This window comes from Lolium rigidum, chromosome 6 (genome assembly GCF_022539505.1).
Source record: "Lolium rigidum isolate FL_2022 chromosome 6, APGP_CSIRO_Lrig_0.1, whole genome shotgun sequence".
Lineage (NCBI taxonomy): Eukaryota > Viridiplantae > Streptophyta > Magnoliopsida > Poales > Poaceae > Lolium > Lolium rigidum.
Window position 1 is genome coordinate 810,242 of NC_061513.1, and position 72,089 is coordinate 882,330.

Below are 72,089 nucleotides of genomic sequence, written 5' to 3' on the forward strand. Positions count from 1 at the left end.
ATCGCCCTTACTTCGGACAAGACGAACATGCATAGCAACTCACATGAAATTCAACAATGAGTTGATGGCGTTCCCCGATGAACATGGTTATCGCACAACAAGCAACTTAATAAGAGATAAAGTGCATAATTACATATTCAATACCACAATAGTTTTTAAGCTATTTGTCCCATGAGCTATATATTGCAAAGGTGAATGATGGAATTTTAAAGGTAGCACTCAAGCAATTTACTTTGGAATGGCGGGAAAATACCATGTAGTATAGGTAGGTATGGTGGACACAAATGGCATAGTGGTTGGCTCAAGTATTTTGGATGCATGAGAAGTATTCCCTCTCGATACAAGGTTTAGGCTAGCAAGGCTTATTTGAAACAAACACAAGGATAAACCGGTGCAGCAAAACTCACATAAAAGACATATTGAAAACATTATAAGACTCTACACCGTCTTCCTTGTTGTTCAAACTCAATACTAGAAATTATCTAGGCCTTAGAGAAACCAAATATGCAAACCAAATTTTAGCATGCTCTATGTATTTCTTCATTAATGGGTGCAAAGCATATGATGCAAGAGCTTAAACATGAGCACAACAATTGCCAAGTATCACATTACCCAAGACATTTATAGCAATTACTACATGTATCATTTTCCAATTCCAACCATATAACAATTTAACGAAGGAGAAACTTCGCCATGAATACTATGAGTAGAAACCAAGGACATACTTGTCCATATGCTACAGCGGAGCGTGTATCTCTCCCATAAAGTGAATGCTAGGATCCATTTTATTCAAACAAAACAAAAACAAAAACAAACCGACGCTCCAAGAAAAAGCACATAAGATGTGATGGAATAAAAATATAGTTTCGGGGAGGAACCCGATAATGTTGTCGATGAAGAAGGGGATGCCTTGGGCATCCCCAAGCTTAGACGCTTGAGTCTTCTTGATATATGCAGGGGTGAACCACCGGGTGCATCCCCAAGCTTAGAGCTTTCAATCTCCTTGATCATGTTGCATCATACTCCTCTCTTGATCCTTGAAAACTTCCTCCACACCAAACTCGAAACAACTCATTAGAGGGTTAGTGCACAATATAAATTGACATATTCAGAGGTGACACAATCATTCTTAACACTTCTGGACATTGCATAATGCTACTGGACATTAGTGGATCAAAGAAATTCATCCAACATAGCGAAAGAGGCAATGCGAAATAAAAGGCAGAATCTGTCAAAACAGAACAGTTCGTATTGACGAATTTTAAAATGGCACCAGACTTGCTCAAATGAAAATGCTCAAATTGAATGAAAGTTGCGTACATATCTGAGGATCATGCACGTAAATTGGCATAATTTTCTGAGATACCTACAGGGAGATAGACCCAGATTCGTGACAGCAAAGAAATCTGGAACTGCGCAGTAATCCAAATCTAGTACTTACTTTTCTATCAACGGCTTAACTTGGCACAACAAAACTCAAAACTAAGATAAGGAGAGGTTGCTACAGTAGTAAACAACTTCCAAGACACAAAATAAAAACAAAGTACTGTAGGTAAAAACATGGGTTGTCTCCCATAAGCGCTTTTCTTTAACGCCTTTCAGCTAGGCGCGAAAGTGTGTATCAAGTAACATCGAGAGATGAAGCATCAACATCATAATTTGTTCTAATAATAGAATCATAAGGTACCTTTATTCTCTTTCTAGGGAAGTGTTCCATACCTTTCTTGAGAGGAAATTGATATTTTATATTACCTTCCCTCATATCAATAATAGCACCAACAGTTCGAAGAAAAGGTCTTCCCAATATAATGGGACAAGATGCATTGCATTCAATATCCAAGACAACAAAATCAACGGGAACAAGGTTATTGTTAACCATAATATGAACATTATCAACTTTCCCCAAAGGTTTCTTTCTAGCATTATCAGCGAGATTAACATCCAAATAACAATTTTTCAATGGTGGCAAGTCAAGCATATCATAGACTTTCTTAGGCATAACAGAAATACTTGCACCAAGATCACATAAAGCATTACAATCAAAATCTTTGACTCTCATTTTAATGATGGGCTCCCAACCATCTTCTAGCTTTCTAGGAATAGAAGCTTCGCGCTCTAGTTTCTCTTCTCTAGCTTTTATGAGAGCATTTGTAATATGATGCGTGAAAGCCAAATTTATAGCACTAGCATTAGGACTTTTAGCAAGTTTTTGCAAGAACTTTATAACTTCAGAGATGTGGCAATCATCAAAATTCAAACCATTATAATCTAAAGCAATGGGATCATCATCCCCAATATTGGAAAAAATTTCAGCGACTTTATCACGGGCGGTTTCAGCGGTTTTAGCGGTTTCGAGCAGTTTTCGCGCTTTGCATTAGAAGTGGAAACATTTCTAACACCAATTCTTTTATTAGTATGAGTAGGAGGTGCAGCAACATGTGTAGCATTAGCATTACTAGTGGTGCTAATAGTCCAAACTTTAGCTATATTCTTCTCTTTAGCTAGTTTTTCATTTTCTTCTCTATCCCACCTAGCACGCAGTTCAGCCATTAATCTTATATTCTCATTAATTCTAACTTGAATGGCATTTGCTGTAGTAACAATTTTATTATGATAATTCTCATTAGGCAAAACTTTTGATTTCAAAAGATCAACATCAGCAGACAAGACTATCGACTTTAGAAGCAAGTATATCAATTTTACCAAGCTTTTCTTCAACAGATTTGTTAAAAGCGGTTTGTGTACTAATAAATTCTTTAAGCATGGCTTCAAGTCCAGGGGGTGAATTCCTATTATTGTTGTAAGAATTTCCATAAGAATTACCATAGCCGTTGCCATTATTATAAGGATATGGCCTATAGTTGTTACTAGAATTGTTCCGGTAAGCATTGTTGTTGAAATTATTATTTTTAATGAAGTTTACATCAACATGTTCTTCTTGTGCAACCAATGAAGCTAACGGAACATTATTAGGATCAATATTAGTCCTATCATTCACAAGCATAGACATAATAGCATCAACCTTATCATTCAAGGAAGAGGATTCTTCAACATAATTTACCTTTTTACCTTGTGGAGCTCTTTCCGTGTGCCATTCAGAGTAGTTGATCATCATATTATCAAGAAGCTTTGTTGCTTCACCAAGAGTGATGGACATAAAGGTACCTCCAGCAGCTGAATCCAATAAATTCCGTGAAGAAAAATTTAGTCCTGCATAGAAGGTTTGGATGATCATCCAAGTAGTCGATCCATGGGTTGGGCAATTTTTAACCGAGAGATTTCATTCTTTCCCAAGCTTGAGCAACATGTTCAGTATCTAATTGTTTGAAATTCATTATGCTACTCCTCAAAGATATAATTTTAGCAGGGGGATAATATCTACCAATAAAAGCATCCTTGCATTTAGTCCATGAATCAATACTATTCTTAGGCGAGAGATAGCAACCAATCTTTAGCTCTTCCTTTTAATGAGAAAGGGAACAATTTTAGTTTAATAATATCACCATCTACATCTTTATATTTTTGCATTTCACATAGTTCAACAAAATTATTAAGATGGGCAGCAACATCATCGGAACTAATTCCGGAAAATTGATCTTTCATAACAAGATTCGAGTAAAGCAGGTTTAATTTCAAAGAATTCTGCTGTAGTAGCAGGTGGAGCAATAGGTGTGCATAAGAAATCATTATTATTTGTGGTTGTGAAGTCACACAACTTAGTATTTTCAGCGTTGGCCATTTTAGCAACGAGTAAATAAAGCAAACTAGATAAAGTAAATGCAAGTAAACTAATTTTTTTGTGTTTTTGATATAGCAAACAAGATAGCAAATAAAGTAAAACTAGCAACTAATTTTTTTGTATTTTGATTTAGTGCAGCAAACAAAGTAGTAAATAAAATAAAGCAAGACAAAAACAAAGTAAAGAGATTGAGAAGTGGAGACTCCCCTTGCGAGCGTGTCTTGATCTCCCCGGCAACGGCGCCGAGAAATTTGCTTGATGCGCGTGGTTGACGTATTGTCTTTTCGTTCGACACGCGTCCGTTGGGAACCCCAAGAGGAAGGTGTGATGCGCACAGCGGCAAGTTTCCCTCAGTAAGAAACCAATGTTTAATCGGACCGGTAGGAGTCAAGAAGCACGTTGAAGGTTGATGGCGGCGAGATGTAGTGCGGCGCAACACCGGGGATTCCGGCGCCAACGTGGAACCTGCACAACACAACCAAAGTACTTTGCCCCAACGAAACGAGTGAGGTTGTCAATCTCACCGGCTTGCTGTAACAAAGGATTAACCGTATTGTGTGGAAGATGATTATTTGCAGAGAAAACGATAAAACAAGTATTGCGGTAGATTGTATTTCGGTAAAGAGAATTGGACCGGGGTCCACGAGTTCACTAGAGGTGTCTCTCCCATAAGACGAACAGCATGTTGGGTGAACAAATTACAGTTGGGCAATTGACAAATAAAGAGAGCATGACAATGCACATACATATCATGATGAGTATAGTGAGATTTAATTGGGCATTACGACAAAGTACATAGACCGCCATCCAACTGCATCTATGCCTAAAAAGTCCACCTTCGGGTTATCATCCGAACCCCTCCGAGTATTAAGTTGCAAGCAACAGACAATTGCATTAAGTATGGTGCGTAATGTAATCAACAACTACATCCTTAGACATAGCATCAATGTTTTATCCCTAGTGGCAACGACACAACACAACCTTAGAACTTTACGTCCATCGTCCCGGTGTCAATGCGGGCATGAACCCACTATCGAGCATAAGTACTCCCTCTTGGAGTTACAAGCATCTACTTGGCCAGAGCATCTACTAGTAACGGAGAGCATGCAAGATCATAAACAACACATAAGCATAACTTTGATAATCAACATAACAAGTATTCTCTATTCATCGGATCCCAACAAACGCAACATATAGAATTACAGATAGATGGTCTTGATCATGTTAGGCAGCTCACAAGATCCGACAATGATAGCACAATGGGGAGAAGACAACCATCTAGCTACTGCTATGGACCCATAGTCCAGGGGTAGACTACTCACACATCACACCGGAGGCGACCATGGCGGCGTAGAGTCCTCCGGGGATGATTTCCCTCTCCGGCGGGGTGCCGGAGGCGATCTCTGGATCCCCCGAGATGGGATCGGCGGCGACGACGTCTGCGGAAGGTTTTCCGTATCGTGGCTCTCGGTGCTGGGGGTTTCGTCACGGAGGCTTTAAGTAGGCGGAAGGGCAAGTCAAGAGGCGGCACGGGGGGCCCACACCATAGGCCGGCGCGGCCGGGGGTGGGGCCGCGCCGCCCTAGGGTTTGGCCACCCCGTGGCCCCTCTTCGTTTCGTCTTCGGACTTCTGGAAGCTTCGTGGAAAAATAGGCCCCTGGGCTTTGATTTCGTCCAATTCCGAGAATATTTCCTTACTAGGATTTCTGAAACCAAAAACAGCGGAAAACAGCAACTGGCACTTCGGCATCTTGTTAATAGGTTAGTTCCAGAAAATGCACGAATATAACATAAAGTGTGCATAAAACATGTAGATAACATCAATAATGTGGCATGGAACATAAGAAATTATCGATACGTCGGAGACGTATCATAAGGTCATTGAAACTTAAAAATACACAAAACGGGGGTTTACTGTTCTGCAGAGTTAAAAACCAATGAAAGGGGATCAATAGAAAATCCCCATAAATCAATGCAAAACATGAATATAACATCTTATAACATGCAATATGTTCGAATATATGACAGTAAACTACAAATTTCATATATGCATTTTACATGCATCAATCTTGTACTAGAAACTTTACCCCACATGTAAGTGTAAAATTTAAAGTGTGTACAGTTTGTTTGTTCGAACTTTGTAGAAAGGGAAGATCCTGGACTAAGTAAAACTCTACTAAAAACAAAAATACAAGCACGTGTGGAGAAACAGGAAAGTGGCACCCACATTGTAGACTTTTGGTTGAAGAGTTATTTGAAGAGCCACTCCATCAAGAACTGAGACATTGGCACCAAGGAAATATTCGTTGGACCTAGAAATCTTATTGTGGCTAATGTGCCACATCGGTCTACACAACCCTCTATCAAGGCTCAAGTCACACTTTCCTTGTGTTCTGGTCTCACCTAGATGAGTTGGTTGCCGCTCAATTGCAAGATCTCCATATGCCTCACTCTTTAGAATAGAATTTGGATGAAAGAAAGTCGTGCATTTTGTGGTCTTCGGAAACATACAAATTCAGGATTCTTGTGTTCCATGAGCTTCACACCGCGCATGTACTATCCGCACGTTTGGTTCATAGTTTTCAATGATTTGCTCCCTAGGGCTCTAATGCCTTCACATGATGAACGTTTTAAGACTTGGTGGCCTTCAACCAAGGATCATATTCCCAATATAGATGGCAAGGGTATTGAATCCCTATTTATGTTGACCCTTCGCAGCCTCTAGAATCAAAGAAACACAAGATTCTTCGTGCTAACATTCATCATATTCAAGAGTAATTTGAAATTGTTGTGATAGGTAGCAGTTGGCGTGATTAAAAGACTGGTGATTAGTTAGTTTTTTTAATTCTTTGTGTGCATGTCATTATTTGGCTTCGGTTATCATGTACATAGATGCTATGGCTTCTATAAAGATAGGGTACACCCTTGTTGTAGGCTCGGGAAAAATATATTCGAAAGTATGAATGATTCATGTTGTAGGGGTACTCTTAAGTTTTTTATGAAACGTAAGTTTTGGGATATCTTGAGATTTGGGCCTACTTACCAATATTGGGAAATATAAAAAAATTGGTGTATCTACGACTAGAATAATTTTGGTCATATCTTCTTTATAGTGAAACAAGGATACAACAAGTATAGCACACATGCAATGTTGAGAATATGAAATACATATTTAACGATGAAGGAACCATAAATGAGCAATGCTAACAAATTGTGTACAAAACCTTGTGGACTAAGTATATAGTTTAGAACTTTTTGTTTACTTACACCCTAGATGTACAATCATAAACTCTAGAAAATCACAACTGAGATATTTGCTGGAACGTAGTATAGAATGTAGAACTATATACTAAGATACTGAAATAAACATGAACACATGTTACATTTCATCTAGGTGACATAATATATACTAGGGAGATCGATTTTTTTGTCCATTTAATTTCTCTTAATTCCAACGAGATTATGTTTAATGAAATGTGTTTTCAAGGACATTGTATTGAAAGAGGCATATTTGACATAGCTTTCATTAGAAATGTGTACTAAATTATGAATGAAAAAACATTGCATCTACTTCGAACATATATTTACACAAAATACTTAAGAAATACAAAATTTTGGTATAAAAAAGTGGTAGTACCTTGTAATGTACACTACTTATAAAAAAGCAAACATGAATTATTCTACATTCACCAATTCTTTGTGTGTAGAGAACACTCAAAACTATTAAATCATTTGCATCTAATGAAATCTGACCACTGTAATCGTACTGATCTTTGGCTATAGTGGAGATTCATTTGTTCCGCCTAGACTGACCATGTTCCACCCAACTTTAATCACTCCACGTCTCCCGTTAACAAATCCCATCTACCCCTCAATGGATAATTAATAGACCCACCAATTTATCTTCTCGTTGCCTTATGTCTTCTGTCAGCGCCTTCTTTCTTTCCCAAAACATATGTCATACCTTCTCATCTCTGCCTCACACCTCCCCGCGACGCTGTGACTCTTCCCCAGTCCCATGCACCCTCGCGCCACCTGAACGCTCCGACATTGTCACGTCCTAGCTACATCTCGACCTTACTCCTACCAGCACATCCGTCGCTACTCATCTCATCATCTCATTCCCATCTGCGTATGGGAGGCTTCCTGGTGGCGCGCCGACGACGGCCTATGGACACGTGGCCTGAGGGTGAGCGGGGCAGCATATCCAAAGGGTAGGCGCTGGCGATGGATGAACATCACATGGTGGGTTGAGTTCGTACTACGACGTCGGATTTGTGGCGCAAGATGGTGGCTTGATGGAGTGTGTCGTCCACACGACATGATTTTTGAACGGAACGAAGAATTGATTCTTGTGCTTGTAATGATGGTCTGCTGCTAGAGATGAAACCTGGTATTTTCACCCCTATTGTGCACGAGCTAAGAGGAGATGGGCTCGTGAATTATATTTGGTTCATTTCAGATCATATGAAATTATAGGATATACACAATTTCATTTGTGAAATCAGTTGCATTCTGCATTATTTGGTACAATGTGTGTATTCTCAACCGTAGATGCATGCTCTATATTCAGGTAACTAATTTCTTCATATTTGTTTAGACTGTATAGCCAGTTTTCTATTTTTATGTGCCTGCGGACTTTGTTGAGAGTACCATCAAACGCTTCCAAAGAGATATTCAGTTTAGAATTCTTAAAGATTCTTGCATAAATTTTATAATTTACCAGGAGTTAGCAAGAACTCTTCCACCGGCCTGTTTGTTGTTGTGAGCTCTTTCATATATATTTTTCTTTTGACTACACCTTTTTGATCTAGCACTATTGCTTTCTAATTGAGCTTTCTGGCATATTTGTCTAGAACGCCAGAAAGCATAAACAAAGTAATCTCATTTATTTACCTTTTCAAGATGTAGTAAGTCGCATGTTTGTTCTTTCTATAAACACACATCAAGCTCTCACGTTAATGGCTATTTAATTCTTGTTCATGTAGAGTGTATCTAACTTTTCAGTTGCAGGGACCTACCATGTAGGCTAAATAGTTAGCGCTTGATTTACGATTTAATAGCATTACTATTTCAGGCTAAGTAATCTGCTGGTAGAGTGCACACGTACACTGGTGGAAAAAGGGGCTTTGGTCGCGGTTGGCAACTGCCATTAGTCGCGGTGGCCCAACCGCGACCAAAGTAGCGCGACTAAAGGCCCCCCCTTTAGTCGCGGTTCCTTACGAACCGCGACTAAAGGCCCATCCACGTGGGCCGCAGGGCGGCGCCAGGGCGGAGGACCTTTAGTCGCGGTTCTTCGGCCAACCGCGACTAAAGGCCTCCGCGAGGGTTTAGGGTTTAGCCCCCCTCCCCTAAATCTGGTTTCTTTTTAATTTGTATTATTTTATTTCTTTTGGGTTTTAATTTTGAAGGAGTTTCACATATTCTACGGTACTGTATACATACATGCATATGAATGTACAATTTCAAACAAATTTGAAATTAGAACCAAAAAGAATTCAAGAGGAATATACAATATATATTCAATATCGGATGACCATATACAATATATATTCAATATCGGATGACCATATACAATTTTGAACAAGTTAGTTACAAATTCCGGTGCACATAAAGATCTACGTCATCGTAATAGTGTTCTCCTCTAGGATCGATGACTTCCCTCGCCAACCATCCAGCTAGTTCCTCTTGAAGTGGTCGGAAGCGAGCTTCGGACTAAGCGTCTTCCGGAGGTTATTCATCGGGATGTTGTTCTCACACGTACTGGTCCCGCTCATTGCGGTATCTCCGGATCCTCTCACAAACATAGTATCCACATAGATTGGTCCCCGGTGGCTGAGTATCCCCGGTCGTCGGCACTGCCATTTTAAAATGTAGCTCTTTTTTGAATTCACCGACCTTGGTATCTACGAACCGTCTCCAAACCCTACGAGGCAAAGAAAATTAAATAAACAAGAGAGTTATTAATTAGTTACTTGATATTAGGAAATGATGAACGAAATAGGCCGATCGATATAGAGCGCAAATGAATGAAAATAATTACTTTTGCATCATTTTTCTCATGTCACCCCAAAGCGCCGGATCCATATTCAGAGAGTCGTGGACGAGAGCGAGGAGGTCTGAACTTTAATTACCATAAGAATCCAGTGGAACCTGCGGACACGATACATGCACGATCATGCATAACTCATCGATTAGCCACATACCATGCATGGAGTAAACAAAAGAGAATGTGCTCAAGACGAAACACTCACCCAAAATGGTAAGGAAATAGAATATCACTTTTCTCTTGCTTGTTTTCTAATAAACCGCCACGAGTCTTCCTCCACGTCGGCGGGGTGGTGTTCTAACACATATGAATTAACGATGTGTGGGTCAATGAACCCAACATCATGGATGTTCCTTATTCGCATTTCCCGCTTCTTCATTACGCATAATATATAGCGTACACAACAAGATAGTTAGGACAATATATATATATATATATATAGTGCGAGGCAATGAACGAGATGGGGTAGAAATTAATAAATCACTTACGAACGTAGCAGCGATGATAGATTTGTCGAGCTCGCGCAGATTGAACAGTTGGAACAATTCACTCGGAGGAATTTGTACCCGGTAACGTTTGAAGTGATGCACATATTTAACTTCCGCATAGATATAGTCTTTGGCGTTTTCATGTTTTATGTAACCCTTGTACCAATTTAGCGAGACCTTTCATTTGTCGAGGTAGATCCTCTTCTGCGCGAGGCTCGATGAGAGGGCCATTCTTCACATATGTAAATACTACGTCCTTCATTGGCGCCTCATCAAGGCCTAACACGCACGAAGAGTGATACCTAAGTCGGCCGCTTGTTTTACGGCACTTTCTACGGTCAATCCATGTCTTTGCCGCAGCTGCTATGATATCGGGGGCATCCGGACCGGCGGCTTGCACTATGAGCGGGGCGATCGATTGTTTACTTTGTTCCCCGAGCTGGGCAACTTCTTTTCCCCTTTCTAATTTTTTCTCGGCCTCCAAGGCTTTCTTCTCCGCCAACTCTTTGTTCCTCTTGAACTCGAGTGCTTGCCTACGAAGTTCACGTAAATAGTCGTCAGGCAGATTCTTCGCGGCTTGGGACGGTGTGTTCAAAAATGACTTAGCCCACTTCTTTTGCTCATCGGAAAATGCTGGCTTGGGCTCGCCCTCTCTTTTCTTCTTGCACTCCTCCTTCCATTTCTCATGCTTGAGCAGCCACGGCCGCTGCATTTTCCTCGACACTAAGTTCCCAAGGCCTCGGGATGAGAGGCTTCGGTGATGGCTCTGGTATCTTTGTTTTCTTAGGTACATAAGGGTCCGGGTTAATAACCCGGGACTGCTACCGCTTCTTCGCCGGAGGTGGATTGGGGGCGGTACCGGTGTCCGATCACCCGCCGGACAAGGAGCGGGGGCGGCGTCGTCGGGCGCGTGAATGAGGTGTATTAGGTGAAGCACCACCGCCACCGTCACCGCCACCGCCACCGTCACCGCCACCGCCACCGTCACCGCCACCGCCACCGCCACCGTCACCGCCACCGCCACCACCACCACCGTACGGGGGTGGACTTGTTGGCGCCTCGCCTGGAAACTTGATAAATTTCTTCTGCCATAGAATGACCTGGCGCTTGACATCTCCAAGTCTTTTCACCCCTTCGGGTGTAGCAATGTCAATGTCCGGGTCCTCAAACCCTTGGACTATCTCCTCCACCGTCACACGAGCATAGCCATCTTGAATGGGGTTGTTGTGGTGGAGTGCTCCAGTGGTAAAGCACTGCCGATGGCTACCTTCATGGACATGTTCCCGATAGGATAATACGAGATGACATGCTTTCATCTCCTTTATATCGTCCACGGGGTAGCGAGGAGGCTCCGGTGCGATAACCTCGACCACCAGGTGAGGCTCCGGTGCGGTAATTTCGATCGTCGGTGCACCGGCCGGTGAGGCCTCCGTGGAAGCCACGGCTGCTTCTTCTCCGCTGCTGGCTTCCGAGATCCATTGGATGATCTTCATGCTGCGCCGAGCTGCATCTCTTTCGGCGACTAGTACACTCACGGTTTTCTTCATCACATCCATTTCCGTTACCAACTTCGCCACAACATCGCATCCCGATCCATCTTTCTCTTACGGCCACGTAGCCGTACGGGTCATCTTTACGGGGAACCCTAGTTTCCACGAAATGTCCCCGGGCATGCCTCGTACACGTCCTCCGTGTTCGGGATTCCCGAGGGCTTTTGTCGGGCGTCGTTCTCTCCGTTGAACTGATCCTACCCTCTTGAGCATCCCTCATTGCCTCAATAAGGTTTTGGGTGGGTGTAATTATTTTGCCCTGGTAAACACACTCCCCTGTCTCCGGGTTCGGCGATCCCCCATGCCGTACCACCAGCTTTTGGCCCTTGGGTCCCATCCCTCCGTACCTGGACGGATTCCTCGCGCCCTCGGCTCGTTCTCCATCTTCTCCCACTTAGGCTGCCAAAGAGATACCCTCCTGGCCCCATTTTATGATTGTACTCCTTCTTGGCCGCATTTTCCTTATTTTTTTCGATAGTTCAAGGAGCTGCTCCGATTTCTTTTGCTTCACAAATTCTGGCCAATCATGTTGCGGTTTCTCATATTGTCCTTTGAAATCCGGAGTCTTGCCCTGGTTGACAAAGTCATGGGCTAGATTTTGCTTGTATTTCCGGAATGCGTTGGCCATCCTAGAAAGAAGCGAACTGTTTGACTAGTTTGCGCCTCTTCTTGTTTTCCGCAATCTTGTTACCCTCCTCATCGTATTTGCGGTATTCGGAGGTAGAACGAAATGTTCCATAAGCTTGTTGAAGCAATCTTTTTTCTCTCTTATCGACAAAAGTGAAACCAACACGTGCCTTCTTTGGCTCATTCCACTCTGGCGGGTGATCGAGACGTTGTCTCTAACAACGGCTCCGCATTGGGCGACAAACTTGGTGGCGTTCTTGCTTGGGCTCCATCGGCCTGCCGGTTGCTTCGTCGACAACATCGATGGTGCATGTTTCTCCTGCTTTCATCGTCTTGGTTGCGCCACGCTTTGACGACGTACTCGATTTTTTCGACGATCCGGCCGAGGGCTAAAATAAGAAAGAGAGTCGCGCGCGTTAGTACACACACATTTATTCAAATCAGTTAGTTGTATCACCAGACGCTCAATATGTATATATATATATATATATATATATACCTCGGCGCCGAAGGTGGTTGCTACTTCCAATTGAAGATCGTCGTTTATCGACGTTTCTTCGGCATCATCTGCTTGCTGACGGCGCCCTTCATCTTCACACTCAAGGTTCAGATAAGAATAGATATCATCTTCTTCTTCTCCGGTCGGCACAAAAGGAATATCGCCTTTTATGATGCCGAACATATGGTATTCAGCGTCCGGATCATAGTTGTCCAGAATCGGGTCAGCTCTATCGTCCGCCATATGTCAGTCCTGAAAACATGTAGTCAAAACAAATTAATTAAGTGAAGAAGGGGCGGTGGCGGTGGCGAAAGGGCGGTGGCAAAAAGGAGGGGGCCGGCGAGCTGGAAGGGGTTGGGAGAGGGTGTCGCGGAAGAGCGCGAGACGGGGCGGTAGACGACGGCGTCACGGAGAGGGAGGCGTATGCGGAGGGGCGACGAGGGGCTCGCTCCCCCTCGGTATACGCGCGCGGTGGCGGTGGTGAAAGGGGGCGGCGGTGGCGGTGGCGGTGGCGGTGGCGAAAGGGCGAGCCGCTTTTCTTTTCTTTTCTTCTCGGTGGATGCGGCATGACGTGCGGGCGCGGAGGAAATTAAGAACAACAACAACAACTAAAGCGGAAAGGGAAGCGGCGGAGGAGGGTCGATCGGTGTCTAGCTAGCTACGTGGAACACGCGTGGTAGGGATTAAAGGGAAGCTTCCTCCAAACTACGTGGAACACGCGCGGAAAGGGAAGCTTCCTCCAAACTTAGTGATATTTTAGTTAGTTCATTTTTAAGTTCATTTTTAATTAGTTCATTTTTAAGTTCATTTTTAATTAGTTCATTTTTAATTAGTTCATTTTTAAGTTCATTTTTAGTTAGTTCATTTTTAAGTTCATTTTTAATTAGTTCATTTTTAAGTGATATTTTTAAGTCAAATTTTAATTAGTTCATTTTTAAGTGATATTTTAGTGAAATTTTACAAGAAAAAAAAACTAAAAAAGAAAAAAAAACGGCCGGGCGGCGCCCCCGGCCCCCTTCTCTCTCTCTCTGATCTCCGGATCGACGGCGGTGGCGGCGGCTGTCGGGCACGGCGACGGCGGCGGCGCGCTGTCGGGCACGGCGGCGGCGCGCGGCGACGTTTCGAGCGGCGGCGCGCGGCGGTTTGTTTAACGCGCGCGGCGGCCGGCCGGTTTGCGCACGGCGGAGACGAGACAAGGGCGCGGCGGCGACGTGCTTGCGTGGGCGACGACGAGGGCGCGACGATGTCCGACGAGGGCGACGACGAGGGCGCGGCGACGAGGGCGCGGCGACGAGGGCGACGACGGCGATGGCGCGCGCGCGGCTGCAGAGATCGAAGACGTTTCGGCGGAGAAGACGAGTGGCGCGGCCGTTCGCGCGCTGGAGAATTTATAGGGACAGCCCTTTAGTCGCGGTTGGGATCGCCAACCGCGACTAAAGGGGCACCTTTAGTCGCGGTTGGCCACCCCAACCGCGACTAAAGGGTTTTTCGCCGGTTTTTAATTTCCCGCGCGCAAGGACCTTTAGTCGCGGTTGGCCGAGCCAACCGCGACTAAAGGTCTTTTTGAAAATACTTTTCATTTTTGAAAATCATATAATACATATAATATATCAACAAATTCAGAAAAATAAAACTAATTCAATTCAAAATTTTAAAAATACAAATAATATATCAAAAAATCGGAAAAAAAAACTAATGCAATTCAAAATCTTAAAAATACAAATAATATATCAAAAAATTTCAGAAAAATAAAACTAATTCAAATAAAACTAATTCATTTCAATATGTTAAAAATACAAATAATATATCAAAAAATTAAGAAAAATAAAACTAATTCAATTCAAAATGTTTAAAATACATATAATATATCAAAAAATTCATCAAAATAAAACTAATTCAATTCAAAATCTTAAAAATACAAATAATATATCAAAAAATTCATGAAAATAAAACTAATTCAATTCAAAATCTTAAAAATACAAATAATATATCAAAAAATTCAGAAAAATAAAACTAATTCAATTCGAAAATTTAAAAATACAAATTATCAAAAATTCATAAAAATAAAACTAATTCAATTCAAAAGTTCGTTGGCCCCCTCTTCCCGCCTCTTTCCGCCGACCCCCTCTTCCCTCCTCGTCTTCCCGCCATTTCTTCCCTGTCTTCCCGCCTCTTTCTTCCCGCCAATTGTTTCCCGCCAATTTCTTCGGCCTCTTTCTTCCCGTCAATTTTTTCCCGCCAATTTCTTCCCGCCACTTTCTCCCCGCCTCTTTCTTCCCGCCTCCTGTCTTCCCGCTCCCATTTTTCCCGCCATTTGTCACTACATATAGGTAGCCCGGCATGCCAGCATCACATCTCTACAATCTCTCATCACTCTCTCATGGCTTCCACCGCACCCACTCTAACCTACCGGCAGGTGGAGGAGCTTTGCGCCTCGAACTACCCTTGCCCTCCGGGCTACCGCGTCCCTGCCAGGCTGGAGCCTAAGCGCCGGCGGCGTGCCGGTCCCTCCCGTCCCTCGGAGTGCTGCGCGCCGGGCGGCCATCACGAACCACTACTACCTCGACCTCACGCCGGAGCAGCGGATGAATCCCCGCGGCATCCCGATAACCAGCATACTTGGGACGCCTTCTTCATCAATCGGCGTGAGAGGGCGCTCGCCGAGTATGAGGAGGACGGTGCGCCTCCCGGAAACTTCCACGAGGCCGGCCGTCGGCTATGGTGGTACGGCCGGACTCCGCGGAGCGTCATGGACTACATCACGGCCGGCGATATCCCTCGCCTGCGCTACCCTCGGTTCGAGCCACGAGCGCCGCCCGACGACGGCGACGACGGCAGCGGCGACGACGCCGGCAACTTAGAAGGCGACGACTACCGGTACAACGGCGGCGGCTATGAAGACTACGAGTATGCATATTATACGCCTAGGCGGGAGTATGACTAAATCACTCCAAAATTCATGTATGCGGGAGTATGACTTAGTCGTCACTCCAAATTTCCTATATGCGGGAGTATGACTTAGTCACTCCAAATTTCATGTATGCGGGAGTATGACTTAGTCACTCCAAATTTCATGTATCATCAGTGCTATCTCGAGTCAATTGAATCATTCGAAAATGGACACCAAACACATCACGGGTAATATAATTCACATGATTCATTCAACAAAATTTGGTACAATAAATTATTACACATCATTTCTTCCCTTGTGTCCCTGCTTGCTTACGATTGTGCCGTATCCATGGAGCATCCTCATCATTTAACTTAATGCTTGGGTCGGTGTTCACTTTGAAGGGCGGAATTTCAGCAAACATATTATAATCTTCCGACATGTCTGTCTTGTCCTCCACTCCCACGATGTTTCTTTTCCCTGAAAGAACAATGTGGCGCTTTGGATCATCGCATGATGTACTGATCGTTTTCTTATCTTTCCGTTTCCTCGGTTTGCTACTCATGTCCTTCACATAGAAAACCTGAGCGACATCTTTCGCTAGGACGAATGGTTCGTCAAGATAACCAAGATTGTTGAAATCCACCATTGTCATTCCGTATTGCTGGTCCACCTTTACCCCACCTCCGTTAGCTTGAACCATTTGCACGGAACAAAGGGACCCTAAAGGAGGGTCCATAGTCAAGTTCCCATATCTCCTCTATGTAACCATAATATGTGACCTTTTGCCCATTCTCGGTTGCTTGCATCAAAGCGGACACCACTTGTTTTGGTTGGTGCTCTTTTTATCTTGGGCGATCGTGTAAAATGTATTCCCATTTATCTCGTACCCTTGGAAAGTCGTTATAGTCGAAGATGGTGTCTTGGCCAACATGTACAGCTGATCTACAACCTTATTGTCACTCATTAAATGTTTTCTCAACCAAGCTGCCGAAAGTCTCTATGTGGGCCTTCCTAATCCAGGATTCGAGGCTTCCCGGGGTTGTCCGAGCGTAAAATATTCTTGTGTTTCTCAAAGTACGGAGCCACCAAGCTGGAATTGGTCGAAGCTGTGTGGTGTGCTTCGGTCGGAGAATGGCCGTCCATACATATCATTGATTTCCTTCCGATCGTGCCTTTTCCACTTAGTCTCCCCTCGTGCCGCGATTGAGGAAGACCAATCGGCTTAAGGTCGGGAACAAAGTCAACACAAAACTCAATTACCTCCTCATTTCCATAGCCCTTGGCGATGCTTCCTTACGGCCTAGCACGGTTACGAACATATTTCTTTAATACTCCCATGAACCTCTCGAAGGGGAACATATTGTGTAGAAATACGGGACCGAGAATGGAAATCTCATCAACTAGGTGAACCGAGGAGGTGCGTCATAATATTGAAGAAGGATGGCGGGAACACCAACTCGAAGCCGACAAGACATTGGATCACATCGTTACGTAACCGTGGTAGAACTTCGGATTGATTACCTTCGAGAGATTGCATTGAGGAATGCACATAGCTTCACAATGGCTACTCGAACATTTTCCGGCAGGAGCCCCTCAAAGCAATCGGAAGCAATTGCGTCATAATCACGTGGCGGTCGTGAGACTTCAGGTTTTGGAACTTTTTCTCCGCCATGTTTATTATTCCCTTTATATTGGACGAGAATCTGACGGGACCTTCATACTTGCTCGGGCATTCAAAAAAGATGACCTTCTCTTCTTTGGTCGGAGCGTAGGCGGCACGACCTTGAAACCGTTCCGGATGCGAGGTCATCGGGGTCTTTCAAACTTTCTTTGGTCCTGCCGTGCTTCCTTTGTATCATTTGACTTCCCATACACGCCCAAGAAGCTTAGGATGTTCACGCAAATATTCTTCGTAACGTGCATCACGTCGATTGCGGAGCGGACTTCTAGGACTTTCCAATATTCTAGCTCCCGAATATAGATTTCTTCTTCCACATGGCTACGTGCCCGTCGGCTCCCTTCGGAACTGATTGTCCGCCGGGACCCTTTCCAAAGATGACTTTCAAACCCTTGACCATATCAAATACCTCAGCACCGGTGTGTTCCGCGAGGCTTCGGCCGGTGATCTGCCTTGCCGTTGTAATGCTTGCCTTTCTTTCTTCTTGGATGACCTTTCGGAAGAAATCGACGATGCCCAAGGTACACGTTCTTCTTACAATTTGGCAAATGTACACTTTCGAGTCTCATGTAAGCGGTGCGTGCATGCATTGTATCCCTTATTTGACGGTCCGAAAGGTTACTAAGAGCAGGCCAATCGTTGATGGTTACGAAAAGCAACGCTCGTAGGTCAAATTCCTCTTCTTTGTGCTCATCCCACACACGGACACCGGGTCTGCCCCACAGCTGTAAAAGCTCATCAACTAATGGCCTTAGGTACACATCGATGTCGTTGCCGGGTTGCTTCGGACCTTGGATGAGCACCGGCATCATAATGAACTTCCGCTTCATGCACAACCAAGGAGGAAGGTTGTAGATGCATAGAGTCACGGGCCAGGTACTATGGCTGGAGCTCTGCTCGCCAAAAGGATTCATGCCATCCGTACTTAGACCAAATCTTATGTTCCTTGCGTCGGCTACAAAATATTTGAACTCTCTGTCGATCTTTCTCCATTGCGTTCCATCTGCGGGGTGTCTCAACTCCCCGTCCGACTTACGGTCCTCTTTGTGCCATCGCAACAACTTGGCATGCTCTTTGTTCTCGAACGGACGTTTCAACCATGGTATTATAGGAGCATACCACATCACCTTGGCGGGAACCCTCTTCCCGGGTTTCCGGCCCTCAACATCGTCACCGGGGTCATCGCCTCGATCTTATAACGCAATGCGGTGCATACCGGGCATTCATTCAAATTCTCGTATTCACCGCGGTAGAGGATGCGATCGTTGATGCATGCATGTATCTTCAGAACCTCTAAACCTAGAGGGCGAGACAACCTTCTTTGCTTCGTACGTAGTGGCGGGCAACTCGTTATTCTTTGGAAACATATTCTTCAACATTTTCAGCAAGTTTTCAAATGCCGAGTCAGCTACACCTGCTCGTGCCTTCCATCTCGGCAAATCCAGGTGTGCAGCCCAGCTTTTCGGACCATCATCGCATCCGGGGTACGGCGCCTTCCTATGATCCTCTAACATGCGATCCAAATTCTCCCTCTCTTTTTCAGTTTCGCGACGTCTCCGTGCATCAGCAATGGTCCGACCAAGATCATCAACGGGATCATCACGTGCCTCTTCTTCACCTTCCCCTTCACCTTCCCCTTCACCTTCAGCATCCTCCATGAAAGTATCACCGAAATGAGCAAGATAGTTTTCATCGATGAAATCGTCCCCTTCTTCATCATCTTCCATTATAACCCCTCTTTCTCCATGCTTGGTCCAACAATTATAGCTTGGCATGAAACCGTGCCGAAGCAGGTGCATGTGAACATCTCTTGAGGAAGAGTAACCCTTCGATTCTTACACTTAACACATGGACGAGATAACAAAACCCCCACCGCTTGTTCGCATTGGCCACTACGAGGAAATCTTTCAAACCCGTACTGAACTCGCCGGAGAGTCGGTTACCGTACATCCATTGCCGATTCATCTGCATTATTATAATATAAAATATATAATTAACCATCATGCATTTGTTAAACTAACTAGCTACAAACAATATAAATTAAACAATGAACTACACACACATGCATATTTTATCAATGACACATCAAAGGTTCAAGTTGCTAACCGCGATCGAGGAGGAAAAAATAAATGAGAAACCTCAAGTGTGGCTCCAACACTTCATATCATGTTTGTTTCATGCTCTTGGGGCATTTCATCAAACACCTTATGTGCATAAGAGGAACCAAAAGCAAACCTAACACTCACTTGTGAAGTTTGTGAAGAGAATGGCTCCAAATGGCTAAGTGTTGGCTGCTTTGGATGGGTATATATAGGGGAGTGGCTTTAGTCCCGGTTGGCACTGGCCAACCGCGACTAAAGGCCTTCGGGCACCTTTAGTCGCGGTTGGGCTGGCCAACCGCGACTAAAGCCCCCACGTGCACCAGCCTGGCCACCGTGCGTCCTGGGCCCAGGCCTTTGGTCGCGGTTCGCCACACGAACCGCGACTAAAGACGCCATTAGTCGCGGTTCCTTTACCTTCGCGACTTATGGGGCTTCCCGGAAGCCTGTTTTTCCACCAGTGGTATATAGATCTTGTAAACAGAGAAGGGGTCAAAGTAAGTTCTTCCTTGCTAGGATTTTTATCTGCCTTGTGCTCTCATAATTTAGACATGAAACTTGAAGAAAAACCCGGAGATCCTGGAAACTCACTTATTATTTCAGAAATACATTTATTCCATAGGACCACAGTGGAAGCACTCAAGCACTATTGTTTTTAGCAGACAAGAACTGTCAGGTTAATTGATATCCAAATTAAAAAATTAATTATAGAATGACATTTCACTCTTCAGAAGTAAGCAGAAATGTCTACCAGCAAGTCGCTTAAAATGGTAGAAGTTTCATCAATTTTTTACTGGCTTTCGTTGTTGTTCTTGCTGGTCCACGTACCCATTGGTATTGACCATTTCATTATATTTCAGATGAAGCTTGGGATAATAACTTTACACTCGAATTTTGTTAAAGGGAAAAGGAAAGCCTGAAATAGTAACGCTGGTATGGTATGGTAGGGTACTTGGTAGTATTCCTTGTAATCACATCTTCAATCGTAGGGCAATTTAACTCACTACACTCAAGTATACAAGCTGAAGAATAATATAAAGCCAAAGAAGTAATAGTGGAATAGAACATGAGGAAGGACCATTATATTCTGATATAATACATCCCGATAGCTAGAACATGAAGATAATACCCTTGGCTGATGCCTTCTTGTTTAAATCAGTCTTTGTACATGTTTTGAGCCATTATATTTTGGTCAGTGATATTATATTTTCCTTCTTTTTATACCTGGATGATTAGCACTTGATTTATCATTTTTTTTTTGCGAATGGATTTATCATTTTTTATGGATGTTTTCCTCAGTATCCTTAAGCATTAGTCTAGTACCCCTAAGTAGTAGACCCTCCATTTTGTGTGATCCAACGGATCTAGATTAAAAGGTACTCCAATCCAACTAACATGGAGCACTACGTGAAAAGTTAGAGAGTACCCAGGTTTAGGGGTAAAATCGTACTTCCCATGGCAGTTAAATTAGAAAGTCACACAGTTAACAATTCCGGTGGGGCATACCACTGGCGGCGATCACCGGCGACCTCCGTACAAGAGACAACCAGGCGTCACAGAATTGGAGAGTCCACGGGGCAATGCCGATCTCATGGCTGTCGGCCAAAGCCCCGTCCCACCTTTCCTAGATCGAGCGATAAAGGAAATCCATGTCTTTCCCTCCCTCCGTGTCCATTCACATGAATTAATGAGAATTCACATCGCTCCACTCGTTTTCATGAATAAACAATTGAATCTTGAATCTAATTGTTGATTATATCAATTATAGCTTCGACTGGAAGATATTGTTACACCGCAAACCGGTAATTTTACATTGCAAACTCGAGAATAGCTCTGTGAGTATACGCCGGTGAGCTACGTCAGGTGGCCGTTGATATGGCCATGCAGATGTGCGGCAGGGCGAGCAGAGATGCATAAATCTGGGCAGTCGGCTGGAGATGCGCCAGCGGCGGATGATCCTAATGACAATGAGTGCTTGCACGCGAAGATACCATACTAAGGTGGTTGAGGGAGCAAGATCGGCGGATATTGCACACAGGCTCGCCGGCGATGTACCAGTAGATACAAATACAACCCTTCGTTGGCAAAAGAAAGGGAAAGAGGACTAAATTACCCTCTTAAATTAACTGTGAGATTTGATCCGTACTCCCTCTCCTACTTATGGAGTACTGGGTACCGTAAAAGTTGCCATGTTTATTACCCCCTCCGTTTTATGAAGGTTGTCTGAGATTTATCAAAATTTATTTATATTTTGATAAATCTCAGACAACCTTTATGGAACAGAAGGAGTATTTGAAATTTCTCAATTGCTCAGAAATCTGGTTGGTGGTAGCTGAAGTCATTTGCTAGGTCTTTCACCTTGCTCTTTTTTTTTCTTACTGTTCATAACACGTAATATAACTAAATCTAGTGATTGGGTTGATTTTATGAGTATTTAAAATGTCAAAACCTACACTTGATTTGTCACTGATGTGTTTCTTCTAGTATTTATGATAAAATTTATTGTCAGTGAATTTTTTCTTGGCATATTTGTAACTAGGACACAACAATTATCTTGCAGCAATTTACTTTTCTCTAAATTGGTGGCAACAATTCCGACCAACCTCATTTGCAAAAATAAAAATAAAACAATTCTGACCAACGCTCTACCGGGCCAGATGGTGGTTAAGCAAGAGACCAACTGAATAAGATCAGAGTCCCTGTACTCTTGGAAAAAAAAACATCCCAGAGGCGGAGAGTCCATGCGCGCTACCTACTCGCGCCATGTCGCCGTCGCTGTCGCAGGCACGGTCACCCCAGCCCCATGCCACCGGCCGCCGAGTGGTCCGGTCAGCGAAAGATACGAGAGGAAGGCGGTGGGGAGGAAGGGAGAAATTACCCAGCGGCGGCATGCCGGCATTAGTGATTGCTGGAAGCCTGGAACGAGCTGAAGTAGGGAGGAGCATTGATATTCACTACCACAACTGCCTCCGCACCAATTGTTCCTCTCGACGAAGCCGCTCGCCATTCCGTTTACCAAGGAAATGCTCGGGGCTTGACCGACGCCAATCCAATAAGCCAACGGTGTGGTGCACCGTTGTATGCATGCTAACTGTTCGACGATTTTACTCATCCTCATTCTGAGTGTTTCTGTGAGTCTATGGGCCTTATTTTGCAGGCTTTGTGGACAGAAAACGCAGGATGTTTGAAAATATCGAGCAGTTCCAGCTTCAAACTGGCTCTACCTTCCATCAAGCTGTTTCTCCTGGACTTTCTCACTTTCAGGTGAAATTATTTCCCCCTCTTGGAAGCAACTAGTAATTATTTCTTGTGCTCATGAATTGCTTGTTATTCTCCCTATGGTTGGCCTTCAGAAATGTAAGTAAGGCTGCACTAATCTATATACAAACAACTTGTGTAACGACCTGGACATCTAAGGGATAATCAGAGCAATATGCTGGCTATGTGAATCTTTAGGTTCATTGAACGTGATAGACTTGGTACAGTGGACTTTGCATAAACAAATAGTGGGAGTAGCTAGCAGTGCTTGCCAAACAGGCCAATATGTGTTTCTTAATATGCGGATGTGACTTCATATTTGGCCGTATGTTCTAGATTGACTAGGCCAAAGATTGAGACACCGGATGAATAGGATTTGCTTGCTGCTAGTCGTCCGAATTCTATATTTCACTGCACCCACTATAAATTATTGGACACTCATATAATGTTCCAAGTACTAGAGTTGTTGGCTATACTCAACTTCTACCCAATCTTCTCTTGTTTTGCATCTCTACTGTTGACTAATCTCTCCCTTACAATGGGTCTCACATCCACTTCTCCAAACTGCATCGTCTTTGTCTGCAACAAATAGATCTCTTCACTTCATCTCTCTATGCAAGGGATCATTACCACAATCCTGCTTGCCTATTGCGACTTCTGAAAGCTCTCCTTTTTGAGTCGTCGCTGCATTCCGGTTCACTACTGCATGCCGTCAAATGTACTACTCCTAGAATTATTGTGCTTTGCTCTCCTGTTTGTTTAAGAACTCATTAAATTCTAATTGCTTGCTACCAGTCATTTGTGTGCTTGTGCACCTTTTCCCCATTGCAACACCCTCATCGCCTGAGAATATATATCCATTTTAAGTCATTTTCCATCTGTAAAAGGATTCTTTTGTTTGTCAGTTCATATGTCCTCTGCATAAACATAGAGTTTATTGTGTGCCGACAAAAGGTTTTTTCCTAGGATTAAGAAAAGTACCTATCTTTAATTGTTCTACTTGAAATTGCTGATCTTGTAAAAGTATACAAAAAAATCAAACTGTAAACATTGTGGCACTTTTCTTCTATGTTGATAGTACCAGGCTAAGTTTTCTGTGTTCTTTCATCTTTTTGCACCCAGAATATGATTTTTGATTAAACAGTTAATTTAGTTTCATCTTTACTGTTCTATTTCAGAGAGCAACAAAAACCAAATAATTCATTGTTGTCATATTTTCATTCTGTAACTTGATATTCTCCACTTCTAATTTCCTTGATACAGTCTCCAAGGTAACATAAGGAGTTATTTGATTTCCTGTGATAAAGCATGTTCTTCTCGAAGATACCTCTAGAAAGAGAAATTGCTTCACCGTAAACCCTGGTCTTCTTGAAGCAATTCCTGGGAACAGGGGAATCAAAGTAAGTACTCATCAAATAATATTTGCCCCCCTTTCCCATGGTTATAACATAATGTTTTGTTTGTTCTAATTTGTCAGTATTCTGCATATATCCAGAACAGAGTGCATTTTTTACACGCACGCATGGGTGTGGGTGTGTTCTGTACCGTCGATTTATTCTTCCAGACTCCCACTCACCGTGGTAGATGGAAAGATAGCTCTCTCTCTCTCTCTATCGAAATCTCAAAGCATGGGTGTGCGTGTTTCCGTCGCCGTCCGTTTTGCTTTGAGATTTGGATAAAGGGAGGAGAGAGAGAGAGATCTTTCCATCTACCACGGTGAGTGGGAGTCCGGAAGAATAAATCGACGGTAAAGAACACACCCACACCCATGCGTGTGTGTACAAAATCCACTCTCAGAATCCAGAATTCCAATTGTGTGGTAGCTGAAGTCATATACTATGTTTCTCACGTTGAGCATGGAATCTATTTATTTCTTGTTCTGTCATCAGATAATTTTTATTTCTTACTGTCGATGAACTCCTGAACAGGAATAAGTAAATCTAATGATCGTGCTTGCTTTTGTGAGTTTTCAAAATGTCAAAACCTCCACTTCATTTGTTACTGATGTTTTGTTTTCTATTTCTGATAAATTTATTGACCTGAAAAAATTTCTTGGCATAGTGATAACGGGGACACACCAATTTTCTTGCAGTAATTTGCTTGTGTTTTTCTTTAAATTGTCAGCAACAATGCCGGCCAGCCTGGGTAGTTGGTTTGGTCCTACTATCAGCACAGTCATAAATCCAATCAAAGATATTTTCTTCGCACAAGTACTATATTGTTTCAACACTGCAAAAAATGTGAGAGATCATGAAAGGGTTACTAAGACTTTGAGTGGAAAACGAGATGGTGTCCAAGGTGAGATCGATGCTGGCAGCCAGAGTGGCTTGACATCAACAAAAGAAGCAGATCGTTGGCTGAAGCTATATCTGAAGAAATGAAAAACCGTGAACGATATAGCCAGAGAAAAAGGTTTTTCAAATGTTGCTCCCCAAATTTCTGGGCAAACTACAAAATCAGTAAGCGGGCAGCTAAGAAATTGCGCGATGTGAAGGAATGTGTCAGCAGTATACCCAGTAATGCTACGGTCAAACGACTGCCACCTTCTGTTGTAGATATCCCCATCCAGTCTGTTCAACTACCACATCAAGAGAGCTTTCTCGTGGAAGCTTGCCAGTGCATTAAGAATGATCCGGTCGGAATGATTGGAATATGGGGTCCAGATGGAGTTGGAAACACAAACCTTCTCAAGAAGATCAATAACTCATTTGTTGGAGATTCTTCCTTTGATTTTGTTATTTTTGTTACAGCTTCCAGAGAATGCTCAGTGGAAAAGATGCAAGCTGAAATAATACAGAGGCTCGAAATAAGACATGATGCCTATGTGTCAACTCAAACCACCAAGATATCTGAATTACTCAGGACAGGAAGTTTTCTTGTCTTGGTGGATGACCTTCTTGAGAAGTTAGACCTTCCAGCAGTTGGCATTCCATATCCTCTTGGAATTACAGATCAATTTAGGAGGAAAGTGGTAATCATGTCACGATTGGAAATTGTATGTAATCAAATGGATGTGAATAAATGCATAGCAGTGCCTGGTTTGGAAGAGAGAGAAGCACTTCAGCTATTTGAACAAACTGTTGGCCAGGAAGACATTTATTCTGATCCCCACATTGGGTCCCTGGCGAAGGATCTCGTAAAGGAACTAATAGGTGTACCATCAGACTTGATACATTTTGGGAAGCTAATGTTAGGTAGAAGAGATCCAGGGCAGTGGGAAAAGACCATTCATTCAGTAAAGAAATCAAACCTTCAAAACAAAGATCCAAGTTTGGTAAGTGTATACATAAAAACTGAAATTTAGTTAGGTATTTATATCTAGTCCTAATGCCATTTTAATACCAATTAACATGTGATTTTTGTGTGCCTTGAAGACAGCAAGGACTTTGAGAAATCTCGAGGATGCCACCAACAGCTTGCTTGCAAGGAGCAATGATGTTCGTCACAGGATTGAGGCTGCCGAGCGGACGGGCATGAAATCCACAAATGAGGTGTACGGATGGCTGGAAAAAGTTTCTAACATCAATTCTGACGTACAGGTTATCCTTGAGGGTTACAAGTTGAATAAGGATGTTACCAAGGATGCAGCTGAGAAGCTTTCTGAGGTCCAAGAATGTCTCAGGGCTTGTCCCGATAATGATAATATCGCACTTGTGTCAGTGCCACCTCCTGCCCAAGAGGTACCTGGTCCATCTATGTCTGCTGAGAACCATAACCTTCAAAAGGCTCTCCAGTTCATTCAGGATGATCCCGTGGGGATGGTTGGAATATGGGGTCAAGGTGGAGTTGGGAAAACTTATCTTCTGAATAGTATCAATAACTCAATTGCTGCTGCTGGAGACATGTCAGTTAATGTTATCTTTGTGACGGCTTCCAGGGGATGTTCATTGCAAACAATCCAAGGAGATATTCTTCTGAAGCTCGGAATGAAAGGAAGTGGTACTGTGGAATCTCAGCGCCAAATTATTTATGAATTCCTGAAAAAGAGAAGCTTTCTTATACTCTTGGATGACCTTTGGGAGCAAATTGATCTGCAAGCAGTTGGTGTACCATATCCTCTTGGAATTATAAACCAACTCAAGAGAAAAGTGATTCTCACAACAAGATTAAGAAGAGTTTGTGGTGAAATGGAGGTGAGGGAAGAGCTAAAAGTTGCTTGTTTGCAGGAGGATGACGCTTGGAAGTTATTCAAAGAAAAGGTTGGTCCGGAAACTCTTTTTTAGGTTCTCCTATCGAAGCCCTTGCAAGAGAACTTGTGACAGAACTGAAGGGTTTGCCATTAGCTTTGATAGTTGTTGGAAGGGCAATGTATAAGAAAACTGAATCGTTTGAATGGAAATATGCCATCGAGCAAATGCAACAGTCATACCGCCATGAGGATGACCCCTTGCCTATGAAAAAGGTCTTCAGACAACTCAAGTTCAGTTTTGATAGTTTACGAAATGATACCTTAAGACACTGTTTCTTGACTTGCGCACTGTGGCCAGAGGATTGGGAGATAATGAAAGCTGACCTCGCTCAATGCTGGATTGGCTTAGGTCTAGTGGATGGTGACATACAAAGTTCCTACACAAAAGCATATAGTCTAATGGGCGACCTTAGAGATGCATGTCTATTAGAGAACCGGGGAAATTGGTATGGTTTTGTTAAAGTGCATGATGTGATTCGTGATATGGCTTTATGGATCTCTTGCGGCTGCGGTGAGAACAATAATAAGTGGTTTTGTTCATGCAAAGGTTGGTAGAGAAGAAAAATTTAGCATCCCTTGGAACCAAGTTGAGTACATTTCATTGATGTTGAATGAGATGAGGAAACTTCCTCCCTTTGGCCTTGATCTTTTCCCTGTGAAACTGAGGATGTTATGCCTTCAGAATAACTATTTTGAGGGAAGCATAGCTGAAACAATCAAGAACTTCACTTCACTGACATATCTGGATCTGAGGTCGAACCTTCTCAAGAACATACCTGACGAATTATGTTCCTTGGCAAACTTGGAGTACCTCGATTTGTCACATAATCCTGACATATACCAATTGCCGTACAGCTTCAGAAGCCTCGTTAAGCTCAAGTTCTTGTACCTACTGTGCACTGACATACGAATAATACCGGATGGGATCATATCTAACCTTAAAGCATTGCAAGTAATAGACTTGAGGTCTTGGCGGGCATATCATGGAGGAGGCTCTTTGAACTATAACCCTACACTTTTCCAAGAATTTGGCACCTTAGATCAGTTGAAATCGGTTGGCATTGAGGCTGATGGCTTTACTGAGTATGAATCACTAAGAGATACCACTAACCTCCCTATCAGGTCTTTAATCCTGGGGAGTTTCAAAGAAACAGATGCGTTCTGTCTCTCTGACATCCTTTCAGCTGACTTTGCCCGATGCACCTTGTATGAATTAGAAATTATACAGAGCAACATTGAGCAGATAACGGTAAGACAAGAACCAAACTACCGGTTTCCTACTCTCAGTAAGCTCTCCCTGTGGTTTTTAGTAAAGTTGAAAGAGATCACGTGGGTGGGAAGACATCCGTCATCTGTATTTCCAACTCTCACTTGTTTGGATGTGAATAGCTGCACCAAGCTAGAGCACCTCTCCTGGGTGATGTACTTGCCTTGCCTTGAGCAGCTCGAGGCACGATTCTGCAACAATATGAAGGAAGCATTTCTGACGACAGGTCACCAAGGTGAAATCATGAGCATGGATCAAGAGAATCCAAGGACATTTCCTTGCCTGAAGCATCTGTGCCTTTCGGACAATGCTAAGTTGGTCACCATTTGCGGCCCCCATGTGATGTTCCCGTCCCTGGAAGAGCTGGTGCTCACGAAATCTCCAGAGTTGATGAGTCTCCCTTTCAAGACGAACAGCTTACCACTGAAGCTGCAGGAACTAAGGGTTGATAATATTGAATGCTGGGACCGATTGCAATGTGAAGACGGTGTCAAATCAGTCCTGCAGCCCACTCTTAAGTTTGGTTATGATACTGAAATGCCATGAGCAGTCCCTCCATTCCGTATTGCCACAGGGAACAAGACGTACACATGCTAGCTACAAGGTACGCAATATCATAATTTCCAGCATATATGTATAAACAGGAAGGATATTCAATTGTAACATTGTTTGGTCTGAAAGTATGCAGAGGAGGTTCTGGCTTTAAGTTTGTAATGCAGTTCTGATTTTGTACTGTAGATGTGTGTCATGTTAACCGTTGTACGGTTGAGGTTTCAGGCTGGGTGCATTTGCAAAGCTCTGTGTGAAGCCAACGGTGTAGCGACTGGAATTGTGAAGTTACATTCTAGATTTTCAGATGGAAGCTGGAAGGAGCCATTTTTTTCATTCATGCTCCTGGTCCCTGACCCTGATGGCGCTTTGTGTCTTATTTTTCTGTATGAACATGTATAGCTATATAAGAGACCTGGTGGCTGAGGATGTGGTTCTCGATTATTGGACAATTAATAGATCTTGTCTAAGAGTGGTATCATGCCCTCTCATGCTTATACATATCATGATTGAAAATGTTTGTATTGCCATTTCCTGTAGGGAATTTTATCTGATCAGTGTATTGAAGTGCTGAAAAACATGATGGTCTCGGAATGATCCTCTATTTCTCGCCCCCAATCTCGGCGGTCTCTGAATACCTAATCTGCAACTGCAATGCATCGCATTGCGCGTCTGCTTGCTTTGGCACCACCGAGCCAGATAAACCCTGGCGAGGCTTTGCCGATTCGCTCTGATGATGTTGCCCGCTGCAGTCCTCTCGGAACATTTGGCACTGTCAGCGATTCTGCAAGATGTCCACATAACACCGGATCGGTCTGACACCCTCACCTGGAAATGGACTGCTATCTGATCCAATTGGAAGGCTCATCAGAAGGAATCTCGTTCGGCTAACTGTTGATGGCATGTGCTGACGAGTTACGTGGGTGTAACAGAGCCGGTCTGGCTGCCTCCAGACTAACTGTTGATAACTAGACCGACAGACCCTGTACATACTCCCTCCTCAATTTAGGATGTATATTTGGTTTGGTCAAAGTCAAAATTTATAAAGTTGGTCTAATTATATATGAAAATATATTAACTCTTATTATACCAAATGTATAAAATATGAAAATATAATTCATGATGATTCTAATAACATTAAGATAATGTTATAGATGTTGCTACAATTTTTTAAGTATTTAATCAAAGTTCACAAAATTTGACTTTGACAAAAAAAATGCATCCTAATTTGGGAGAGAGCGAGTACTTCTCTAACCCACTAATCTGTGCAACACCTTCTTAATTAATACTCCATTGTAGAAATCGGCGCTGCCTGTTTTCGTAATTCTTTTTACCATATTAGTTGATATATGTCTAGTGTGCATGGATCAGACACTTCGGGAATTAAAAACTAATAATTTTCTTTACAAACTTATTTTAACTTTCCGAACAAGAATTATCACACCGGTGGTTGATATTGAGAGTATGCGAGCCTCTTTTGAATATTATATATTAGCCCGGAGGATGGGCGATCTTGAGGCGGCTCTAAACCCAGCCCCCCCCTCCCCCCCTTGCTGGCGACTCCCGCAGTTTGTCCCATCTCCAGTGGCCTTAGGGCCTTGAAGGCGTGGCAGGCCACGACCTCTTGCCGGTGGGAGATTTTTCCATTCTTAGTTTAGGCCTTTTTTCCAGTATCTTCTTTGAGATGGTGAAGTGGCGGCTACATCTTGAAGTCAGAACAAGGTCCTCCCGCATATATCCTCGTTCTGTTGGTCTAGCGAAGACGGAGGACGCGTGGAGTCGTGTTCGTAGCGGATTTCTCGAGATCCAATTGGTTGGTATGGTTTTATGTCAGTCTCTTCTGAGCTATGGTTGTCGTCATTGGCAATGGTTGCTACTCTGGTGCGCTGGTCCTTTAGGGCCTTAGCACGACGACTTTCCGTCTATCTACTACGACAAGCTTTGCTCGGCTTCGGTGATGGAGGGCGAGGACGACGGTGCGCTTTCGTCTCGTGCTACTATTTGTAATCGTCGCTAGGTGGTCCAAATATCTATTTATAGTTTTTTTTATTTTTAACATTTTTATACTACTATTGATAATTATTAATAGATCGGCGGAATTTTCGTAAAAAACAAACAACTGTGCAACGTCATGCATGCTTCATTTGCTGGTCGAGGAGAACGTGCCCTAGTTGCTGAGCCCGTTTATGGCGCATGAGCTTTTCTTTCACGAAGGGAACAGAACTGTATGCAGTCTCCTAGCATGGGAACTCATTCCCCTTTTGACAACACCTCCGGGCCTTTTGAGGCGAGAAACCATTTTTTGATCTTTCTGATACTGTCAAGCTAATAGAGTGGCCTTCACATTCGTTCTTTAAACTTCAAGATTGTTCAAAGATATTATCATAATTGCCTTGATGAGTGACGGAACATGGTAGCTTGAAAATTTAGTACATCAAGAAATGATCAGTTGAGATGGACATCCAAGCTGAGCTCAGCGGTTGAAGGAATATGGAGCCGACAGGGAATGGCGTGACTAGAGTGTGATAACAAGGGTTTAGGGTTAGTGCGAGAGGCAGAGGTAGTGTGGGGGCCAGGAGGTGATGAGCATGACGACATCACAACAGGATTACGAGTACATGCAAGATATTACCATCCATTGTCGTACTCCCTCTGCTCCATATTAGCTGTTGCTGATTCAGTAAACAGTTTTTGATGTTAAGATCTTAGCAAAACTACACTCCTTCTCGACCATGCATGATGGATGGATGTGAATCTTTGATGCTTTGTGCGTTATCATCCATGGTAGTTGTAGTTCATGACCCCATTTGCCTAGTTGTTATCGTGCAATGGGGGTATATGGACATAAGCTAATAACAATAATTTGTTAAAATCTTTGAAACCAGACCAACACGCTAGGTCAAAAGATGTTGCGAGTAAAGTTCACATTGTTTCTTCTTCTATAAAATTTGAGTTTTGCTCATACCATAGTGATACACTGTTAGTCTTATGGTATTGTTTCAAAAGATAAATCTGTGCTATCATGAGACTTGCACGCATTTTACAATAGTGGGAAATATAAAAAAAGAGCTCTTTTACGGTGATTGGCACGGAACCTTGGCTCCGTCTAATTAAATCTAGGTTCCGTCTAATCTAATTTTTTATAACCGTTGATTAAATTGGTGATAAATTTTGTGTAACATCTATATTACTACAACTATTCTAAATGGACGTTCCAGGAATCAATTCATCAAATTAGAATAGGATAAAAAAGGAGTTCGTGCGTTTCTTCCTAGGAGGCGTCCGCCACCGCAATACTTTGAATAAGAACAGAAGGTAATTTTCTCCTCGGTTGCTGCCCCGACAGAGCCTAAGTGCATGAAGCCGGTGTTGTACTCCTGCCGGTGGAGATGCTCCGACTACAGTATGACGTCGTCACCGTTGAAGATCAGGGCGTCCAGCGACCACAGCAGGGAAGCCGAGCCAAGGACGACGCACGGCAGAGGCGGGCCGAGGGGACGACAGAGGGAGAGGAGCTATGGCCAGAGAAGCTTCTGCAAGCTGGGGTGGCTGCAGCGACCAGGCCGAAGTCGTGGCCCCCTCCCCTCCGTCGCGGGGATCGACGGGAGAGACGGTGGAGGCAGAAGCTGCGGCGAGTTCGGGCGACTTTGGCGGCCGGGGCGAAGTCGCGGATGCGGCGGCGGCCGGGGCTAATCTGCGACCTGGGGTGGCTGCGGCGGCCGGGGCGAAGTTGCGGCCCCTCCCCCTCCGTCGCGGCAGCCGGGGCGAGCTGGTGTTGTCCGACTTGGATGAGAACAAAGATCCCTAATACGCGATGACTTCTATTGCCATGGAAAGCAACCTCCCTGCCTCGCGTGGATCGACGAGATCAAGCAGCGTAAGCAGATTTTCTTCCACTCCATGGCTGCTGGCAAGAGATCGCCGTGAGAGACGGTGGAGGGAGAGGAGCGTTCGCTGGAGAATCTGCGGCGACCTGTGGCGTCAGCGGCAACCGAGGCGAATTCACGGATTCGGCTGTCGGGATGAAGTCACGGCCACCTCCTCTACGACGCGGGGGTCGCCTGAGAGACAACGGAGGGAGCTGAGGGTCGCCTGAGAAAGACACACGGAGGGAGAGCGAGAGAGTGACAGGATGAGTAATTTAATTCCTTGCTTTAAGATTTGTGTTTTTGTTGCTTTACGATTCACGTAATTTTATCAGATGGTTCGGTCATTTAAAAGCACGCTCGCTATTTATACTTTTCGTAAAATATAATGGAGGTTCCGGTCCTACAGATTTTGGTTCCGGTCCCACATTTTTGGTTTCGTTAGTTTGGTTCCGTTAGTTTGGTTCCGTCTTTTTTCCACCGTCAGATCGGAGTCGATGAACGGTTATTAAAAATGCCAACCATTGTAAAACTTGTAATAAAAAAATCTTATTTATTTTCACACTAGTTTTGGGCATATTTATTTCCGAGAGAGAAATCGAGGAATTCACAAGAGGATTTGGTCAGAGCTAAGCAAGTACTCTACATAGGAGACATGCATTGTCAGCAACATGAAAGACAAACTTGATCACAAAAGAAAGAGTTAATGATCAATGGTATATACTTTTTATTATTATGGTTATAGACCAAACATGTACAATAGTGCACCCTAGAAAAATCAAGTAAGATATTTGCTAGAGGTTCCATACGATGTAAGACCTCTGCTAATATATATAAGGATACTGAAATAAACGTGAACACACATATAAACAGTGCATTTCATGTAGGTCACATAACAAATATTGTGGATATGGGATTATTTCATTATATCTTTCTTAGGTATTGTGGGATTCAGTATTTTAGTTCAATGAAATGTGCATCCGAGTACAATGCCCCGAAAAGGAAGCTACTAACATAACATTCAATGGAAATACCGTTTAATGCAACTATGCTTGATACATAAAAATTGCAACTTAATAGACTATTATATGGTTAATGTTGATAAGTATAATGTAAAAAAATCTGGTTAAGATGGTACGTTTGATAGAATGAACTTAAAAAATAAAAAAGTTTAGTATAAGCAGTGTACTAGTGTACTAGCTAGTTCCATCATCAGTTGTGGCCGCCTTGATACACACATGTGCTAATGCGCGTGGAGCTATACATATTTTTTCTCAATATAGCGATGTATGCATAATAACATGTTATATCTTTGTTAAGTGTCATAGAATTATCACATTATGTTTCTAGCCTATTGACCTAAAGCTCCAAGTTTTCCATCTTACAAAGAAAAAGTTGCATTTGGTGATAAGACGAAATCTGCTATTTAATATCCCTTTTAAACCGGAAATGACATCGCTAATGTTTTTTTTTAGATAAAAGGCATTCAAGTGCCCAACTTTGAATTAACAAAGCCACGAACGGCGAGAATGATACAAAGTGCTGAATCCAGCTTACAGAACGACACCACACACCCACACGAACTACCGAAGAAGCTACAGCCGAAAGCGCAACCAACAAGCTCAACCAACGCGCCTACGAGGACTCGGAGGAGAGGTGGAGTCTACCGTGTCGGGCCGGAGCTCACTCAAGAGCAAGCCATTTTCACGCGTGCCTCAACAGACCTCCTCCGTCGCAGAAACACCACCGGAAGCCGACCACCACCGGGGACCGAGCCAAGATGCTCACCAACCGAACAGCAGCGCCAAGGAAGCTCGACAAGGGAAGGGCACGGAGCAAGCCTTGCCAACGATCGCCGAAGAGTCACCTTCGACACAGACCGTCGGAGAGCCTTGTAATGTGGGCTCCAAGACGGTGTCTTCAAGAAGAGCACGACACCGGAGTGCCGCCACCGCCCGATCCGGGGATCTTGGGTTTTCACCCGGAGCACGAAAGGGGGCAGGGAGAAGCCACAACGACGCCTTCAAGAAGGAGACGACGTCCGTGGACGCCGCCGTCGTGGCCCTGGAAGACCCACGGCGAGAGTTTCCTCTCGGCATCACCTCTCCACCACCCAGACATGGCGAGGGCCATCACGAAGGTGACAGCCACCACGCCCCCACAGAACGCAACTCGCTGAGAACCATGAGAACCCCATGTCCATGGCCCCGGCCCGACACCGGAACCTCGGGCTCGCCCGCCAACCCACAAGGTTCCCACCTTCCGAGGCCGCCGCCCCGGCATCCTCGATCTTGCACCCGCGCAGCCGAAAGGCACCACCTTGACACAAACCCGGTACACACCCGAAGAAGGCCGAGGCCATAAGAAAGCGAGCGGACGGCCCTCCGCCGGACACGACCCTCCGTGCCGACGGCCCGGCCGTGCCGCGCGGACCCCCTGGGGTGGCATGGCAACCGCCGGGAAGGGACGGGGCGGGGCAGGCTTGCCAGATCCAGATCGGGCCCCCTGGCCCAGATCCGGCCGGCGCGGCCGACGAGCCGCCCCCACGCGCCCACCAAAGATTCTTGCTGCGCCAAGACCTACGTCGTCGTCCCGCATAGCCGTCGTCGGTAGGGCCGGCCGCCGCCGGATCGGATCACGTCGGAGAAGCACCCGAGCTGTCCGCCTCCGCCTCCCACGGAGACGGCACCCGCAGCCGCTCTCCACGCCGCCTCGAGGAGCGCGGACCTCGCCGGCCGCGAGCCGCCGGCCAGCCCACCCCGGATGCGCCGAGATCCGCGCGGGGACAACGCCTCCGGTCACGCCGCCCGCGCTAATGACCGGAGGAGCGAGGGAGGGAGGTCCACCGCCGCCAGCACCGACCAGGCTTTGCCCGGCGGCTTCAGCCGGCGGCGGCGGCGGGGGGAGGAGGGGGAGCGGCCTAGGCGCGGCGCGGTGATGGGGTTCGCCCGAGCGCCCGCGGGAATGTTGACAATCCTTAGTATGTAATTTGTTATATTGTTGCCTCGTGAGATGTTGATGTTGACCCCGTGAGATTTTTTTTCAGTCCGTCGCTAATTTATTTAGGACCCTATTTTAAAAATTGATTTTTCTTCCGTGAGTGAAACATTCGCAGAAAAAAAGGACAATTATTAATCTTCTTCCCATGGCTACGATGGTCCATTTCTCGGTTTCATCCGCTCTGTCACTCACACTGCCAAGGTGTTTTCTTGATTGCACGCATATGCACTTGTTTACCTCTTCTCTGGGCAAGGAGAAGAAGAAAGGAAAGACAAAGCGTGAGCCACGTGTGCGAAAGAGAATTAATCTGTACTGCACTTGGACGATTGTGCATTTTCATCCACTGTAACTTGTGGTTCATGCACCTGTGGTTCTGCATCGATCCTCATCCAAGTTACAGAGTTTAACTTTGTGATTTGACGGAAGAGAGCAGCAAGGCAAGGGCAGCACTGTCATGTCTGGAGCATCTACACGTGAAGGTAAGCGAAAGTGTCGACACCCAAGAGGCAAAGAGAACTACTCTCCAGATTACAATGGTTGTCGATAACCGGCCAGAAGTACTGTACAAGTACTCCAGCACGAACAAAGCACCCGTGCAACTTTACAAGCACCGCGCGGCGCCAGACACAAAGCTTATGAAAGTAAAACAACCAAATCTCTCGGTCAGACAAGTGACACCTCAGTACCTCACGAACAGCGCATTCAGCTTGCACAGGTAGGAAGCAGCATGGCGATCTTGCGGTTTCTTTGGCCGTTGGCGTGCCACGCCCCTGCTGAGGCCATGTGTGGCGATCTTGCGGTCTCCTGCCTCCCCTACACCGAAATCCATCCGATTCATCCGGCCGTCAAGCTTTTCGCCTCACTTTCGAGTCTCCATGATCGGAGGTTCCTCCTGCCTCCGGAGACAAGCTCGGCCTCGACAGGAGCGGCTCCCATAATGCAGTTTGGCGCCATCCGAGCTTATAACATCCATGCCTCAAAGATACTGTGATTGTATACTGCTCCCTACGTTAAACGAAAGATGTCTCAAATTTGTTAAAATTTATATGTAACTAGACACTATCTAATATTTAGATAAATCTAAGGCAAATTTCATAAGACAGGGAGTACTTTCTGTCAAACATCTTAGGCTTCACTTGGTTCATGGTTTTTATTCAAATTCCGTGAAGAAGGTACGGTCCATAACAATTCCTAAATTATACTCTTGGTTTATCGTATTTTTTGGTGGCTCCTTTTCTTTACCACGTGCGCGTAAACCTTCATGGACCCCTGACGCTCCCACAAGAGAATAGGGCAACATAATTTTCTAGATAGGATATTGATATGACATTTCAGTCGGGCCCTTATGGTTTACAGAATTTAACTTTTTTTCCATGGCCGCGATTGAGGGTCCAATTAATGTTCTTCCAAGGTGAAAACCTTTGCGTGGAAGGAAGTTGTTAACGTGTTGGCTACCGAAGAAAACAAAATTGGGATGGAATATGAGAGTCACGGGATTTTGCAACATATGTGGAATGGAACATGAAGAAGATGAGACAGGTCTGGAACCTACCTTCTAATAATGATATGTAGACGCATGGTTTCGCTGGACCTAGAAATTTCTGGAAGCCTGGGCGAACTTGGTTAAGCTACCAATTGTTAGATTAAATTGCTATAGAAAATCATAAATCGTAAGCTTTGTGCCATTTAGCAAGCCTAGCGGCCGCCCGGGCTTAGGGATGGATAGGTCCGCCCATGAGAACATTGCTAGTCTGACGAGCTTGGCATTGTCAAAATGTAGTCATATACGACCAGCCTCTCCCATTGCCTGATTCTTTGATTAGGTTCTTATGTGGTTACTGGAAAAACATACGACACCGATGATCCAACAGAAATGATACTTAAAGGTAAAAAAAACATGTTGTTATCTCTATGTCGGTGATCACCACTAGTACTACATTTCGGCAAGCTTTAGGCGACTCATGGTATAAAACCCCCTCTGGGCAGGGTGAAACTATCAGTAGGTGGCTCCTTCAAGTTTGAGGAAGGCATATCAGGCTATGATATTGTTTTGAGAGATGCGGAAGCAAATATTATTTTCTCGGCATTGCTTTTTCTGCCCTGTTGTGTTGATACGGTTGAGGCCAAACTAAGTACCTGCATCGAGGGTGGAAAACTTGGCCTTGAAAGGAGCCAGCTTACCGATCATTGTTGAATCTGATTGGCGCCAGGTCATAGGTGTTGTGAAGGAGAGGACAATGGACCGGTCACCATACCTTAGTATTATTTCCGATATCAAGATCTTAGCTAGTAATAATAGTGGGTAGATTTGTAAGAATGAACTATTCAGAAGTTAGGGTTAGTCATGGCCTCGCCAATTTTGTGAGAACATAGCATAGTATGGCCGTGATTTTGTCACTCGGAGTCAGATCTTGAGGTTTCATTATTTCCTCCATACCGGTTTACGGAGCTATTACGCACTTTGAGAAACAAGTTTGACTACAAATATGGTCGACGAAATATGAGATATATACCATAAAAATTATACCATTGAATTCCTATTAAAAAAATGTTTCAATAATATATATATATCTTATATTTTATTGACCAAATTAGTAGTTAATTCTCGAAATACATAATAGTCATGTAAACCGGTCCGGAGGGAGTAGCCATTCGTCTTAATGACTAATGGTCATTTTTCCATTTTTTTTCAAAATTCTATTTTTCCCAGAAACATGTATATATGCTTTCTGGATGTAGAAAAAAAAGTAACCTAACGGATCTGAGGGTCCAAAAAAATTCTTTAACTTGGGTATATGTCAATACCTCGGCTCGGTCCACATCACCACATGGCAGGCATGTCCCAATAGTCGTCCAACTAGACTTAAGCTACGCATCCGTCAAAGCCAGTCCATAGAGGATAGGTGAGAATCCGACGAGATGTTCCATGCACTATGTACACTGTATCCGATCTCCGTAATCTTCTTTGTAAAATCTGCCGTACGAGATTGAGTAGGTGGAGCCGACGATTCGGTCCACGCCTCCACATCCGCTGTCCCGTTATTTCCTCTGCACGGAATTTTATTCCACGTGCCTCTTGATCGTATTTGGATTGTAGATTTGTAGTCACCGTGTACTCAGATTGATTGGCAGTAGACAGATCGATAATGTACACTACTCACCGTGGCCTCTTGACCGGACTGTCACCGCGGGTGGCCGAGGTTTATCGGTCTATTCCGATGCAGGATCGCGCGCGCGATGCCCGGCGAATCGGTGGTGCGAGATCTTGGCGTGCTGGAAAAATTGACCCGCCTAGGCAGATCGAGTAGAAGATGCAGATCGATGGTGGTGTGGCTCGTTTGAAACGAGACGTCTGTGTACGTGGTCCTGGGCTGCGTGGATCTTCGAGATACTGCGCTCGTGCGCGTGTCGTCAAAGACCACCGCATCGCTCGCATGCTGAGTGTATATTACTTTTTATTGTCTTCTCTAATTATAAATAAAAATTAATTAAAATGTAGTAGTCACATTAAAAATATTTTAATTTATCTAACTTAAGATGTATCTAGACTAAACACGTATAAATTTAGAAATATACTTATGAGATGGAAGAAGTAGGAAGTTGTGAGAACCAACCTTAGAGCATCTCTAGCATAAATTAACCGCCGGTTTACGGGTTCGGTTCGCAAATCGGCACCAATCAGCGATCGTAAAGTAGTCAGAACTGGGAAAAAGTTTTTGGGCCGAAACCTAAACCCCCACTCGGCCTGTATTTGTAGGGGCCGAAAGAGCGAACCGAACGCAATCCGAACGCAACCCCTAGTTTGCGCGCAACGGAACTTTCACCTCCTCCCAACTGCCGCCGCCGATCTGCGCGCCCTCACCGTCATCTTGAAAGATCGAGATGTCGCCTAGAGGGGGGGGTGAATAGGCAATTACAAACTCTCGCTGATTTGTCTTGTAAGAATGCGGAATTAAACTATCGTTTAGTTTACAAGCACAAACCCTAAATATGCTAAGCTCAACTAAGTGTAACAATAGCAACTAGAGCTAAGCAAGATAGGCACAAGATATATGTAGCACAAGTGATAGCAAGATATATGTACTTCAAGCACGATGGCTATCACAAGGAAAGAGAGCTCGGGTATAGAAATAACCGAGGCACGCGGAGACGAGGATGTATTCCCGTGTTCCCTTGCTTTGCAACAAGGTACGTCACGTTTGGAGGAGTGGAGGTCCCACGAAGGATTCCCCGCGCCACGAAGGCTCACCCTATTCTCCGAACCACACCCACGAAGGATAATGGCCCTTTCCTTATGGTTAGCTTTTCCTCCGCTCCGGAGATGGCAAGCTCCACAACCACTTCACAAGCTCCACAAAGGAGAAGCCCGGACCTCTTTACAATCTTCTTGAAGAGATCACCGAAGCACCAATCACCAAGCCAACTAGGAGGTCACCCTCCAAGAGTAACAAGCTCACGGTCTCTCACTCAAACAAATCGTGGTGGAGAGCTCAACACTATGCAATGATGCAAAGCAAGAACACCGGAGGTGTTCAAGTCCTTCACACTCAAATCCCACCAAAGCAACGAATGCTAGGATGAGATTGGAGAGGAAGAACAAGGGGAAAAGTCAACCAAAGACTCCAAGATCTAGATCCCAAGAGATTCCCTCACTTAGAGAAGAAATGGATCGGTGGAAGTGTAGATCTAGATCTCCTCTCTCAAATCCTCAAATATGAGCAAGAGTGGTTGGAGGAATCAAGGGGGAGAGCAAGTTCTTCAAATAGCAACAATGGAGGTGAGAGAATGGGAAGAACTGCTTGCTCAAGGTGGAAGAAAGGACTATTTATAGCTATGGAGCAAATATAACTGTTGGGGAAAAACCAGAGAAAGAGACAAGAAAAACGGGCAGAAAAGTCGGCCCAGCCGGCCTGGCAGCCGGCTGACCGGATCTGTGGCCGGACTGGCCGGTCTGGGATCCGGCCCAGCCGGACCAGCAGCCGGGCGGGGCGCGCGCCGCTCATGGGCGGCGGATAGGCCTGCGAGCGCGCGGGGGAGAAGAAAAAGGCCCGGCCCGGCCAGGAGGCCGGTCGGCCGGGCAGGGCACCGAGCGGGCCGGTGGGGCGCCGGCGCCGGGCCGGATGGGGCGGCGGCCCGGTTACGGTCCTGGTCGGACCGGAGGGCTGGCTGGGCTGGCCGGCGCATGGGCCGGTGGCCGCCCGGTCGACCGGGTGGGCCGGCGTGCGGCCCGGCAGGCCGGGCGGCAACCGGCCGCCTCCCCCCTTTTTTCTTTTCTTTTCCTTTTCCTTTTTCTCTTTTACCTTTTCTTTAATAACTATTGCTCCCGAACTCCGATTAACATGAAACCAATTTTGTTGGAAAGATAACGACGAATAGAACCCCAACAAAAACTGGAAATATGGAGACTCCTCACAGAACATTTTAGATGATTTTAGAGAGGGAGTCTCCCACCGTCAAGAAACGGTGAAGACGTCCAAACTCGAAAACGCAATAGAAGATGCATGCGGATTCCGTTTTCGATGAACTTGGGCTTGTTGTAAATCTAGCAACAAGCTCAAGAACCTCACACAGAGAAACACCAAGAAGCAATAAGGATATGCAAAGTATGCAAAGGATTGAGCTCCCTAAGATGATGTGATCAAGTTACTTAACCGAAAGCCCCTCTTAATAGTGCGGCTATCTATCCTATAATCCGGTCTCCCAACATCCACCTTGAGACCGGTAAAAGGAAAACCTAGCAAGTCCATACCTTTGCCTTGCGCATCCCGCTTGATCTTGATGATAACTCTTCAAGCTTCACTCAAGCCGGAATGCCTCACTTGATCAATGTTGCTTCGTGAAGACTCACAAATACTCTCCCATACACTATGATGGGAAAGCCACATTGATGCACATCTTCACATGTCCATTATCACCAAATGGACGGCAAGCTTCAAGCATGTGATTCACTCAAGATGCTCATCTTGAACTTGCCCAACTCAACCTTGTATCTTCTCATACTCACATAAGATAGAGCATGGCTAATATTGAGTTCCACATAAGAACTCCATCTTCATTTCTTCTTCTTGATCATATCACATATATATCTTCATACCGATGATCTTGATGCCAATACACAAGGTATACCTTTATCTTCATGGCATCCATACTTGAATCCAACACATGGAGAGCAAGTAGTACCTATGGAATATTCCTTCATATAAACTCAATGAAAACATTAGTCCATAGGGGTTGTCATTAATTACCAAAACCACACATAGGGGCAATTTACCCTTACACATCTACCCCGCCGTCGCCCGGTCTCGTCGGCATGAGTCTCGAATTGACCCCGCCGGCCGCCAGAGCTAGCTCGCAGGCCCCGCCATCCTTTCTCGCGGTCGCCGAAGCTCCCGCTAGCCCAACCACCCCCGCCGACGTCGCAAGCATGGTCTTTTCGATGAGCTTCCTCAAGCTGTGGCGCGCATAAACACATGTGGTCCCCCAAGCTGGTGCCGCGGCGGCCGGCAGTGATGTCCCGGCTGTCGCCAAAGGGGCCGATGTTGCGAACCCGAGGGCGCCGAAGGCAGCCCACGTCAGACCGAAGAATTTCACGCTAAAGAGGACGAAGTCGAAGATGATGACGAGTCGTGGCGCCCCGCCTCCGCTCCGATCCCCATCAACACCAGCGCCACCAGTTGCGAACGCGAACGACGCCCATGATGTGCTCGATGACGGGCCAACAAGGTAAAAAATACAACCCCCATATCGTTTTTAGTTGCGGGCAGAAATTGAGGTCGTGTATTGGTAGGAACGGCAACTCCTCGTACATGGAAATGTTGGACGAGATTAACATTGCTCCACTCCCTCCGTTTGACGTTGGTATGGGCGGAGATGTGGAGGAAGACGCAGATGAAGGGGAGGAAGGGGAAGAAGGAGATGAAGGGGAGGATGGACAAGAAGATGAAGGTGACGAAGGTGTGGTCAAGGTGGAGGCCGATGGAAAGAAGACGAAAAGAAGGGCCAACAACTACACCGTAAGTGAAGACGCCACGTTGTGCCGAGCTTGGGCCGCCATTGGGATGGATGCAGTCTCAAGCACCGATCAAACAGGGAAGCGCTACTCGCAACAAATCGAGGACAAATTTCATAAAATAATGCCGCGCGTTCGCCATCATATCGATCGCACGTACCGATCCCTCCAAGGACGTTGGGACGCGATCAAACCGGCATGCATCCGGTGGGCGGCATCAATGGATCAGGTGGTGTCGAATCCTCCTAGCGGCGCAACTGTGGACGAATATGTGAGTGAATTTGCTTGGTTTTTATGTTTGCACAATTGTTGGTAGGTTTGGTGACCACACCTTGACGGTTTCATATTTATTTTACAAATGTAGGACCGCATTGCCGATGCGAGGTATGGAGACATGGCCGGTAGCAAGGGCAAGAGCCTCACGATGCGAAATTTCTTTAATATGCTTCAACACCTCCCCAAGTGGCAAGTGAGGGACGAAGAAATGAAACCCAAGAAAGATGCAATGGTTACGCTGGACGATAACAAGGATGAGAAGGAGGGCCGGGACAATGACAAGTCGGAGGAAACAAGAAGGCCAAAGAGAGGATGAAGCTCAATGGGGAGGCAGCATTGTTGAGGGACAAGTTTGATCAAATGATGAAGTCGAAGGAGGTGATAGCAGCCAAGACTTTGGAGACCAAGCTTGTCATCATCGAGAAGAAGAAAGAGGTGAGTCTCGCCAAGGTTCAAGCCAGCCGAGAGGAAGCAATGAACAAGGCTAAGTTGGAGGAGATGAGCATCAACGTGAAGAAGGCCAAAGCAATGAAGCAACTTTTGCCCGAAGAGAGGGAGATCATGATGATGAATACAAATGACATGAATGAGCAACAAATGAAGTGGTGGAAGGAGGCCTCAGCGGAGATCATGGAGAGATGAATACTAGCTCGTGAAGAGTCAAGTGGTGGTGGATCGGTGCCGCATGGAGGTGGTGGGGATGATGGTCACGGCGGTCCTACCTCCATTTGATGCCGGCGGTGAGATGGGGAGGAGAATGAGCAGCTTTCTGCCATGAACTATGAACTAGTTGCTATGATTGTGTCATTTGATGTAAAACTATGAACTATGCATGAGTTGTTTGCATTTTATACTTTGATCATATGCCAATTCTGTGATAAATCCTGCCTTCACGGGTTCGGGAACCGCTAACGCAGAACAGAGCCCGTAAACCAAAACTATACGGGCTCTGCTAGAGATGTTCTTACATTGAGTGGTTGGGAAGGTGGTTGTACCCCAGTCCACGAGAGTTCAAACTCCAGGTTTGATTTTCTATGTCTCATAAAGCTGAAATATTCTTTCAGTATGAGGTATGAGGTGACGTTCCGTGGTGATTTCGTCAATTTCAAAATTTAATCTGCTGGCTCAGTCTTCCGGAAGTGTTCATAGGTGGGTAGAATGTGTGCGCGCGTGTTTATGGAGGTGAGTGTATGAGGGTATCCCAACGGCCGGATGCAAATAGGGGCAAAACATTCGTTTGCATCCGCACGGATGAAAAACTGGTCTACACCCTAGCTCAGGGCCCGACACACAATAATTGGCTTGTCTGCGGAGACGCAAACGAGCCCAAATTTGCACGATAAAAGCGTCTACGCGGACAGCTCGCGCATTCGCTGGATGGTATCCGAACCCACTGGACATGACTCAATTAATTAAATCATTTTTTATTAATATTGATTGGCAAAAAGAATCATCTTTACAAAAATGTTACTAACCAAAAGTACAACAACCGTACCCTCGTACTAGTCGTAGCGCGGCCTACTATGACCAGATTACTTGCAATCGCGTGGCCTACCTGCCGCCAGCGTGCCCTGAAGGTGAAGGTGAAGGCCTCCCGACGGCTCATGGAGGCGGACGCCTCCTCCAGCCAGCGTCATGCTTGCCCCCCTAGGCTAGAGCCTTGTCCCAGCTGGCTCTGGCCGCTACCTCCGCTGCTCTGGATGCTTCCAAGTCGGCATGCTTTCCGGGCATGTCCCGCATCACCATGGCCTCCTCCAGCTTCCGGTTCTCTCGGTCCACTGACGGCTGCTCCCACTGTCTTGCCGCCACCACTTCTTGGCACGCCGCATGGTGGACTGCCGCCGAGGCCAACATCTCGTACACCCTCCGAATGGCCAGCGCTTGGGTTCACCTCGCTGTGTGGATCGTTCTAGATAACACAAGAGGAAGGAGTTACACTAAAGCTTTTCTGTTTTTAATAATTCTGGGTACAACTATAGGTTATCCACATCTTTAAGTCTGTGGACTGAGCCACGTCTTATGATTCTTGTGCAAAGGCAAACATGCTTAACAAAAGAAAAAGGTCCCCGTACAAATTACATTACATACTACTAAAGTTAGCGCTTGCTTAGTCCGTTTTCGTTACAGGGCATTACATATGGTTCGATGCTGCTGCAATTTCTCAAGAGCTATATCATGGCTCAGTCTGAAACTAAACTGGTCTAGCTAGGGTTGCCGCAGGACTCGGTTTCAGTGACATTGACAAGCAAGTCACCATTATTACCGAGTCACTGGACACTAAATAGTATCTAGACACTAAATAGTATTTAGATATATCTAAATTTAAATAAAGTTAAGATAATTTTTATAGGGCTGAGGGAGTATTTTATATTTAACGTACCAGATTGATCCCGATTTGTACTCAAAATTTCAGTGTTTAGAAATTTTTGAAAACATTCCACTAAATTGTAATATTTTTGTTGTATATTCCGAGAGAGTTTCAATCCATTTGGATAAGTGGTTTGTTATGAAATTTGTAAAAAGTTCCAGTAAATCATAAATGGTATTTGACCGGGTGGTCCAATATAGCATTAGCATGTGTAAGGGCTAAGTGGCTAACACGTACAAATCACCAAACACACTTCCGTCTCTCCAATATCGCCGGTATTACCATCATGCTAAACACCAAGTTCTAGATCAAGGTTGACGATGCCCTCATTATCTTTGGCCGTCTCCTCGTTAGAAAATAAGCTGCTATGGATCATCTCTTTTGTCTCGTCCATATATCTGATTTTTGTACAGGTTGATAGCACAATGAGTATGCAACTTATATCACTCATCTCTCAAGACCACATCCACAACACAATCCGAGCAACTTTTTCATGCATTATCACGTAGTTACGTACAATGTTCTTCCAACTAAATATAAGAGACGCAACATGTTAAATTTTAATATAATTATACTAAATTTTATACTTTTTAATCATAATACAACTCTAATGTATATGTTGTATACTATTTAGTTGGCATTGTTAACCATGAAATATTTTATCTCAACTCGTTTCCGCTATATAGTTACAATGTACACCATTCAAAATATATCTCAGCTCCGCAAAATGTTTTTTCTTTGGATACAATGCCCTTAACAATATACATAGCCACCTTAATTAAATGTGAAAACAAAAAACAAAAAAATTGCACGCCTCCTTGATTTTTTTACAATTGATGAATTATATGAAATATATGTATATTATTATGTGAATGTTATTCTCCAATTATAATACCATAAAATATGTTGGTGGATATTCCAAAGCATACGACCTAATAAATATCTTAATAGAGGTGTGTGGTGTATGGCTATGTGAGAAAATATAAAACTTCTGGAGTACAAATTAAAAAGTTGGCACGATCATTTTTCAATTGTCAAATGTGTCTTACAAGTTACAGTAGGTTTAATAGTAAGTTGATAATCTCTACTTTTTAATATTTTATCATTTCTTATGATAATCACCGACGAGCATAAAAGTATTATGTGCTATTCTAATTTTGAGCACACAAAAACTGTTATTTTTATATGTGCATCGGAGTGCGTCTCAAATAAAAAGTTGTGCGTGAAACTTAACTTTGGAAAAAATAAATAGTATTTTTTAGTATAACATGATTAAGGCACCCATAGGGGGGGAGTCGCAACCAAAGTAAACCTGACACCGGCTGATAGATTTGGTTTGTTGATATGTGGTATATTTTATTCGCCTGTCATGTGAAATTCTTCATGTAAATTGAAGTATAATTTGTAATGTTTATAAATATTCTTTAGTCACTTATGAGTGACATATAATAATATAGGAGTTACAAGCATAGTTTATTATAACACCATATGATCATAGGACACGGGGGAGTAGTTATAGGATTTTGTGCATCTCATGGCATCCATTTGAAAATATGGGTGAATTTTTCACTTTTGTTATAAAACACAAAGTGATAATTTTGAATGAGTTGTGCTTTTGAAAACATCTTTGTAGATATTTTGATAAAAGGGAAAATGGAAAAGAGTAAATACAAATATCACATCTGAATTCAAATTTTGAATTTGGATCATACATTCAAATTTGAATTAAAATTCAACTTAATTATAAAGAAAGAGTGGGAACACAAGCATAAATAAGAAAACCATATTTTATTGATAGAATGGACATTACATTTTTCATTACAGAACTTGTAGAATTAAGAAAGAAGATTATAATTTTTTTTAAAGAAACCTATAGCTACAACCAATTCCAATCTTCATCTCTAGTCTTCAGCACGTGCACAACAAAAAAGGCAAGATGGGGGGGGGGGTTAAGATTAGAGTGTTGCCTTCGCCACTCGGTGAGGCATCTCATAGCGTTTGAGCTTAACATTGTGATTCTAGGAATAATTCCTTGAATGCACATGAGATTGTTTCTAATATACAAGAGAAGCACTAGGAAGGGTCAAATAGCCGAAGGAACCTTGACAAGGCAACGACAGATGCATGACCAACAATAACCCATCACATGCATCTAAAAAACCAGGCAACACTGCCAAATGGGTAGGAAGTTTGTAACACATAAGAATAGCACGAGAGGCAACACTTCGGACAAATAAGCCTTCTAAAAGATATCAAGCTCATTTCCAAAGAAGGTAAACAGAACAATGGAATCACGTTGATACTACCAGTCAGGATGACTCGGTAACTTGCCACAAATTAAACCATCACAAGTAACCATGCAAAGTCCCTATTTGTGACTGGGCAGCTCAAAAAATAAATGACAAAACATATATAGATAAGCTTGGAACTAGCCGAGCTGGTCTACAAGGAGGAGTGCATTTTCTTTGTGGTAACTTGCACCACAGGGTTCCACATGTAAGTAGTTCACTGACATTTTCCGTGTGTATGTGTTAGTAACAAAAGGACAACAAAGCGTATAGAAAAATAAAGCTACCAAAGCTTAACCACAATGCTCACCATTTTCCTTGCAAAGCAAACCACGAGAATTCTATTGACAACACTATACCAAGAACTCGACTCAGCGCGCTCTCCCGAACGTCCTTAGCAGGCGTACGAAACCTTTTTTTTTTTTTTTTGCTTACGGGTTGCAGGAACCGGGTCTCAAGGAGGCTGATCTACGACCAGGGTGATGACGGCGTGTGTGGGTTGTTCCTTTGTTAAAGGTGTCATGTTTGGGGAAGATGGATTTTTTTTTGTTGTCTTGGTGGTGTTTAGTCCGTTGTTATAAGGAATAAATCAGTGTAGCGGTGTTTTTTCTTTTATATATTTTTTTCTTTTTTTGATTGTGTGTATCCGTATTACAGTTAGAATAGTTTGTTGTCATAGAGGCTGGTTATAATTGGCATCTTCACGACATTAATATATTTTATTTATCGAATAATAATTCAGCAAGTGATAAGATTGGATCATGAGTTGAGTTGGGATGAAAGTGTGGCTGGTTGGCAACAAGGAGCAATTTGCTTGCCGCATCGGGACGTGATGAGACGAGACGTATCCTTGCGTTCGCGGGCGGGCTGCTGCAACAAGCTTTTTGTATTGCGGGAGGCGATCGGAGCAGATCTCCGGATAATATTGCCCAACTCGATCCGGGCGATCCTGCCGGATCTTGCCTGCCTGCCCCAACCACCGGTCGCTCCTCTCCCTCGCAGTTGCTTCCACGCTGCAACTAGCATAATCCAACGTGCTGCCAACAGCGCTGCGCCAGCGTCGCACATGTACCAGCACTGTTATCACTAACCAACATTATTATTGTACTTCCAGTCTTGATTTCTCATCCTCAAAATGTGAGTTATGTCTGAACACAGGAGTTAAGATCACACATGAAAAGAACAGATGGGCACGGCGGCAAAATGTGAATAACGGAATGGTACTACTTTGACTGGTCGATGCGTCAACCTGAGTATACAAAGTGCTGGTTAGAATAAATAAGCCATAAAATTAGTCTTAGAAGCATCCACGGCGCCGCGCGCGGCCACATTATCTACAGCTTGGTTCCATTCCACACTTCCCTTCCTAGCAGAAGACGCCAGTGCTGCGGTGCACGGCTGCACGCACGGTGCTCCTCAGCTGAGCACAGCAAAATTTGTGGAGCTAATGGTGTAAAGTATGTAAAACTTTCTTCGGTTCTCTTAGAACTGAAGTCTTAAGCCGGCCCGGGAGCTAACGATGATTATCCCATGAGTATACCCTCCCAAAAAAGAATTACGAGCCAAAAGAACTTTTCGTAGGGCTTCAGTTTCTTCAGGTCTCCACTGCCAGGCCGCTGCTGGGCAGTCTGGGATTCGTGGTCACCGGCGACGACAGCACCTCCGGCTCTATCGCTGCCGCCTTCCGCTTCTTGCTGCTGCACTCACTGACGGCGACCACTTCAGGCGCCGGCGCATCCTCCGCCGGCTGCTGGGGTGCTTGATCCGGTTTCTGCTCCTGCGGCACTGGCTCTGGCTTCTGCTGCTGCGGCAATGGCTCTGGCTTCTGCTGCTGCGGCAGTGGCTTCTCTTGTGGCTGGAGCTGCGGCTGCTTCCGCCTGACCAGGTGGGACTTGAGCTTCTTCATGTCGGCGAGCTTCACGGGCTTCAGGAAGAACTCCTCCGCGCCATCTTCCAAGCACCTGAAACAATTTCAAGTCCATTCTTCAGCACACAAAACAAACAAGATTTACTACTACTGTAGTATGCATTGGGAAGTGAAGAATAGATTGCTTGGAAGACTCTCTTCTCTTTTTTCTTCTCCCACTAGGGTTCCCTGCTCCGTGATCACACCACTCAAAGGGCCATGTCAGAGATCTTTGCAAGGACAAGCAAAAGATACGGTCTTGTGGATTTTTTCAGGACCTTTTGACTCACACCCAACGCAAACGCATTCCATGCCTTCTTTAATGCCCTCTTGCCCCCCAAGGGTTTTTTCCCTTTTTTTTGACACTTGAAAGTGGCCACACACAAAAAAAAAAACCAGAATATTTTTCAGCTGGTAGTACAGTATAATAAATCTCGGGATGTGTCTGAAAAGATTTTGTGAGATCTTGACCACCCACCACCACAAGGGCGTTGAGAGGAACACCTCTCTCTATGCTTTGGGTCACTGTCATCAGGATATGCAATCTATGCATGAAAACACCCGGCATTCATGGCCCCCCATTACACATTACAGCGACATCGGGGGGGCTGTTGTGGGGGGAATTCCTCCACTTTTCTCCACTTGTCCCATCATATCACACTGCAATTTACCCTGCTTTGTTCTATCCGAGGGCCCAAATCTTCAGCATTTGGCTCCTACCGAATTATCCAAGAAAATCATCGGAAACTTGCGGAGAATTTTAGGTAGGTACTACCAGAAGAAACAACAAAACAAACATTTTCAGAAACACAATGTCTTTGCAAGTTCTAGACCTACACAGACTAGCCAAACTTTCTTCTAGACTACATGAATGGAATGGGTAGACTTTTACTGCTACAAAGGCACAAAACTCAGATGAAAAGTTGCAAATCTTTTATTGAATAAAAAATCAATCCCAAAGTCTGAACAAAGCTCTTTGCAAGTAGTATTAACTAAAATATCCCATGGGCATTCAACTGCTCCTTTAAGCAAAACTGGTATGATGGCAATATATTCCTTCTGCTCCCCACCACTGCCCCTCTCATTCTCTCTCATTCTCTCTCTCTCTTACAAGGACCCATGTACTGCACTGTTAAAACCAGACACCCAAACAGTGAAAACAAAATCATTTTCGTTTTGCAGCCCCGGCAGTACTAGTACATGCCGATTTCATGAACCAAAGCAATCAATCATAAAAGTAGAGGTAGAATGAGGGGAGAGATTTGATTGCGTTCCTGCTCACCTGTTGATCCTGGCAGGCACATTCTCGGAAGACATGATCACCACCGGAATATCCTTGAGTGAAGATGAGCCCTGGACCGCGAAATTAAACACGCAGAGCGACAGGTTTTCAGAGACCGAAATGCGTGAATGAATGAATGCTCAAATTAGCAGAGGGAGAATAAAGGCGGGGTCTGCAAATCTCTTTACCTTGACCCGCCTCAGCAGATCGTATCCTGTCATGCCAGGCATGCAGTAGTCAGTGATGATCAAATTCACGCCCACCTCCTGCAGAAAATCACGTGGTTAGTTCAGATTTCATTCCGCCGCGCGAGAATACGAATCAAGATCTCAATAGGCCAATCAAAACAGAAGGAAGAACTAATCGAGTCAACTGGTTTCCACCTGATGGTCGGGGGAGGAGGAGGAAGAAGAGGGTGATGAGTCGTCTCCCTCCTCTCTCAGACCCAGCACCTCCAGCGCCTTGCTCCCGGAATCCACCGTGGTCACTGCGCCGCCGCAGAGAGAGAACACGGAATCCGTGAGATTTGGGAACGAACCAAGAAAAGGAGAGGAAGTTTTCAATGGAGGCAGGAACACTCTGCTCGCGGGCGGGGGCAGGGGCAGACCTTGGTAGGAGGAGGTCTTGAGCAGCATCTCGATGAGCTTCCTGTCGATGATGCTGTCGTCCACCGCCAAGACGTGGAACCGGGACTCGGCGTCGACCACCGTCATGGCGCCAATCCGCGGTGAGCCTCCCTCGATCGCTCTCCTCTTCCTCGCGCTCAGACGAGGTGGAGGTGGGAAATCTCGGAGGTTTCTTCCTTGCCGCTGGGGAAGATGGAGTCTTTCGGTGGCTAATGCGGCATCTCGGGGATGGGAGGGAGGAAGACGAGGATATAAGCTAGGCGTAGGCGGGCATCATGCCATGGCGCACGGCACGCAGAAACGCGCACCACATGACCGCATCACACCGCCACCACCACCACCAGCACTCTCCTCTTCTTCCCAGAAAAGCAAGATCCGACCAGATCACGCACCCGAATCTCCACAGCAAATCGCCTCCATGATTTCCCCTTTATCGCGTGGTCTCTGCTCCCTCTCCTTCTCTCTCTTGCGGTGCGGTGCGGTGGTGGGTTTGAGAGCTCTTCTTGGCTTTGGACCGCCGGACCGGACGGGCTCCTTGCTTTCTTGCTGGCATTTATGGGTGGCGTGGCGGGCATCTTGCACATCAGCGGCGCAGCTTCGGTCAGAACGTCTTTGAGATTCGTGTGGTGTGCCACGTCAAGGTTTCTCGAATTGTGTTTTACCGCGTAGGGAAGATGGATTAACCGTGCTGTGTAACACCTCCATCTAAAAAAATTAAGGCTTCACATAAAAAAAATTATAACTTATATTAATTTTAGAAGGTTAATAACTTATACAGTATCAAATTTGACTGAGTTTTTACCAAAAACATTAACATGCAAATCAATATCATTAGATAGATAATGAAATATATTTCCATATCGTATCTAGAAAATATCATATTTGTTGAAAGATTATTTTAAAATTTATTCAAATTTTACTTGTTTTGACTTTTCCAAAAAAAAAGCCTTAAACTTTAGGATGGAGGTTGTATCAAATTCCAAACCAAATGCGCAGATGTGTTGAATTTTTTTTAGAAAAGAAGCACAAGGCGCCAAATTTTGTGGACTGGTAACAAACATTGAAGTTGAGTTACTAAAAAAAGAACATCATTGTCATTGTAAATGTATACGGTTTTTAATATTGTGCCCCTTGTTTCTTAGTCATGCTCACTTTTGACCCCCTCGAAAAACTCATCTCAGTTCTTTGTTCAATTAGGTTTAAGCCTCTATGTATTGTTGGATAGTGCTTGTCATTATATTTTCAACAATATTGGTTTCGTCTTATCTGGAGTGTCTCCTTTTAAGAGTTTTTTTTTTTTACAAAAAGGAGGAATTGATAAACTTCCTTGGGCGTTGCTACCTTGTTGGAGGTGTCGTTGCTATGATCTCTCGTATCTGGTGAAGTTGTTCTAGGGGAAACCTTAGATATGGGTCTCTCGGATCGGATGAGGGAGCTACTTTCGACGCAGTTCTCTCTCTCTCTCTCTCTCTCTCTCTCTCTCTCTCTCTCTCTCTCTCTCTCTCTCTCTCTCTCTCTCTGGCATCGTCTTTGGAACATGTGATTCTTGGAGGGATCTGCTTGTGGAGCGGGGTTTTTTATCTACTGCTTCGAAAACGGTAGGTGTCGGCGGCGCGCCGTAGCAAGATCTCGGCGGCATGGGCTTGATGGTGGATGTGCGCATGATGATGGAGTTGTCTGATGTCGTGGAAGAGTCGACAGTAGGCCTAGCAAGATCAATGCCCTTATCATTGTCCTCGAGATAGGTTAGTGGAAGATTGGGGCAACGACTTATCGAGCGTGTACAACCGTGCGCATTAAGGGCCCGAGTTTTCCTCTTTATGAAAAGAAGAAGCCAATTTCAGTTTGTGGTGGTGACAAACTGTAATCTGAGGGTGCCTCTTCTGATTCCGCAAATAACATCATTAATGTTGATGATTTTTAATAAATAATTAATACTTTGTTGTTCCTCGTGGGATGTTGATGTTAGGTTCTAAAAAACCGGAGAACTATTTCCGTATGTGATTATGTATGTATGGTTTTCATTCGTTGACTTTATTCCTTTTTCTTGAAGAAATTTATTTTGCGGAAATGTGTGTTTTTTCAAAACGTTATTAACACGATATAGTGTGCATAGTGTTCGGAGAAGGCTGTGGTTATTTCTTGTAGCACCTATTTTAAATATTACTGTAGGGCAGAACAACACTTTTTTGTGCAAAGGGGATGGTAATGGCATGGTGCATCGGTGTGCCATGGTTAGGACTTAGGAGGAGCGTAGCGTAGGTGACAAATATATACTAAGGCGTCAAAGAATACAATGTTTGGTTTAGGCATGTGCATTCGAACACATACATTTCTTTTCCTCGTAATAAAGGAGCTGGTGTGAGACTTTATGGAGAAATACAATAGGAGCAAATAAAAGATGTGGGCAGGATGGAACAGCTAGCTAGCTAGCGGATACGTAACGGAGGGAAGCATCGCGCCTCCGTATCGCCATCCATTCCCTGATGCATGATCGTGATCTGTCTCCGATCGCCGTTGTTTCCGACTTCCCGTTCCGAGGTGAAGAGGTCGGTGGTGCGTGGAAAACCATGGATGTAGCCAGCACACCATTACGGTACTGTACACCACCCTCTACACAGCTCTATGGCTGGCTGGTGTGGGCCTGCCGGAGTCGACGTGATCCGGTCAAGATCTCCACGGCGACCCACCTGTCGGCACTGTTCCTTGGTTCGAGCCAGAGCCACCATCCATGATGCATCTTCTTTGCTGCCATAAGTGCATCTTCAACGGGGCGACCCATCCCGCGCCCGCGTGTCCGGATGGGTCGAGCCGAACAAAATCCCGGCCCAACGCGGGGACGCACCGCAAAAGCGGACGGCCGCGGCGTCCGGAACGACGCAAACCCGGCCCAAATCTGGACTAGGTTTGCGTGACAGTGGATGGCACGCGCCGTCCGCTCGCGTCCGGGCGCTGGTCGCCTCGTCTCCCTTGGGCCCACCTGTCGGTGACCCGGGAGGCTATTAAATGGGGACTGGAGGGGATCTGGCCCTCCACTCCAGTCCCCACTCCACTCCCGCAGCGGAAACCGCCGCCATGGCCCCGAAGCGACGGTTCGCTTCCGGAGCCAACGACGACGAGGCGAGCGGCGGCCGCCGTCGTCCGCCGTGCCTGCGGCCAGCCGGAGGAAACCGACGCGGCCTCCACATCGGAGAGGCCGCCCACGGCGGCGCGGCATTGCCGCAACCGCCGCCGCCGCCGCCGAGCCCAAGCCCGAGTCCTCGGAGGAGGACCCCGACCTCCGCGCCGCGCTGCTCATCTCTGCGGCGGAGGAGGACGCGAAATGGCCGCACCTCCATGCGGCCATTCGCACCTCCGAGATGGAGGAAGCCGAGGGCTGGGAGCTCTACGCCCAGGCCCGCCAGGCGCGACGGGAGGAGGCCACGCGCCGCGCGGAGGAGCAGCGGCGTCAGGAATCTCGGCGCCGCGCGGAGGAGGAGCGGCGCCAGAAGGCCAGGCGCCGCGCCTGGCAGGAGAGGGAGCAGCGCCTCAGGGAGGAGGCGTTGCTCCGTGCGCCACCGCTACCTCGGGTGGCTTCGGACCCCCACTCGGCCTGGGAGGAGGCCCTGTGGTCTCCGTGGCCGGAGTCGCCGGCGCGGTCGAGCCACAACAGTGCCTCACCGTCCGGGGACGTCGTCCACGACGACGACGACGCCGATGACGCCCACAGGGGCTAGGCGGCGCACCGGCGGCCACCGCGCCGCCGACCAAACCCTAATAGAGGGTTTTTAAGTTTAAATTTTAAAGCCCATATAGGGGCTTCTTTTGTTAGTTATTTGCCCAAAATAGGGTTATGTACAAATTTGCCCAAAATAGGGCATATGTTTAATCAAATTTCGATTAAATTTGCATTTTTTTCTTTTATTTTGGTATTTCTCCGATTATGCGCTGCGTCCGCGCGTTGGGCGCAGCGTACGACCCAAACAGACACGCGGACGCGGGCCGCTGTCCACGTGTCCGCTCGGCCACCCAAACAACTTAAAACAGACGACCCAGCGCGTCCATTTGGATCGCGTGGTTGGAGATGCCCTAACCAGAGCGAGACCACACGCTCTGCAGCGACTGCGAGCAGAGGAGTGGGGAAGGAAAGGAAGCACGTCCCCGACCGACATCAGCCAATTACCTTCTTGCTTGGCCCATCAAAGCAAGCGACCGTCCTGTCCCGTCTTTCCAGGCTACAGAAAAACTCTACAATGTCTTTTTTTAGCATGCCTCATATGCCCTCGTAAACTCGGCTTGCTTCCTTGTTCTTGGAGTTGAGACGGTTTTCACAGATGTTGACCACAAAGAATATATGATCGGAAAGATACTAACTCATTATGTATCCATGCCCTTAACAGGGTAATTGCACGCCGGAGCATCACCAATAGCTAGTCTGGTAAATATATAAGATCTATGCAATATATTATCGTCACTGAGAGAACCCGCTAACCTAAAGATGCAATGCCAAATCCACAAGCCCTCGGACATAGTTGCACCGAGCACAATTGTTCGATGGTGACTCTTTTAAAATAGTGTCGGCGACATGTCTTTGGGCAGTTCTTCCGCCTTCAATGCATAAGTCAACACACCCAACCAGTGGACTGCACCCAAGCATGCCCGGCCACACTCGATTCTCGTTGATCGTCACCGGTCTCTTTGTATCCTCTTCGTTGGGAGCTCGGAGATACTCCGAACCGAATACCTGAATCATGATCTTGGCGAACCCACGCACACACTCTATAGTAGTTATCTTCTCCAATGTGAAGATACTCATCGACGTAGTAGCTATATGTAATCACTCTCATAGCTGCAGAGATCTTCTGATACCCGCTAAACCCAATTAGGCCAAAGGTGTTCCTTTGGCGAGTAAAAAAAGCAAACATTGTTCTCACAAGTTTCCACATATTGTGTCTGAAAGAGTTGAACATAGGTGGGTATCTCGACAAATAATCTTGCATGAGCATATTGTGTCCAAGCGTGGGGTTCCGAGGGATGCAACGGCGGCCGACGGTGGAACCTCTACTTCTTTATCTTCCTTTCCTCGAGCTCCTTCCCGGTGAGAATCGCCACCATTTGCTCAATATGGAAATCGAGCAAATCTTCAATGTCTGAATCGTTCAAGGACATTGAGACTTCAAAAAAACCTTGGGGCTCGGACTCAAGCTTCAACTCATCTACAATACGCACGAAAAATCATATGTAAAAAACAAATTACCCCAAGAAAATTAAACAATATTTACTTGAGCAATCTAAAATGTAAAGAAATCAAAGAAAAATTACCTTGGTGGGGAGCCAACAGCCGGTCCGGTTGATTTGGGGTGGCTACCGCCAAATCACCAGCAAGGGATGGCGGCTTTTGCACCGGCACATTCGATTTGGGCCGCCTAGCTCTACGGTGCGCCCAATTTGTTGCAAAGTGTCGAGCTCTGCGTGGGATCCATGGCGGTTGGGAGCTCGCCCAGTTCTACCGCAGACGGGATTCCGACGTAACATGAGCCATGACATGTGGGGAATGAGCTTGTCGGACCCATGCCGAGGAACGTGATACATGGATGATGTATGATCAGGAAATTAACTTTCGAGGTTGTGATACATGGATCTCCTTTTTTTAAACTTGAAAACACAATTCCAAAGTTCTAGAAAAATCGGCAAACATTCTAGGTGTTGACAATGATGTACTCTATCAACATACACGATCTCAACCCGAAATGATTTAATATTATAGGATTAACAGAAAATAACAAAATCTGGCAGAGTTTGGAGGATTGAATTTTGCACTATTCACTACTTTAGATGTCAGATGTTTGGCATTTTTTTGCAGCCCAAAATACGTGGTATTTTTAGTTGAGACTTTCAAGTTGATAGAGTACATCATTATCTCCAGCCAGATTTTTGGTCAACTTTAAAATGTTATTTTTCAATGGTTCAAAAAAGAGGATATGTGTCTGACACTCACCAGGATCCTTATAACAAAATTGACGAGATTCAGCCAAATCCGGAAGCTACCAGAGAGTATTATGATGTTGACTTTTCTCCTCAAACGGGGACGTTTTTTTCTAGAAAAATGAGCTTTTCTGTAAAAAAAGCATTGCAAAAAGGAGTGTGTTTTCGTAGGTTCATCTCTATTAAACCAATCCTCCCCTCTGCTGGACTACTGGTGCGCTCGGTTTATGTTGGGAGATCTCGTATCCTGATTTGACAGGACAAGCAAAACCATGCATACGCAGATGGAAGATACGCACACATGTGTGCACGCATCGAATCGAAATCCCACCTACGCCGGCATCGAACGGCGGAGCGCATTGAAACCACCAACAAAGAAGAAGATCACGCCGACGTGACCGCCCATGCAAGAAAACCATGGCTTGCGTGCAGCAGGATCCGATAGATCGATCGATTTATGCAAAAGAATCGTGATACGATCTGAAACGACCCATCCACTCGATCAGTCGATCCGATCTCGGAGCAATCTCCACTCGGCTGTATGTAATGGGTTTATGTTTTTCAGCCGCTCCTAAAATAATTTATATAAATCGATAAAATAGGAATAAATAGGTCAATTAAAAAAATTAGGCGAATTTCATTCATACTTAGGTGAATTTACAAGGATAAATTTTAAAAATTATAAAATAAATCTTAATATGGCTCTAGCATCCAAGGCGGCGGTAGAAGAAAACACAAACATTGTTGTCTACGTCGCCGCTGATGTCGATGTCGTTCTTGGGCGGGCTCTGGCCGCCGTCGCCGTCACGGCTGCTTCCTTGGCCGGGATTGAGACGACGGCCACGGTTCTCCTTGACGTGCCCCACCAGACCTTGCTGCCATGTTCTTGTTCTTCGGCGGCGCTCCTACTCGCGTCGCGCCTAAAAGTAGGAGTTCTAGGTGTCGTGTTTGTCGAGGTACCAACACGGGTGGTCCGCCCACCGCTTGGCTCCTTGCGGGGTCGGCGGGAGCGCTCAGCCTCTAGTCGCCAGATGGGCAACGCATATCGGGCGGGGACATGTACCCCACATGGTACAACCGGCACGCCTTCCAATCTTGGAGCGTTCGGCGACCGAAGGCATTGGCTGCCACACCGTTGCCGTTGTATCTTGTGGCCATGGAGTTCAAGGGGATAGGGTTTCTGTGTCAATGTGGGTGTCGATGGGCTAGGGTTTCTACGGCGTGGAACATTGATGCAAGCGGTGGGAATGGCTAGATATAGGCGAGAGGGACCGGAAGACGAGTCGAAAAGGCGCGGGAAACGGTAGGAAGCTCCAGGAAGACGCGGGCACATAATTACGGCGATGCTTCCTTCGATATGCGTGTAAGCTTTGAGCGACCGAGTGGAAGCCCATATCTCGCTGCGAAACGGAGCCGGAGATGTGTTGACGGTCGGCTAAGTCTTTTCTCTTGAAAATAGTGAGGGAGTGCTCTCCTGCTTCATTTCCTGTGGGAAGATGCAAACCAACATCTCTATCCTCTTTAATATTTTCACCTTCAATAAGCTAAGAGCGTGTAGAAAAAATAAAGATAACATGTGTTAAATATTATTGGGTTTAATTTCAATGCGTTAAGAGAAAAGCAATTTTGCTACTTTAAATGTATTGAAAACATAAAAGCATACTTTTTCATGGACAAAATTTAAGTCTAAACATTCACTTATTTGAGGATGGAGGAGTATTTTACAATGCATGTGACGGACGTGGTATATGTTTTCACAACACCCGCACGAGCTAGCATCTTGAAGATCGGCGCAGTGGAGGACCACGGGATGTCCCTGTTTTTTACTGGTATATATACTCTGGTCTCGTTCCAAACGCTAGATCAATTTTGGCAAAGATCATGCACAGTTCATATGGGAATCAAACGCTGAGGAATTCACGGGGCAGCGTGGACCAAATCGTTGGCTCCACCTACTGAATCTCGTACGGACGATTTTAAGAAGATTACGAGATCGGGTACAGTGTATGGTTCATGCAACGAGAAGAGGTGTGTGGACTCCTCCTACTGATATCTCATCGGATTTCGATCCGATCGATGTATCCTGAGTTGAATTGGCTTGGACGGGTGCCTAGGCAAGTCCAGTTGAACGACCTTTGGGTATGGGACATGCATGCCTACGTTGTGGACGGGTACCAAGGCAAGTCCAGTTAGAAAAGCTTTTACCAGTGAATTGAATCCTTTTTGCATAAATTGCTTTACTTACTTTTTCAAACACAACGATAGACACTCACAAACACGAATTTACACTCACATTTATAAAGACACGTATGCACATTCTATCCCTATGAGTTGCTCCGAGGGACCGAGCCGATAGATTTTGAGGCTCATGCAGACACTAGGTACACCTCATTGTCAACGGGCACGTCACCAACCACTGAACGTAACCACGAGCTTTAAGTTACCATATTTAGCCTAAATTATGCATTTTTAGGTTTTTTAAGTGATCTGTCAAGTCGGTTATTGTCGACAATGACAGGGCTTTCTTTTTGGACATTCCAGGGCATGTTTGATTTAAAAGATTTCAAAAAGCACATGGGAATAGGAAAAAACACAGGAACAAAATGTCATGGCATGTGAAATCCTACAAAAATAAAAAAAAATAAACATAAACTAGTTGCAATAGTTGTTTGATTTTACCGCAAGATAAACGAGGAATTTCTAAAAGGATTGACTGCAGGTCATAGTTGTAATAGACACTAGGACACATACAAATTTTTTCAAGAGGTCTAACATCTTTTTTTAAAAAATCCTATGGTGTTGTAGTATAAAAAAGCTATCCATAGGAATTTTGTATGGTTCAATCCTTTAAATTAAAAATGGCTTCCATAGAAAAAATTCCAATGGGTAAAAATCCTACACAGTTCCTTCGCAAATCCTTTGAATAAACAAAGCCTCAGTGGTTTTTTCGTGGTATTTCCTTGCACCAGAGTCATCCAGATGGCCTCATGAAGATGTGTCACGCAAGATGGCATGATGACGGGATCTATTCACAAATAGCGCCCAATTAATATGCCATATAACATACTACCCCCTTCCAATTAATAATGCATATAAATTTAGGTAAAGTTAAATCTTACTAAGTTTGACTATTGTTTTTTACAACATTAAATAAATACCTTACTGAAAAATATCATATGGTGAATATATTAATGTTGATTTGGTATCGCAAATGCGAATGTTTTTGTGTAAACATTTGTCAAACTAAGATGCCGTTGTCTTTTGACTAAATTTATAAGCCTTATTAATTAGAACAGAGGAGTAGCAATTTTTTAAGCTAAACGGGGAAGACAAAAAACATACTAAATTGTGTAATTTGTGTAAACATGACAAAATAAAAGGGGAAAATAGGATTATACATATAAATATCTAGCATATAAATGTTAAAGTGCACTACATTTCATGAATCCTTTTTGGGCGTTGTGTGCACATTAATGATATACTATATGTAGATCTAAAATTGCAGAATGCACTCCTAATTAATAAAATCACCTTTTTTTTAGTATTCCCAATACTATATCATCACCTTTTGTTCTCTTGTGCACCCAATTAATGAAAAACCTTTTTATGACATTGACGCTCATCCATAATGTGTTTTTGATATTATAAAAATAAAGAGCTAGCCCACTAGAGCTTGGGATATAAAAGACAACCGCATCCTATATCTATGGTTTACATCGAAAGGTAGAGTACATTGGTAAATAAATAAGGCAGAGTACATATGTGCTAAAACAAGTATTTAACTTCGAATAGAACTATCAATTTTAAGATAGAAATAATAACTATTTTCTCAATGGTCTTCTTGTTGACATGGCGTGGTTCTTTATGAAAACTCACAGATTTATAGGGGACTTGAATATTTGTGTGCATCAAGTTTTCCCAAAAAAATTGATAAATGAAACATCTTTTTTATCCAGTGCACCTCAAATATTATGGTAATCCTAGCACAAGATACAAAGGAAACTTATATTTATGCCTTCATGTCTGAAATAACATCTTGTCGAAGAAATGCCAATTCACTCATAGCATTGTGGGCCTTCAATGGTGCCCCATATGTCATTATTTGCTTTTCCATTTTTTTGCATCCCCATGTTGCTATTGAGCGAAGTACGAGCGGAAGATCAAGAGACAAATTTGATTCAAAATGGTAGCCCTCTTGTATTTGCTAAAGATTTATGTAAACCACTGAATTCTTCCCCACTCGACTTCAAAATGACGGTCATTTTGAAGTTTACACCGATGTTTATTTGATTACCCCATACAAAAAATAAGTTAGCAACTATCCCGTGAAATGTAGTACGAAAATGCTTCCTAGAAATATCTATATTGTTCAATTCTACAAATCAAACAATACATGAAGAAACAATCGCAATGGTTCTAATACTCTAAATTTTCTATGAGAATCTAAACATGCCTAAAAAAAATATTAACTCTTTGTCGTGCTGTAGTTGTTGACAAAAGAGATCGTTGGTACTAGTATATTTTGTAGGCGAGATCGTTGAGAGTATCATCATCGGGAATTCAAGTAGGCAATTGGGGTAACCAAAACTGATTAAACCACATTTTAAAACATACCTCACCATGTACCAAGGACCGGTTGATGCTTTACCATTTTTATGGACTTACTCAACAGCGAGTAGTTAGTTTATTGCACATGTGACCGGGAAGGGTTGCCAGCTAGTGGTCGCCGTCCTGTGGATTGGGATGGACAGTTCCTAGATTTGGTAGATACACTTCACATGGTTTATGGTAGTGGAGTCAAGTTGCTCCCAAGATACGTCGAACTAGGGCTCGGCTCAAAAGATTCGTGTGGGTTGGAAAATTGGATACGACAGGTACGTACCAGTTGTATGTATAACAGGAGCGCCTACCTACTCAAACACAAATTTCCGCTAGTTAAACCAGGTCAAATATATGTCAAGTGCCATTGTTTTGTTTAGCAAAGAAAAAGTGGAATATCCTCGATTAGGCTCTGCTGTTTGTAAAAGAAAAGAAATATTGATCACATTCTGGTCAGTTTTCGTGCAGGCATTGCGTTTATATAAGACATAAATTTGCTATACCACTCGTGGGCTTCACCAGAAGAGCGTGACTAATGTTAGGAAGACCAATAAAGTTCTTCACACTCTCAATACTCCTTGACTATGAGTGCTCATGTTACTCTCACTTTGGCTAACCTTAGACTACTTTTTTTTTGGTATATCTTTATTTCCTCTATTGATATTGATTTTTTTATCTCAAATTGTGACTCGAAAATTCAATTCGACTCCCGGGTGCATATGCTCCCTCCATCCAAAAAAAATTCTAATTGTCAAAAAATTCAAACAAAATATTTCACATGTACATCTTGATAATCTATATGTGCATTCATACAATTTCGCGAAAAACTAATTTTTTTGTGGTTGATATAAAAAAGTCAAACTTGTCTCACAAAAAGTCTTATTTTTAGCAATTTTTTTTATCTTTTTTATACAGCCCAAATGACAAGTCGGTTTTCCATGGAAAGACTTTGTGCGCATGTAGCATTCGAAGTTATACACGTGGATTTTTTTGTTTTTTTTAAGTGTATCAAATATGGAATTCAAAATAAAGGGAGCGTATTCACCCAAGAGCTAAAATATTATCCCCTGTTCTTACTTTGTTATAATCTTTGAACAACGATTTGATGTACATGAGCACTAGTGATCCTTTTTCAAAAAAGTAGTTAAAAATTATATTGTAAGTTTCAGAAAATCTGAAAATAAATCATGATGTAGTCAGTATTGTATCCCACAATTGTGCAAACTTTCAATAATGTGTATTTTGGGCTGCACAAAAAATAACAAATGTTTAGACTGAGTAAACTGATTCAAATCTCCAAAAAGAAATCGGATTTTGTCATTTTAGTATAGCTTAGAAAATAAAATATTTGAAATTGAGATTTTGTACGTACGTTAGTGGGATACATCATTAGCTACTTTTAGAATTTTGTTACGAATTACATAATTTTAAAAACATATATAAATATAAGTTTCAAACTTTTTTTATATGATAAGAACACTGGTGCCTAGGATCCAAAATAACTTTTTGATAATCTTTACGTTATTATTGTTTGTATACTGACAAGATAAATGCATCTCCGGATAACATAGAAATCGACCAATCTCTTTTTTCGCGAGGGTGAATCTCATACATGATATGTGTGGTTCAACTAGTAGAGCAGATTTCAAGAATACGCATATTCTCAAAATCGTAGCATTGGACTACTTTGCGGTTCGTTGGAGCTAGTTTTTGAACCTAGATATATCGGAGCCCATTTATAAAACTTACTAAAAACCTTAGAACATCAGAGTGTTGCATGGTAAGTTTTCGAAACTTATTTTAGAACCTAGCTGTATCGGAACCCATTTCTAAAACTTAGTAAAAAAAACTTAGAACATGGAGTGCTACATGGTAAGTTTTGCTACATGGCATAATTTTATTTTCTCATTTTCGTGAATTTCAGCAGATGATCATACTCTGTAATGAAAAATTATATGCATATGTTTGAACTCAATTATATGTGTAGGCATTTTTTTGGAATTTTAGAAACCTTACCCATACGATTTCTTACTAAGTTTTAGAAGTGAGTGTGTCGGATCCTAGGTTCATTCGTTTCTTGACCTCAAAGTCATTTCATCTAAAAAGCGATGATGTCATAATGTCGTATCCAAGAGTTAAAATATGACAATATTTTCATTGCGGTAGGATCAAAACAAAGCGTGCAAACAAACCGAGCTTGGCTTTGGTGGTTAGGTTTCTTATGGTGGAACCAGCGCACACAGGTTCAATTCCCAGATTTGGCATAGGTATTTGCATTTACCTGGATTTATTTCAGGATTTAACCGACGCTATTCTTTCAGTGGTGATGTGTCATTCAATAGTGAAATGTCTGTGGTGACTTCGTCAACCTCTTGATCTATTGGCTCAGTCCCTCATAAGTGCTAATACGGGTAGGGGTGTGTGTGTGGGCGTTCATAGGGGTGTGTACATGCGTGTTTGTGAGCGTCTGCGTTGTACCGTGTTCTCGAAGAAAAAACTAAACCATGGAAATTCAATTCTGTCCAAAACTTGTACTATATCCATTTCCGCATGTTGGGCGTATTAGGATTTTGCTGATGCCAAGTTTTGAAGAGCTTTCTTCGAAACCATACATGAAACTGTTATCAACCATACCTAGGCATTTCTCGGGCCAGGTCGGGCTTCAAGCTAAGCAAAAAAGCCTAACACTAAATACCTAGGCCCGAGCCCAACCTAGCCGTTGGGCCTAAGTCTGCGCCCAAGCTTGGCCCGAGCATACCAAATCCCATCGGGGCTTGGGCTGGGCCTCTTCCTTAAGTGATCAAAATGCCGAGTCTAGGCCGGCTGTCAGGCCTAAGTTTGTGCCCCAAGCTCAGTCCAAGCATACAAAAACCCATCGAGCCTCAGGCCTTGCCTCTTCCTTAAATGACCAAATGTAGAGCCCGATCCAACCATTCAGTCTAAATCTACGACCCAAGCCCAACCCAAACATACAAATACACATCGCGCCTCGGACCGGGCCTCTTCCTTAAATGGCCAAAATGAAAGCCTAGCCCGCCCTAGCCCGGCCGTCAAATCTAAATTTATAGCCTATGCCCAACCCATGGGTGTTTATCAGGCTGGATTGGGCTGACCATACCAAGCTATATTATCAACATATCAGTTAAATAAATATTTGTTGGTCAGTAATTAAGTATTTTTGATAAAATTCTCCTCTTAGCGGATCTTTTTCTTTTGAACCGTCATCGGATCCTAATATGCGCCGCTTTACTACAAAGATACTCGAACGAAAGGAACAACTAAAACTGCGCTGAAACTATCACACGATTACAACTAAGCGGCAAAAAGTGGCCCATCTTGTTTTAGGGTAATAGGGGATCCTTCTGCTATTCGAGGAATTTAGGGAATCTTCACCCGGTGATCCAAACGATCATGCCGTGTTCGAACTGGTCCGCAAGGATAGGAGGACCGGGCGCGGACGTTCCAACGACACGACCTAAACAAACCAACCTATCTGATGTGACACATCCGTTCACCAACTTTGGGGAATAGATGCTTCTGTGCGAACAACGCATGGACCGCGAGAGTGTCCGTCCGTCGGCCGCTGGGCCCGTTTGCAAGTGGCACATTGTACTAGATAATTCCATAATTAAGTTCACACGACTAATTACAAAAAGGTCCACATCAAATTAACCGAAAGTAAATAAAGACCGCCCTCTACTTTTGGTCGGCCTATGTCTACTCCTACTATCGCCGAGGCCGCTGTTGCTCGCGGGTTCGTTCCCATCGATCGCAGGTCGTGCAGCCCAAATGGTATGATGCTGGCGGCGTTGCACAACAGCAGAGTGGCGGCAACCGACCGCCTCGATCTCGGCCGCCTAATGCTCTCTCCCGCCTCCTTCGCGACCTGCGTCGGGCCGCTAGGCGCACCCTGCAACCTAAACGAACTGCGACCCATTATTTATTCGTGGGCTACATTTAGATTAAAGCAGACGGTTTGAGTTATTGTTTTGGTTCACGCCGGTGAAGATAAATTTACCAATGAGGAAATTGTCGGTCATGAGACTTTTTTTTTACGAAACACAGTATAGACGCAGATGCTCACACATACGTACATATTGTCATCCCGATGAACGCACACACGCACACCCTACCCTATGAGCACCTCCGAGAGACTGAGTCTATGAAACTGATCCGGCGGGTCTTGAAATTGACGAAGTCACTACGAGTACCTCGCTGCCGACGGAAACGTCGCCTTCTAATGAAGGGTATTCTAACTTTTAATGAGACATCAAAAGTGTCAAAATCCAGAAATTGAACTCTGGTAGACTGGAGATGCCACTATCCTTATGACCATCCAACCATAAGTTGATTCTTAAGCCTGATCAGACTCGATAACTACGATTAACTTTTCACCTCCGTGTACAGCAGGATCTTTCGATCGAAGAGGTCCGTAGGAAGTCCGACGGAAAGCTGAATGCGTCCTGAGGAGATGGAGCAGCGATCGAAGTGTTGGGGAGGCAGGAGACCGCGAGATCACCACACAATCACATGTCCGGGAGAGGTAGCGGCGTGGCACGCGAACGAGAGATTTGTTGTACTGTACTACTGTTCCTGAGGTCAAAGAAAAGTTGGCGAGAGGTGTCACCTGTCTGATCAACAAGAGATTTGTTTGTTTTACTTTAGAGTTGCAGGAGTACCTTGTATGTGCTGCTCAGTCGCTGACGAACACTGTTGCTGGCCGGTAATCGACAACCATTGTAATCTGCGTGCGTGGAGGTAGTTCTCTTTGCCTCTTGGGTTCTCGACACTTTTGCTTTCCTTCACGTGCAATTGCAATTCCTCGAGACCTGGCAGTGGAGCGATCTACTCTCTTTCGTGAAACCAAGCTAAATCAACTCAAAACTTGATAAGGATGAATGCACAAACTGACAGGTGCATGAACCGACGGTTACAGTGAATGTGAATCCACAAAGCATCCTATATATTGATTCATATCCGCCCATGTGGAGAGCAATCGAAAAAAAAAGAGTAGTATTTACGACTACAAGTGACAAATGACTATTTTGAAAACCGGGTAAATATGTCTAGATACATCTATATTAACATCAAGGATCGGATGGAGTATTAAAAAGGAGGTTTAGCTCTCAAATATAACATGACAACTCTTCATTATGATTACACCTAAGCACTTCGCTCGTGCAATAACCCAAAGTTTTGCCTCCTTTTTGATCTTCAAAAGAAGATTATATGCGGTGTGGCATGCTTGCTGCCAAAAATCTAGATGTTTCTTTCATTTCAAATTTCCCAAACAGTGAAGTGGGTGAGGGAAGGCACCGCCTTGTGGTTGTGCGTAGCAACATAGGACATGATGAACCACCATTTCTTGATTGAACGAGTGTTCGACCAACGATGGAGATTAAGCCCGTGAAAGCTGAACTAAGCTTTCCAAACTTTCCAAAGGCGGGTGGTGAAGCGACAGTTCAAGATGGGTCACCGACTCACTACACTTCTTGCAAAGAGGACAAAAATCACAATTTAGCCAACCTTTATTTTTGAAAACGGTCCGCCATCCACAACCTAGTTTGGATGGGTTGAGATGGGCGTGGTGGTGAACTACAGTTGGTTTCCCAATTTGCGTGGGACCCAAATGCAAACAAAGTAGAGACTAGTTTTTTTGTTGAGGAATTGTAGTAGAGACTATTTTTTTTTTTTGAGAATGTGTAGTAGAAACTAGTGGTATCAGAGAAAAAAAGAAGTCTGCCATACACACCACTGGGCTGTTTATACAGCTGGAGCGCTGAGGATGACGTTCTGATGGGCTTGGAACGCATCTTTACTGGAGAACTGCTCATGGCTTGCTGCTCCTGTCCGGATCAGAATCTTCCGAGCCGGAGCGGATACATACTGCTGCCACTCGATGTCACACAGACAGGTGGGCCCGAGATCCACATGTCAGTGACGCTACACGTAGGCAGATCCTCAAGCTCACTACTCTGTGGCGGTAATTTATCAGTTTTTCTTTTTTCTGTTCATCGTCGAGAAGACTTTGTCCCCAAACTCGTCACTCCCCTCGACGGCGACGGTGAGCGGCCTACTGCCGCCGGCGTGCTCGATCTCCTCCTCCCTTCGCTCGCCGGTCAGCTTCGTCTGACGGATCGTTCCGTTCTTCGATCAGGCTCTCCTTCTTCCTCCTCGGCGCGCGAGATCGATGAGCAGTTCGAATTGAGTACAGACAGAGCGATTCGGATACCTCCGCAATGGCGGCGGTGGCTTCCGCGAGCGGCGCGATGTTCCCTCCCACGAACTCCCCGCACAAGCCCTGGGAGGACCCGTCCTTCTTCCGCTGGAGGAAGCGGGACGCGCACGTGCCGCTGCGCACGCACGACACCCTCCAAGGTAAATCAAAGTCGCTGCATCCGTAGCAGATCAGGAAGAAACAATCACTCCTCTGTCAAGAAAAAAGAGAGGAGGATACAATCACTGCAAGAACAATTCTTTACACTGTGATTCGCAGTGGACCTGCTGTTTGCTGAATCTCTGCTCTCCGTGTTCTGAACTCTGAAACAGGGGCGCTCAAGTACTGGAGTGACCGGAGGGACGTGAGCTACCAGGACGCCGAGTCCGCCGTCTGGACCGACGACGCGGTCCGCGGCGCGCTGGACAGCGCGGCGTTCTGGGCCGAGGGGCTGCCGTACGCGCGGTCGCTGAGCGGGTACTGGAAGTTTTGCTTGGCTCAGTCGCCGGAGAGCGTCCCGGAGAAATTCTACGATGCGCAGTTTAATGACTCAGATTGGGAGGCTCTGCCAGGCACGGCGCTACTTGCTTTTCCGATGAGCTGTTTTTTTAGATTAGAAGTTCTGTGATATTCATTGTGTTGGAATGCTGACATGAGCATGCATTTGGTTGCAGTTCCTTCAAACTGGCAAATGCACGGGTTTGACCGGCCGATCTACACGAACGTCACCTACCCTTTCCCGATGAACCCGCCATTCGTGCCGTCTGAAAACCCCACTGGCTGTTACAGGAAGGTTTTTCACATCCCAAAAGAGTGGAAAGGTATGCTATATATATTCTTTCTGCGAAAGCAAAATCTTGCTTATGGAACCAGATCTTCCTCTTCACTGTGAATGAGTTGATTGCGTTGCAAGTAGCATCGATAGCCTTTATAATACTAAAGACAATTCTAGATACAAATGATGATACATCAAAGGAAGTTAGTTACTTTGTTTGTTTATGCCAATTGTGATGAGAATTACATACTACATGGTTCATTGGATCAAAAATTTGTTTGTGCAACAGTTAATGACACCTAGAGGTGATTAAATTGGTAGCTGGTTTATTAAAGTACCTAAAAAAATCTGGTGCCAAATCTTGCTGTCAATTATTTTGTCATCGTCCAGGATTTGCCAAATTTGACTGCAATTCTTCAACTAATAATGCTTACATGAATGCACCAGTTATTTTGATCACATAGTATGTCCATTCAGTTTAAATAGTTTTGAGCTGATTGTGATAGGTCGGAGGATCTTGTTGCATTTCGAAGCTGTTGATTCAGCGTTTATTGCTTGGGTAAATGGCGTACCGATTGGATATAGGTATGACACAAATATTTCCGCTGCTTGGATTTTCTTATCTCCAAAAATGTATGGTTAATTATCAAGTGAATATAATTGATAATACAAATAAAGTAATTCCCTGTTCATGTATTTACTTCCCAAGGATCTTGTGAAGCATCGTTACTTGAGTATCCAACTCGTAAGTTTACATATGCTCCTTAGTAGATAACAACGTGGAGTGTTTGTGGCAGCATTGATTGCTTGAATGCACGATCCACAAAGCATGATTTTGTTTGCATATGACCTTTCACATTAGCAAATATTTTTAGTTGCAAGATGTCTAGATTCCCCATGTTCTTTTAATTAATTAAGATATGCCGTTGTGAAGCGTTATCTATTTGCTCATATGTATGAAACATCTGTTATAACGATTTGTCTGTTGATTTTTATTAAAATGAGCTGGCATTGAACCAATACGTGGCTTTATGTCACTTTGCAAAGATAGCTTATACTCCCTCCGTTCTTTTTTAATTGACTCAAATTTAGTACAAAGTTGTACTAAATCCGAGTCAATTAAAAGAGACCGGAGGGAGTATATAGACTACGGAGTGCTGATTTTCTAGGTAATGTTCTATGTATTATACTCGTTGTGACCTGTGAGATATCCTTGCAGTATTTAAGTTCTGCATCCTATCTAGCTATTTAACAATTTCCACATGAAGATTTGTTCTTTGGTCATCTATTGAAGTTTGTTATTTTGTTGTCCAGAAAATGAACTACATGCCTTTTGTGTTTTTGCAGCCAGGACAGCAGGCTCCCTGCTGAGTTTGAAATCACCGATTGCTGCCATCATTCTGATCCAGACAAGGAAAATGTTCTTGCTGTTCAAGTCATGAGGTGGAGTGATGGTTCTTATCTTGAAGATCAAGACCATTGGTGGTTGTCTGGTATTCACAGGGATGTGCTACTACTGTCAAAACCACAGGTTACTTCTTGAGTTCTGCTCACAAATGGTCCTGCTGCCAGCTATGTCCAGATAGTCAATATAGGAGTACAACTTGGTTATCTTATCTCTTTATACTCACACATGAAATGTCAACTGTAAACTTTTTTCTTATCGATCTGTCCTGTGCACTTTCTTCACTATAGGCAGATGACACGAAAGAAAAATTTGGAGGATGTGATGAAGGAATAGAAAAATATGCCATACTTTCAACCCGAAACTTTATGCTAGTATTATTATTTTTGTTTTCATGTAAACTGCCCTGGCAATTTTGGTTTGTCTTATCTGTCTCCCTGATCAGGGAAAATTAATGGTTAGTGAGCGGTATTCCATTTCCTTGCAGATCTTTATAACGGATTACTTTTTCAAAGCAACCTTGGACGAGAACTTCCGTGTAGCTGATATTGAGGTAATTGTGCTTGCCATCTGTGCGAGGTTAGAAACTTATGCTATATTATGGATCAAATGCTGCGAGTAAATAGTGAACAGTGGCATATATGGGAATGCCAATAAACTTGAAACATAGTATCATTCATCACTGTAGCAACTATTATCCACAACCACTTGTTCATATTATAGTTGAACTGAACCCAGTAATTTTATTTGAAAGTTGATCCTATATTATGAAGTCAAAAAAGACAAAAAAAAAATTATGTCTTTATAGTCGACTCTGCTTGGTTCCCACAATTTGGATTAATATGTTTTTCCCTTTTAACCTTATAGAGGACAAATCATTTTCTACAGTCCAGATGTTATAGCTTCTAAGTTCTGAATTAATTGGATCTCACAATTTAGATTACGATGTTTTTCCCTTTTAACCCCATAGAGGGCAAATCATTTTCTACAGTCCAGATGTTATAGCCTCTAACTTCTGCATTAATCAAGGGAACACTTATTCTGATGCTGTTCTGTAATTATACTCACTTATAACGTTGTTCTGTATGTTAGGTTGAGGTGGAAATTGATTCAAACAAGCAAGACCGGGAGCATGTCCCAACTTTTTCTATTGAAGCAACAATATTCGATAATTCTGGACCATCTGATGGTTTAAATTCAGATATGTCAGCTGCTAATGTGGTCAATTTGAAGTCAAAGCCAAATCCTAAAGGAGGCCCTTGTCATGGTTTTCATGGTTATGTTCTTGGTGGGAAAATGGAAAATCCAAAGCTTTGGTCTGGTGAAAAAGTAAGAGATCTAATCCTAGGGAAATTCCATAAAGTGTTACTATTACAATTGAACTGCTATATCTTATAACTGTATTTCCTTTCCCAACAGCCGAACTTATACACTCTTGTTGTTCTCCTTAAAGATGCCAATGGGAAGCTTATTGAGTGTGAATCATGCCAAGTAGGCATTCGGAAGGTAGTCCTGGCACACAAGCAGATGCTTGTCAATGGATGCCCTGTTGTAATGAGAGGCGTCAATAGACATGAGCATCACCCACGTGTCGGGAAGACCAATATAGAAGCATGCATGATCA

General features: G+C 44.3%; 2 protein-coding genes and 1 pseudogene across 3 annotated transcripts in view; 2 read left to right on the forward strand and 1 right to left on the reverse strand.

Moving 5' to 3' along the window:
- Window positions 1-22,817: 22,817 nt before the first annotated feature.
- On the forward strand, window positions 22,818-28,911 carry LOC124666150 (annotated as a pseudogene).
- A 20,369-nt stretch (window positions 28,912-49,280) lies between these two features.
- Window positions 49,281-52,018, reverse strand: LOC124661174 (two-component response regulator ORR4-like). 2 transcript variants are annotated; one of them, XM_047199030.1, is made up of 5 exons: window positions 51,487-52,018; window positions 51,264-51,366; window positions 51,068-51,149; window positions 50,880-50,950; window positions 49,281-49,652 (listed from the first exon to the last, which is right to left on the reverse strand). In XM_047199030.1, exons 1-5 carry the CDS (start codon window positions 51,590-51,592, stop codon window positions 49,286-49,288), a joined length of 729 nt encoding a protein of 242 aa, XP_047054986.1. In that variant the 5' UTR covers window positions 51,593-52,018; the 3' UTR covers window positions 49,281-49,285. The 2 variants fall into 2 exon arrangements, with proteins under 2 accessions (XP_047054986.1, XP_047054987.1); XM_047199031.1 differs by having other exon boundaries at window positions 51,068-51,145; window positions 51,263-51,366.
- A 16,055-nt stretch (window positions 52,019-68,073) lies between these two features.
- LOC124668067 (beta-galactosidase) overlaps window positions 68,074-72,089 on the forward strand; it is an 8,025-nt gene continuing 4,009 nt past the window's right edge. The window contains exons 1-8 of the mRNA XM_047205271.1: window positions 68,074-68,446; window positions 68,618-68,857; window positions 68,960-69,106; window positions 69,567-69,645; window positions 70,408-70,591; window positions 70,953-71,018; window positions 71,558-71,794; window positions 71,885-72,089. The exon at window positions 71,885-72,089 is cut by the window's right edge and continues 2 nt beyond it. Of these exons, the coding sequence (XP_047061227.1) occupies window positions 68,308-68,446; window positions 68,618-68,857; window positions 68,960-69,106; window positions 69,567-69,645; window positions 70,408-70,591; window positions 70,953-71,018; window positions 71,558-71,794; window positions 71,885-72,089 (1,297 nt within the window). The 5' untranslated portion in view covers window positions 68,074-68,307. The remainder of the gene's footprint in view (window positions 68,447-68,617; window positions 68,858-68,959; window positions 69,107-69,566; window positions 69,646-70,407; window positions 70,592-70,952; window positions 71,019-71,557; window positions 71,795-71,884) is intronic.

What these genes read in the sequence shown, in the direction of transcription:
- LOC124661174 (XM_047199030.1), bottom strand. Translation starts at nt 51,592, where the DNA reads ATGACGGTGGTCGACGCCGAGTCCCGGTTCCACGTCTTGGCGGTGGAC. An exon ending in TCCTCCTCCCCCGACCATCA is followed by an intron (nt 51,150 to 51,263) that starts GGTGGAAACCAG and finishes ACGTGATTTTCT; the next exon opens with GCAGGAGGTGGGCGTGAATT. An exon ending in ATCTGCTGAGGCGGGTCAAG is followed by an intron (nt 50,951 to 51,067) that starts GTAAAGAGATTT and finishes TTCGCGGTCCAG; the next exon opens with GGCTCATCTTCACTCAAGGA.